Consider the following 72,089-nt stretch of genomic DNA (forward strand, 5'->3'; position numbering starts at 1 on the left):
TTGGTATTCCATCTCCAGAGCTTTGAACAATTCTACGCTGACCCAGGTTCCCGTCAAAGCCCGTTCTTCCTGGGTGTGCTGACACTGTTGGTCTTGGTTGCACGTTTCGGCACAAGTACGGCGCAAAGGAAATATCAGTTTGTCTTGGCAATGGTGAGGTAACACGAGATGGTACAAGTCAGTTGGAGGCAAATCTTTACATTTGATCAAGCCTTCGTATTGTCAAATGTTTTCGTGGGTCGATGTGTTCCGTCAACAATTGTGGGTGCCCTGCAGGAAAGTGACAATATTTGCACACGTAGGGATACCACGAACACATGTCCAAGTATTTGATTTCTTCTCCTTTCTCTTCGTCGGCTGCATGCAGCAAACAGGTGGCATTGGTCCTTCCTCCGTATAAACTATCCCTCGGATTCAGGGGGTCCATGAACTGGTAACTTTCCACGAGGCGTTTAAACTCGGGATCGGTTTTCAAACGGTGATCGTATTCGTGTTCCCACATTTCCACCACATGGTATCCTTGCTGTTCTAACTTTAGGCGTCGCTGACAAGTGTCCTGGTACAAGTTTTCCATGGTTCGTTGTAAAAACTGATTTTTAGTGTCACGGTCAGGGTAACAGACGGGGCATCCGTGAAATAAACAGCCGTTAAACTCGCACACGATCTTGGAGTTTTCTAAGTCTCAGCCATCTACCGAATGCGTTCCGATGGTCTTTTCACCTCCTCCGTTGCGGGCATGTTCAATCCATTTGTCTTCCTTGTCGCACAAGTAATGTAACCAGCGTAGGGCTTTGACCGAGTATTGACGTTTGACATAGTTGGTCGTTTGAGGACTGATGACAGCCAAGGTGTTTTCAGGCATGAATCGTTGCCGGTAGACTAAGGAACACGCTTTGGCAATGGTGCAAGCTTCTTTCAAAGGATCGACCCCTCCATGTTCCATGAACAGTTCTCGAAATTTTCCACAGCAACGCCGTAAAATGTCCACGTGGAACGACAATACTTTAGCATTTCTTCCTGAAAGTCGAAAGGGTCCGAGGCATGGGTCTGGTACCAAGCGTAGAAAGCTTCTCGTTGTTCGGTACGCATGTTGTCGGGGTCGTAGTCTTTAGCCTTAGGCAAATGGGGTAGAACGGTATGTTGATTGGCTTCGGTATTGAAAAAGTGAGGAAAGTACCCTTTAGCCATTTCTGTCATTCCAAACGTTTTAGGCATTCGACTCAAAGGCATGGCCAAGTAACTCATGGAATCTTTAAACTGCACTTGTCCCACTTGCATGAAAATGATTTTGGCTCCGTTCAAAGTGACTTTAGGACGCTCGGTACCATGTTCCGTATAGTATCTGAAAAGAAACTGTCCATCGTATCCGGAGAAATTGTGAGCCATCACCGTGGCATGACGATGACAATCTCCGTTACGTTCGATGTCCTCTTGGCTCCACGTCTTGTCGATGGGGTCTAAGACCCATCGGGCGAATTCGGCTAGCGTGTTCGGTCCTCGAAAGATTCTTTTCACGTCCTCCAGGAATCTTGCTGCAGTGAGGGCAATGACTAAAGATAGGTTCTTGAATACACTTCTCGCAGGCTCGATGAGCCACGCAGAAATTAGGAATGTGAATGCCAGTCTCTTGCATGCATTCGAAATCGAAAAAGAAGAAATTGCCTTTCTTCTTGTGACCATCCTCTTTGTCTGGTTGGGGTTGGTATTTTTGCACGTAGCATTGGTGTTCCATGTCCACGATGTGGTGACAAATGTGACATCTTTTCTTTCCTGAACATATGTGTGTCTTGGCATTATTGGTAAGTATGCCTTGTCCACACGTAGGGCACAATCTCAGGTGTTGACAAGCACATTTCTGCTGTGAACCTTGCGTCTTCAGATGTTGTTAGTAACAGGCAGGGCTGACAAACGTGCGCAGACAAGCTGGACAATGCACTCGTTCTTGTCCTTCGTTCAGACAGGGTTGAGAGGCCAAACATCCTGAGCATTTCGATCCACAATGCTTGTGTTGCTCTCGATTGTTATAGCCATAGTCACATTTCTCACAGTATTAACCGTATCCGAGGAATGCGGTGATAGTGGTAATGGTATCGAAATGTTCATCGTGATGATAGAGGTGAATATATTTTCCAGCCTTAAAGTCTCTCCCTCGAAACAACAGAGGCCCGCGCACTTCTTGAGGGTGGACTTTCAAGGTGTAGCGTGGAGCTAGGACATCTTGCAATTTTTGCATCTCAGGAATGCCACAGGGTGTGTCCTTGGACAGACCGGCTTGTTGTAACAGAAGTTCTGCTTCATTTCGTTGTTTGGTTCGGTTCAATTTTCGAATGTTCTTTCAGTCTCTTTTCCATTCTGTCGTGTCGTTTTTGTTGGCATATGTTCGTCCCACCACGATAGCCCTGGCCAAACACATGTGGTCTTGAAAATTGTTAATTTGGGCGAGGCTACGCTTAATGCTGCGAAGACCGTTCACCGATAAGACCTTTTTGCGTCCAGTCCCTTGAGGAGGAGAGACGTGGGTCGTATCCAGTGTGGCTTTTCCATCGGTGATGTCAAACTGGTCATTGGATTGTTGCACGTGTTGAATCTTGTCCATGACTTTGGAAGCGGTCAATTCTGCAGGGCTGCTAAACTCGATCCAAACAGGGGATTTCAAGCCGTCGTTTTGTATGGAAAGTCTCAAGCGATCGTCTTCTTTGTGTTGACATTGTCGCTTGAGTGTGGTGAGCAAAGAATCCCACATCTCGGTGATGAACCCTTCTGCTTTCTCTAACGGTACTTCGGACTTGAAATCTTTAAACTTCACCGTGTATTTGTAAGCCGTGGTTCTAAATTTTCTAGAGGGACGCTTTTCCGTCTCTTGAATGGAATAGTATTTTTCAGGGTTGACTAAGGGCGGTGAACTTGGTTTAGAGGGTTTGGATTCTGGTTCACTCATGTCATCTTCAAAATCACTGGCATGAATTTGTGCCAAGACTTCAGCCCTGGTACGAGGCGATAGATCACGTTTCTGCCTCTTACTTTCTTCTTCTTTCTTCTCATATGAATTGGATCGTTTCATCTTGATAGCAAAAAGTCAAATGACTAAAGTTTAAACACCATGGACTAATTTATAGTCATGGCAGACCAACGTATATAAAGGGTATGTGTCTTGTCCTTTCACTATTCATTTCACTCTCAAACCGAGTAGAACGATGGAAGAGACTACCCAGATCGAACGTTTCATCAGAGCTTTGCGAGGGGTCATTAGAAAATTTTCTTCAGATCAGCCGTGGGACTACTCTCCTTTCTTTCGAGATAAAAGTGAAGATACTTGCTATATCTGTCAGAAGAAAGGGCATTGGTCTTCAGAGCGTCCAGGCCGTCAAAAAAGCAAAACAGGGGTTAAAAGAGACAAAAGTCAAGATACCTGTTATCATTGTCAAGAAAAAGGATATTGGTCTCCAGATTGCCCTAAGAAACAAGAGGAGACAGAAGAAGAAGAAAGGGATTATGGAGAGGGAGAAGAAGAAGAAGAGAACGAAAGTAGACAGGTGAAGAAAAAGAAACAGGAGAAGAAAAGAAGAAGGGAAGAAAGTGAAGAGGAAGAAGAAGAAAAGACAGAAGAGAAAAAATTGAAAAAACAGAGAGAGTAAACAAAGAGACAGAAGAAGTGTTATGAACTTTTTAAAGTGATTTGTTGTGAATTGTGAATTGGATTGTAAATATTTATAAAAGAATAAATTAGGTATAAAATGGTAAGTGTCTTTGGGTTTTGATTTTAAAATAAGAACCTATACTCACGCACTCATGCACAGACACGTACTATAGGGTAAAATGGGGTTTATTTTTAGTTATTGGCAACTGAAAGTCTATCTCTTTTCGAGAGACGTGGGTGGCCCTGAAAAGGGATATTTTTTGTTTAGGGGTGAGTTTAAGCAATCAACTTTAACTGCCTTAAGCCTTTGCCACGGCCGAGGCCTACTTCTGATGATGATGATTTGGTTGAAATCACTAAGGGTGGTACGGTAGGCTTAGTCACAGGGCTGGAGTGTTTAGCTCGGGAAGGTCGTATTCTCTTCGGTCGTGATAAAGAAGTCTGATACATTTGTTTCAGACTTCTTAACTCCACTAAAATGTCTAACAGTACCGTGACGGTTTGACTTTCACCCTCTTGTTTCTTTGCTGCTTCTTCTTCTTCTTGTTTTTTTTTCTTACCTCTTCTTCTTGCTGATGCTGCTGTAGGAGAAAAGCTTGTTCTGCTTCCTTTTGCTGCTGTATAAATTTCTCCAATTCTTCTTTCTGTCTTTGTCTAAAATTCTCCACGTGTGGTAATGAAGGTGACGAAGGTTCCGGAACAAATTCTTGCGAGGTAAGAAAATCCACATAATCCCAATTCACCTTTTCTGAAAGTAAGTCCGGGTTCCCTTGAGTAGTCTTTACGGCTGGTACACCCCAACTGATCGTTTTCTGAGTTTCCGTCATGTTGAAATACTGTCGCATAGACAGACTGCGCACAGGCGCTAGCGAATCTATATAGACTACGTGACGTCACAGACTGGTCTCTTCGGATTGGACGTGGGCTGACTGAATTTTGTAACGCGTGTTTGGATTGGTCAACGAACTCAATCCGTTTCAATCCTTCCTCTCCCTATAAATAAGTGCAGTTCACTGCATTCCTTCACCTGTTACTCGGCGCCTCAACATGTGGACCGACGTGCAATCTTCCACGCTTGTATCATACATGATGTTCCGGACGGACATACCAATGTATGTCCGATCCAACTGGACAGTTGTCAATAGGACAGACACCAGCCTATGGATACGTAGGATCTATGTAGAACGTCAAGGATGCCTCAAAAGAGTGTTAATATATGGTCCTACAGTGAGGCGCAGCCTAAGGACAAGAAGAAGACCAATGCGGTGCCCTTTCTCTTAAGGGTATATTAACATAAACCCAAAGGCCCTTTTCAGGGCCACTCCAATCTCTCGAAAAGATCATGACTTTCAGTTGCCTACCCCTTTTTATTTTTTGTTTGTGTGTGTGTGTGTTCTATCCCTCTCCCCTGTTCCATTTCCATAGACCCGTAAGGTCGGGACCTTATCAAAATAAGGCCGAAATTTAATTATGACAGGTCCGCGCCAGTTCACTCTATCCGGTACTCTGATATGAACTGAATTAAATTCCTTTCCTCTTCCGCTAATGTCTTGCCTGCACAACTGGCTGGCGAATATGTACGGGATGCATGTTTTATATGTGTCTAAATTTCTTAAATTACTTCTGTATCATTTTGTTGTTGGTATTTACCAAATGTGCACAGCCCCACACCCACACAATTATACACTCATCAACTCAAGACAGCCGCATGATCTTTGTGATCTTAATTTGGTTTTCGCGACGAGTTTAGTTCACTTTAGCAGCATGCCAGTCTGGTTTGGCTTTTCAGGGCAATACAGTTTTCACCTGAAGAAGGTTTTCTTGAGTCAGAATGAATCATTCAAACTATCCATTGGAATGAATAAGTGCTCATTGATTGTTATGTACTAAAACACTACTTTCGGATTATTGTGAATTCATTTGAAGACAATCTGGATTATCTTAATGTGGTACATCAAGACTATTGGTACATCAGCACATTCAAGATTATTGGAATTAATTCGGAACATCCTATACTTTTGCACTTGTGATAGAACATTTAGGATTATTTGGGATTTAATTCACAATAATGAAAGTCCCTCTTAAATATTTTTACTTTGCATTATAGGGAAAAATATTTTGTTTGTTGGATTTTACAACTTTTTGGTTTCGCTTCTTTCAGATAGTTATTTTAAGACCATAGACTCTACTTTTCTCTATGTTGGTGTTTGGGCTTTGGATTTGTTTTAATTCGTTGGGGGAAGTTTCTTTTCCTTTTAGTCCTAAAAAGGACTTTTGGCTTTTCCTCTTTTATGGTGTTATTTCTTCTACTTTTGCTTTCTTCTTTTTTCTTCCTTTTGATCATCTTCTTCTTTCTTTCTTTTTCTTTCCTGTATCTTCTTTATGTTCTGCTCTTACGGTTTCTTGTCTTCTGCTGGTTCTTCTCTACTCATTTTCGTTATTACCGCTCTTGCGTCGTATCTGCTGTGCCCTTCGTGTCTGTCCCAAACGTACATACAGCCAATTCACAACATTGCAGATTGGACCATTCGGATGGGGTATACAAAATTAGACATTGCTTGCCTCATTACAATGGATTTAAAATACTCAACAACATCTGATTACATACAAATTTGTAAGTAAAAGCTCTGATAACAATCATATTATTCAAATGTTAAATTCAAGACTCTTTCCCAATACAACGCCGACATCATCTTCATCCGTACTTTCCGTGCAGCGGAACCTACATATACGGATGCAAATAATACAGGATTATTGTGTTCCTCCTCTTGTGATGGTCCTCTCAATAGAAGTCACTTCGTCCTGTATCTTCGCCATTTAGCTCTCTCCCCTTGCCCCAGGAGATACCATTTCCATTCCTCTTAGGTCATGTTTTCATCGCAAAGAGGATACCTTCTTCTACCCACCGCCTCAGAAAAAGGAATGGGACACTGTGTTGATCCCAAGTAATCCCCCACTACCACCAACCCTTATCGCAAGTAAGAAACATCTTTGGAGATGAGTTCTACAAATATCTTACCGTTGTATTTACGCATAAGGACGAGCTGGACAAAAGCGAGAAATTCCTTCAGCTGTTCATTTCTGAAGCAACTTCTGACCTGCAAAATGTCCTTTGAAGAACTAGCAATATATGTATGGCCATCGAGAATGAAACGTTTTTGGACAAGGTCGAGGTACAGATGAAGGAGCTGTTCGATCTAATTATACATGTTGTCAGAATGAATGGGGGAGGGAGCACTTCACTATTACCACTTATGCAAATATCGAAGAAAGACTCTTGAACGAGGAGGACAAGGGAAGCAAGTCACCGATGGAGAAGTTGACACAAACTATACACGACAAGAAATTTGGGAAACTGATAAAGATGCTGGAGAAGAGAAGGAACGTCTGCAGGTGTTGGTTGGCAGTTTACAGATAATTACTGAAACATCTTCCACGGACGAAGCTCAAACAGTTGAAGCCAAGATTAACCAACTTGATATAGTAAAGGTAAAGCTCGAATATGACATCATTATGATGAAAGAAGAGAGTATGTGCATAAAAAGGAGTCATGGGAACACCCACAGGATCCAGGGTGGTTTAGACTTACCATAGGAAAATGACTGAATCTGAGGAAGGGCAACTTCTTGTGAATTTCATCAAACAGTCCAGCTTTTACCATTCTTAAATTTGTGAATAACTTTTTAAATAGGTACCTGAAAAAAAATAATTGAACGCAATTCCAATGTAATGTTAAACTAATTCCAAACTAAAGTAGATTGTAAAGGCGGAGTTTGAGCAATAGAGGACTGTTTCATCGCTAATTGGCTTTAACTTTAATGGACAAAGATTTTCTTTCTGAAGGACATTCGTTTCGTTTAATTTTTTTCTCCTATGATCAAATTTGTTTAATAAAAGGTCTTCACATTTAACATTTAAGAGTTTTTTCTACGTCTACAAGATTCACACCTTTTGATCGAAAACTATTTTCTGACTTATAAAAAAAATGATCATTCTCGTGTATTCAAACATAACAAACACTTATATTTCCTCTGTAAAAAAAATCAAAGTTTTTTTTTTAGAACTTTGTTGAAGTTAATGAAAATACCAGCTGAATTGTGACAAACACTGTATTGTATTAAATTACACTGGACAACAAATTTTTACAAAAGTCATGTTACTGAAATAAAATTAGTCAATTCTTATCAATTTTTATGTGCTGAACACGAATATGACAGTCAAATTGCAAAATTGGCTCTAGTTTTTTTGTAATCTGCAAGAAATTAATGTTTACATAACGAAATGCATTCCAATAGTAAAAGGTCAACTGTAATAGCCTACCTATAAAAAATCAAGTCATTGACTACATCTTAGATTTCTTCGCCTGTCTCTTGTACAGCTGTTCGGGAGCATCTCTGAGGAGTGTCCAGCAGTAGTCAGCCAGCATTGTAGTGGACCATTTTCCCTGGTATCTTTGTTCCATTGTTGCGATATCTTGATGAAAACGTTCGCCGTGTTCATCACTAACAATACCACAGTTGCTAGGAAAGAAATCCAAATGGGAATGAAGGAAGTGAATCTTTAGAGACATATTGCAGCCAAGTTTCTTATACTTCATCAACATGTCTTCTACTAGTACCTTATAGTTTTCTGCCCTAACATTTCCGAGGAAGTTTGTAGAAACTAGGCGAAAAGCATTCCATGCTTGTTTCGCGTCACCTTCCAGCAAGTTGTTGAACCGGTCATCTTTGAAAAGCTCTCGAATCTGAGGACCCACAAAAACTCCCTCTTTAATCTTTGCTTCGCTGAGTCGAGGGAATTTTTCATGCAGGTATCGGAATGCTGGCAAAGTCCGGTCAATGGCTTTCACGAAGTACTTCATCAAACCTAGTTTGATGTGAAGGGGTGGTAGCAAGATTTTCTGAGCCTCAACCAGAGCTGGGTGTTGGATATTCTTCTCTCCAATGGCTACATTCTGCCTGTGAGTCCATTCCTTCCTCATGTAGTGCATTTCCCTTGCTCGGCTATCCCACTCGCATAAGAAACACATGTATTTTGTATATCCTTGCTGCAGTCCCATTAAAAGGGCAACTACCTTCAAATCACCACAGAGGTGCCAGCTGTACTTGTTATACTCAATGGAATTCAGTAGCTGCCTTAAGTTATCGTATGTCTCTTTCATGTGGACAGCATACGCTACTGGAATAGATGGAAGAATGTTTCCATTGTGCAGAAGCACAGCCTTGAGACTCAGTTTCGAAGAGTCCACAAATAGTCTCCATTCTTGTGGGTCATGAGTGATTTTTAAAGCATTCATGAGGCCCTCAATATCGGAACAGAATATCAGATTACTTTCCTTTCTGAAGAAAGGCTCCAATTGCTGGTGGCGCTTTCGATATGCAGTAATTGTGACATCTTCTTCTAGAAGATTCCATTGTTGGAGTCTTGATCCTAGCAATTCTGCCTTGTTCTTTGATAAGTCCAAATCACGAATCAGGTCATTTAGTTCTTCCTGTGTTATTCTGTGTGGGGTTGATGATGCACCACAGTGAAAATCTGGATCACTGCATGCTGATGGACCAGGAGAAGAACAGGTCGACTCACCTTTGTCTTCGTCAGATGAATCAAGAGAATATTCTGCTGGAGGTTCTGGAATAGGAAGTCCCTCACCATGTGGAACTGGTCTCAATGCAGACGGAATGTTTGGGTAGACTATTCTCGACTTCTTTCGCTTCGTTATTCCGCCGGAAAGAGGAGGAACCAAGCAGAAGTAACAGTCATTTAGGTGGTTGCTTGGCTCTCTCCACACCATTGGGACTGCAAACGGCATTGATGACCTTTTGCAATTCAACCACTGTGAAAGCTGTGTTGTACATGTAGCACAGCATATATGCGGAGCCCAAGGCTTGTCTTGGTCACCAACCTTGCATCCGAAGTAAAGATGATATGCCTTCTTCACTTGAGAATTGATACTTTTCTTCTGGTTGGCAAATGTCACTTCCCCACAAATATAGCAAAAATTGTCCGCGGTATTAACACACTTTCGAGGCATTACTGTTCTTTATTGTACGTAAATGGATAAAATAATAAGTTTTATGTAACAGTAGCTTGAACTGTCTCTCACAACGTCTAAAATATTTTAAATTCTGATCCTATCTGATTGGGCTTTATATAGTACACTGCTTACGTCAGCTTCAGCAGCCGCCTGGCATTAGTATAATAGGCCTACACATGTATAGTACACTGCTGACGTCAACTTACTTCAGCAGCCGCATGGCATTAGTATTGCACTGCATCAGAAAATGATGCAATCAACTGTGGATGATGTGAGCATGATGGTATTATGCAATGTTACATCATTATTCCGGATGTTGCTGCAGTCCTACTGGAGAAATTTACACAGTGAAACATAGAAAATGAGGTATATGAATATCTTCAAAACGAGAGCCAATACAAATTTTTCACGGTTATATTCGTGTTCGGCACACCAAAATACTACAGATTAGGGCCTTTTCAAGTCAGTAATGATTTCACTGTTGACCAGTGTTATTCGTACACTTGGTACCAGCTACTTTTCAGGTTATTGAATATTATAGGCAAAGCAGATAGCTGGCATGGGCATATGTACTAAGATTTGACCGAAAATTTGCATGACGGAATCTTTGGTTACCGTGTATGATAAAAGTAAGGTCTGTGAAAATTACAGTCAATGCAATCGTAACACTTTCACGTCTTCTACAAAACCTTCGACATTGATCTTTACATAACCAACTTGTCCACATTGCTCTTTAATAACCTACTTGTCCATTTTGCTCTTTACATTACCCGGTTGCCGGCATTCATCTTTACATAACCTACTTGTCCACATTGCTCTTTACATAACCAACTTGTCCACATTGCTCTTTACATAACCTACTTGTCCACATTGCTCTTTACATAACCAACTTGTCCACATTGCTCTTTACATAACCAACTTGTCGACATTGCTCTTTACATAACCAGCTTATCCACATTGCTCTTTACATAACAAACTTGTCGACATTGCTCTTTACATAACCAACTTGTCGACATTGCTCTTTACATAACCTACTTGTCGACATTGCTCTTTACATAAACATCTTGCCGGCATTCATCTTTACATAACCAACTTGTCGACATCGCTCTTTACATAACCAACTTGTCGACATTGCTCTTTACATAACCAACTTGTCGACATTGCTCTTTACATAACCAGCATGTCGACATTGCTCTTTACATAACCAACTTGTCGACATTGCTCTTTACATAACCAACTTGTCGACATTGCTCTTTACATAACCAACTTGTCGACATTGCTCTTTACATAACCATCTTGCCTGCATTCATCTTTACATAACCATCTTGTCGACATTGCTCTTTACATAACCAACTTGTCTGGTCACTTGTCTTCTAAGTACCCCATAGGCGAATCCATGCAGTCTTTGACTGCATATCATGGTCGATATAAACTTGACTATTGCAATCGAATGCAGTAGGAAAAAATTATCGTGAATTTGTATCGACTGAAATCTTCATGTGTATTATCTGTCTCTTTAACAAAAGTAGTCACGAACATGATAGCGCTATTTGGACTCTGCCCAAAGAAGTCGTACGAGCCGCTATAATAATCACGTTGTCCGTCCATCAGTTTGTCCTCTAACATTTGGTTTTATGCAAAATAAGCTTTCAGATGATTACTGGATTTGAACTAAATATGACACTCAAATATTTTTAGGAAGATTCGAAAGATCTGAATATGCGGCATCATTCTAGGTCACCATTTAGCCCGTAAATACCCACCCTCACATCCACACCCACCCTATCTTCCTATCTTACATTTTCACAGAACACCTTTAAAAAGAATGATTGGATTTCAAGCATCGTTGGCATGCAGCATGATACTGATGACACATTACCAAATGTCCAAAATCCCACAACATCATTTAATGGAGTAATGCCCCTATGATGTTTCCTATCTTCATTAGTTTTGGATTCTACAGCCTTAATTTTCCAAAAACTTATTGCTTTTCAATTGAATTTGCTATGCAGTTTTATTGCAAGGGACCGCACTGATATAGATATTTTGTTGTTGTGAAAACATCAATGTTTTGCCGCAAAGCTGCTATTGGATTTCTTGAAAGTGTTACTTTGGTGTATTGCAGTATGAATTAGATTTACATTTTTTGAGAAAGAATCGAACAAGGCAAGACAAAGTAAATATAGTTCTGGAAATTTTCAGAACACTTGCATGTAAATCTGTTATTCTCTTATATACTCTCAATTTTATTGCTAAGTCTTAGTCGGTGGCTCCTGTCGGGTACATGGCTGATGTACGACAAATTTGATCCAAAAAATGACTGACCACGCCCTATAATGAACGACATTTTACCGGAAATAACGTAATGGAACTGAAAATTAACTCAGGAATAAGTTAATTGTTTTCTTTGCTAAGGGTATGAATTTTAGTGCTTTTGTGAATGTTACTATAAGGTACTATGAAATATCAAAATTTGGAGCAAATTTAGTAAACATCACATTCAAGTAAGCTTATCACAACGGAATGTCACTTTTTAAGGCAGGAGGGGGTGAATTATTAATCTGTTTTCTTACATATAAATCGGCCGCCTCCAAAACAAACGACTGAGCAAGATGTTTAACCGACAGTCTCTCTCTCTCTCTCTCTCTCTCTCTCTCTCATACATCGGCAAATGTCATTCATTTACGTTTATAATGATAATTAAACAAATACAAACGAGATGTTTAACTGACAAGGAAACACATGTATTTTTTATGTCGTTCCCTGAAGCATAGATTGGAGGAAAAGACTGATTATGAATAAAACATTACCTTCTGTGATTCTTAACATATTTCCATATAGCTACGAGATAGATCGTTTCTCTTCTTTTGTTTTGCTTTGTAAGAGTAGAGTCAATGAATGAAGCCAGGGCCGACAAGGGAGGAGGATATATCCCCGGACAAAACTTTTTAATTTTATAAAAGAAAAATATTTTTGAACAAGAAGTAGGAGAGGCTTAGGTGTTTCTTACCCCAGGACCCGTGATCGCTCTCTATGGCCCTGAATGCAGCCAGCGAACGTCCTTGTATCCAGCAACTGGCTCGTTAATTGTAAAGTAGAGAATGAAATGATGGCACTCTTTGATAAGTATCAAACTGCAGTCCAGATAAGTAAAGAATCAAATTTACTGACCATACATTTTTACATTCTGGCAGATAAGCTGTGATCTCCGTGCGCATGACTCTGGAAAGACGCTCTAGACAATATGCTGTAAATTTTCCAAATGGTTTGTAAATGACATGGATGACCGAGAAGAAAAGATACCCTCGTCCAGATTTTTCTTATTGCTATCGTTCATAACAGTAACATAAAATTATACAATTTTTACTTCCAAAGTTGAAATTAATATAAATGATCGTTGCTTAGCAATTCCTTCCGTGCTCAGGGATAATAAAGTAGAACAAATATATTGCCGAAGAGGAAGAACAAATTATATGAGCGTCTCATAATGTCTAATACCGAGACATGTACAAAGTAAAAACTTCAGGATGAATAATACCGAGCCATGTATAAAGTAAAAACTTCAGGATGAATAATACCGAGACATGTATACAGTAAAAAACTTCAGGATGAATAATACCGAGACATGTACAAAGTAAAAACTTCAGGATGAATAATATCGAGACATGTACAAAGTAAAAACTTCAGGATGAATAATACCGAGACATGTATACAGTAAAAACTTCAGGATGAATAATATCGAGACATGTACAAAGTAAAAACTTCAGGATGAATAACACAGAGACATGTACAAAGTAAAAACTTCAGGATGAATAATATCGAGACATGTACAAAGTAAAAACTTCAGGATGAATAACACAGAGACATGTACAAAGTAAAAACTTCAGGATGAATAATATCGAGACATGTACAAAGTAAAAACTTCAGGATGAATAACACAGAGACATGTACAAAGTGAAAACTTCAGGATGAATAATACCGAGACATGTATACAGTAAAAACTTCAGGATGAATAATATCGAGACATGTACAAAGTAAAAAGTTCAGGATGAATAACACAGAGACATGTACAAAGTAAAAACTTCAGGATGAATAATATCGAGACATGTACAAAGTAAAAAGTTCAGGATGAATAACACAGAGACATGTACAAAGTAAAAACTTCAGGATGAATAATATCGAGACATGTACAAAGTAAAAAGTTCAGGATGAATAACACAGAGACATGTACAAAGTAAAAAGTTCAGGATGAATAATATCGAGACATGTACAAAGTAAAAAGTTCAGGATGAATAACACAGAGACATGTACAAAGTAAAAACTTCAGGATGAATAATACCGAGACATGTATACAGTAAAAACTTCAGGATGAATAATATCGAGACATGTACAAAGTAAAAACTTCAGGATGAATAACACAGAGACATGTACAAAGTAAAAACTTCAGGATGCCTAATACCGAGACATGTACAAAGTAAAAACTTCAGGATGAATAATATCGAGACATGTACAAAGTAAAAACTTCAGGATGAATAATATCGAGACATGTACAAAGTAAAAACTTCAGGATGAATAATATCGAGACATGTACAAAGTAAAAACTTCAGGATGAATAATATCGAGACATGTACAAAGTAAAAACTTCAGGATGAATAATATCGAGACATGTACAAAGTAAAAACTTCAGGATGAACAATATCGAGACATGTACAAAGTAAAAACTTCAGGATGAATAATACCGAGACATGTATACAGTAAAAACTTCAGGATGAATAATATCGAGACATGTACAAAGTAAAAACTTCAGGATGAATAATACAGAGACATGTACTAAGTACCGCAATAGTCACATGATATATAATAACGAGAAATGTAAAATGTCCCGCATATGCGCATGATGTACAAAATACAGCATTGTCACATGATGTCTAATAACGAGATATGTACAAAATACAGCAATTGTCACATGATGTCTAATGACGAGATATGTACAAAATACAGCAATTGTCACATGATGTCTAATAACGAGATATGTACAAAATACAGCAATTGTCACATGATGTCTAATAACGAGATATGTACAAAATACAGCAATTGTCACATGATGTCTAATAACGAGATATGTCCAAATACAGCAGTAGTCACATGATGTCTAATAGAGATATGTACAAAAGTAGTCACCAGCGTCTGACTGTATCTAAAGTATATATTGAGATTATATGAGTTGCATTGCGTGGCGTTTTATTCAAGAATCACAATACAGATTATTTAAAGTTTTATTAGAAAATTGACCAATCCACGACTGTCAGTCAAAACTGACCAATCCACGACTGTCGGTCAAAATTGACCAATCCACGACTGTAAGTCAGTTACCACTTATCAGCAATTGCAGTAGATATAGTGCAGTCGTTACGTTATTACAGGCGGCTGGAGTGAGCCTGAAACAACCGGAGTGCTTCTTACAGTGGGTTTCCTTTACAGTTAGATAATTACAGTCTGAGAGCTTCGTACCCGGGACTCCAAAATGGGTTCCCTAGCACAGATTCCTCGCCTACCTGTTTACACCTTCCCTTAACAACATTTCTAGATCCGCCTCTTGCTTTCTACAGTAGCTTGACGTTATATAGTGTTTACATCTTTCGTAACTTGTATAGAATAGGACAAAAACAGACTCCATCTTTGTTTTGTACGGTAGTTGTCATATCGGTAGATCATTCACCTTTAAGTGTTGCTAATACGATTTCCGTTAGTATCATTTGCTGAGTCATCAGCGTGAAAGAATACAAACATTCAAGGAAAAAATGACATGCACTCTCCGAAAGTTTTAAATGTACGACAATGCACTGATTTTCTAACCGATAGTTTTCTAAAACATTCAAATGATCAATAAGATTGTTGACAGCTTTTCACCTTGCATTACACCGTCACGAGAGTAAAATAAAGCATATTGGTCTCCCGCAAAACTGACACAAGATCTGATATTATAACACATCCTATATATCTTATTCCAAAGAATTTCCCATCAACATTGTAATGTTATAATTTGATCGACAACCCTATCCTCCAAACATTGTCAAAATCACTTCTAAAATCAATAACGGCACAATGTAGTTTCATCGTGCAATTTTTTTATTTTGTTTTAAATTTCAGTAAGAGTTTGAGGACAGAATACATGGTATGTTGTTTAATTCATCCGGCTTGGTTTTCTTTAAACAACTAGTGAAGATATAACAAAAATCATCTACAGTATGTTCTTTGATATAAGTTTGCAATTATTCGTTGAATTTATTCGTTTTAAATCCATACATACAATTTCCGTGAGTTCGGAAGTTAATGGCGTGAATGCATTGTTATCTATTGGTATATGACTTGTGTATTCTAAGGATTTCATCCATTACTTCTGCTACAAATTGTGGGAATATGTGAATTTATCTGTCTTAAATGATATGTATAATGTATCCAAAGATTGATGTTACTGTATTTGTAAATGTATGTCAATGAATTTTTAATTAGCAAGTAATGTAGCTAAGACAAGACGCAAAGACCATTAATTACTTTGTATAATTAAATAGTACATTCTTTTTAACAAAGAGACGATTATGTTAGCATTAGGAGCACCTGTCGACAGATATCATTCAACTAGTGATTTATAGCCCCCAGTAGTACGTAATAGTTTATCAATGAGGTCTAGTTATGACATGGTTCCAGTTAGGAATGATGTTAACAGCTAGGGGAAAGCAGAAGAGAGAGCGAACAGACCAAGATCGAAAAGTGTCGAAAAATTAAAAATAACCCTTCTTACGAACAAAGAAAAAATAAAAAGCGTCGACAGATTTAACCAAAGCGTCGACACAAATTGAAGCAAAAATAAAATCTTCCAAAAGATTTCTCAAATTGGTGTTACTTTAACGTCGTTGTCTTTTTTTTATTCGTAGAATGGTTTATTTTACCACGTGGACACTTTATTGAGGTCGCGCCCTCTCTGCTTCTTTTACCACCATACCAAGTTTGATGAATATTTCTCAACACGTTCTCGCTGTCGTTTCTCCTCATCTGTTTCATCTTTATTTGTTTCATCTTTATTTGTTTTGTTCTTCAAGTAATATTCAAGTTCTGATGGTGGTTTTTCTTTTTTGGATTTATGTTCTTTCTTCTTTTGTAATATATCATTACATTTCTGTATCGATCTCCACCGCAATTTTTGCAAATCTGGTATAATCCTCTAACGTCGTTGTTACAACCAACACAACTTCGCGGACCAGCATGAGGGTTTTTCTTTATAAGATAATTATGTTTTTTACAATAGTCTCCACGGCATTTTTTATCACATTTGTTAGTGGTTCCTTGACGTAGCCACGCACAATTGTTCATTATATTAATGATATCTTTTTAATTCAATTTAATTTTATCATCCAAATATTTTATCAAGACCTACACGATATCTTGTTCTAGGATCATGTAAATTTATTGTTATAAATCCATGCGGAGTAGCTTGCGCTCGTGAAAAGAAATTTCTGAATTTAATTATATCCATGTCACCGCTGCACCAAGTTTGATGAATATTTCTAAGTGTGTGTGTGTCTACGCCATTAAACACAACTAAATATTACAATTGTCCCTGATTACTTTTGGTATTTGTGTATATTGTTGAGCAACATAGATCACATCTGTATTTTTAGGTCTACCGCGAGAAAATATTCTGGCTGGATTTGATTGTTTATCTAGCATCACATCATCATACACAACTAAATTATTAATAAATCCGTCTAAAACATCAACGGACGGTGCTTCATCAATATCGGTTATAAACTCTATAACATCATTATCTTCGTCCAGTAATCTTGCGTTTTCATTGAAATCTTTAAGTACATCATAACATCGTTGATCATCAACGGATGGTGCTACTAAATATAATTTATCCCATTTCAACCATCTCATTATCAGATTAAGTAATAACTGCGTCTTACCCGATCCAGATGGTCCTATGATAATCATTCTGATGGAATTCGGTAGCGCAGGATGGTGTTTAACTGGCTCTCGTTGCCGAGTTGCTGAGAAATCAATTATATCCATATATATTATAACATGAATTTATATTGCTTACGCTGTAGATCTAAAAGTCCAACTACTGATTTAGCTACGGTTATAACAAAAAATAAAAAATAGCGTATGGTGGAAAATGTTCTGTGTGCGGTAGAAAGAAATTTTCGTTTTTACCTAATAAGCGCGGTGGTGATATTGCTAATTTGATGTCAAAGTTTCCAGGTACTCCATGGGCTAAATACCATGGGCTAACCGTTGTTGATGTTGCAAGTAAGTATAAAGATGCAGAACCGCTATCATCGAAAACATCATCTGAAGTAGCCGATGCGTTTGAACGAATTTATCAACGAGGTGGTCTGCGATGGCCACAGCTGCTACAGGTTGATCCTGGTAAGGAATTTCTTGGTCCAGTATCATCGTTGATGAAACAACATAATACCAAAATACGACGAGGACATACTGCGATTCACCGTGATCAGGCAATTGTTGAGCGATTTAATCGAACACTTGCCGAGCGGTTATTTGGATATCAATACGCTAAGGAATTTATTCAAGATAAAAGATCTCGCGAATGGGTTGCAAGATTACCAAGCGTGATAGCTGTATTAAATAATGAGATTACACGAACAACCAACATGAAACCCATTAATGCAATTACAAAAAATATATACCAACACAACGAAAAGATATTGAAAAACAAAAAATCTTGGGTGATGTTACAGTTAGATATTTATATGAACCGGGTGAACTTGAAGGTGGTAAAGCGAGAGCAAATGATCCTATTTGGAGTGTTACCACACACAAAATATCCACCGTGACAAGATCCTCAGGTAGACCTGCAATCTACAGATTAGATTCGACTGCTCCTCAACGTAGATTTACACGTGAACAACTACAAATAATTCCAGAGGATACACAATTACCACCGCGATCACTAAACTAGCGCCAAGGGTGTCAGTACCCCGACGTCGATTACACTCGAGACAGGTCAGCATCACATTTTCTCGTGTATGACCGCGACTATTATCTTTTCTGTCGACGGTAAATTGTCTTGAATCATTACTGGAATACCTCCACAACATTACACAATTACAACTTGCGCAATGATTATTCTGCTGCTGTTTTAACTCAATAATAAATTCAACATCAAGATCAAAGTCGCGTTGATTTTTTTATCAGATTGTTTGTATCCGATTATTTTTTTTCTTATTATATCATCATCGGTGATGTTAAATTTATTAACGATTTCAGGAATTATAATTCTCCGTAATTGAGATATTTTTCTCACCCTTGATACCGCTAAATAAACTAAATTTGACCACTCAATGCGATCGTCTACAATCCAGACTCGTGTATCAGAAATAGTTAATCCTTGAGATGAGTGGATCGTCATAGCGTATCCCAACACCCATGGAGATTTGTCAGCGCGTAATGCATCTTCGACCACACTGATATCAACGGCGACAATATCATTTAATACGAGATTTTGATTCTCAGTCTGCCCTGGAATATCAACATTAATATTCTGTTTTCGTGTATCTGATGGTCTATAACACAACGGTACGGGTAATTCTGAGTATTTTTCTTTATGCAGCTGAAATAACTGCTGTTGTAAAGCGTCTCTGATTACTTTTCTGCTTGCTACGATCAAATCGTTGGGTCTCCATACATTTAAAAAATCGTTCATTGAGGTCTCTGAGATCACTCCACGTATCATTTCACACTGAATTTTGTTTGATTGTAATCTGATTAATTTTTTAAACTCCTTTAAATTTGCATCGAGAGCTCTATGATCATCATCTATTTCTTCGTAATAATCAACGAAATTTTTTAACCAATCATGTTGAGATGGTCCAACAAAAGACTGCGGCTGACCATGATCGCCATGCATTATTATAGCGGTATTTTTCGTCAACAATCAATCAAGAAACGTTTTTAATGTATTCAATGACACCGTACATATCTCGTCCCAAATAATTATTTTAGGTATATATTTTTCTCCCATTCGTTCAGGAGTCCATGTATTCCCGCGCCACCGAAAGAAACTATGATACGTGCACGATTGTACTTGCCGTTGTTTCATCTCCCATGCAAGTCTGTGTGTGGGTGTCAGCACGATCATATCTGAATTTCTAAAAACATTAATTGCTCGAGTCGTCTTGCCGCATCCACCAGGTCCATTGAGATATACTGTCTTATATCTAGTTATTGGATCACTCAACGATGGTGCTTTCGACATTTCTGATATTTTATTACCCTTACGATAAAAATCTCTCATTGGAACATCTGCTGATTCTGTATAATTGTGTAATATTTCCTTTTTTATTCTCCACGAACTCCATCGTTCATCATTACTTGTAAATTTCATAACAGACTCTAAATATTTACTCGAAATATAAAACGAATCTGTTGCGACTCTGACTGCGGTCTCAGGAAATCTATTAATCATCGATAATAAATTTATAGAAACATAAGCCAACATGGAAGATCTTAGATAAGTATACTGTGGGGAGACATCGTTTATGTAACTAACGATCGTACCCAATTTCGTTCTGTCGGATAAATAAACACTTTCTCGATTTACAAATATTGTTCTCGCTGTTGTATCAGCAATTATAAAATCGTACTCGGCATCATCTAGAATTAATCGTGCGTGATGTCTTTTATGATCATATGCACCACCTTGAGTAAATTTACCTATAATTTTTCTACGGGGATCTTTTGCGGTTTTGAGTTTAATCTCGAGAATTTTAGGAGCTTCTCTGATAATATCATCTTCGGAAACACCAGGACATTTTTCCTTAAATTCCTTAATAACTTCATCAAAACTGATGGAATCTGACATGGCAACCAAACTTCGGTCTGCGCGTGATATGATATAATCGCCTCACTGACAACCAACGATGTCAGTACAGCACAATCTAGCATATATCGTAATAAAACTATAGGTGCCCAACGTTTTTCATAAAAATGTCTGCCAAACCAAACATAACAAATCTTGTGAAGATTTTCGTTAAGTTCGAATGATTCAACACAAGCGAATCCAGTCAGATCAAAATCAGGTAATGGTCCATTAATTGCCACTCGCGTCATCTCGTTTGTGGGGTGACCAAATCTTTTAAAGTACACAGAACAATCTCCGTATCCTAGAAAACTTCCCGGATAACATGCAACCATATCAACCGAAATAACATCATTGTAATTATATTTGGTATTCCATAATCCACCGTGTCCGTATTCGACACAACTTGCGCGTACGTCCTCGAGTAAATCAATTCGTGTCGGTTTCCATGAATTTTTTTCTCTAGCGAAATGAGCCGCAACAGATGGAACGGTAAAGCAATTAGTTAGTAATTTGTTAGTATTTTCCGCGTGCTTGCACTCTAAAAACTTCTCCGCGAGATTTTTCATCTCGTCATGGAGAGATTCTGTTCGATATATTTCACCGTTTGGTCTAACAAACTGATCAAATTCACCTTCCTCATTACTTTTAAATAACCATACGATACAGGATCGTTTTTACTTATTTCGTTGATAAAATCAAACATATCTGAGGGGTAAAATCTAACAGTTCGATCACGCGGAAATATTGTTACTGCGCTGGTCCATGCGTGCGCGTTATGATCAATGATATTTATTGAAGCTCCTTTCGATTTATATTTCGATTCATACAGTACTTCTCCCGTTATTGTTGATACTTTTATTGGAAATTTTAATATTTTTCCTAACTCAGCAACATCTTTTATTGTAGCGCCGGTATCCTTAAGTGAATCAGCCCACGAGTTTATTTTTTCACGTCTTAAATCAGTTAATCCATTTCCACGCATCGCGTTTGTAAAGTGTTCTATTGCTCGTTTGGCTACACAATTTAACCTTGAAAATTTCATGGGTGTCAGTTTATCAACGTTGGGTTTTTTATTTATCTCATAGATTCCATAAATAACTGCTGTTACAGGGTACGCTCGCTCATAATACGGTTTGTCAATACCCGTCAACAGACCCGGTCTGGAATTTTTACTTAATATGGCAATTTTATTATTACCAAGGACAGGATCATATTTGTCACGGATAATCCAACTACCTGTTTCTGTTAGTACAATAAATTTTACTCTGAAGAAATATTTTTGATTGCCCTCGTATCCAGTGATGTAGTTAATGATAGTTGCCGCTCGCTTGTCATTCATTGTGGCGTCCTTGACAGTGTTGCGAATAATCTTGAACGTTGACTATGTATGAGATGCACCATCCGTGTAAAATTCTTTCTTGGCGTCGTGAATTTTATTGATCAAACTTTTATTTTTCGGATCAACCAAATCTCGTACTGGTAAGTCGGGGGATAGTCTGTCGAGGTTGAATTTATATTTAACAGGCCTAGTTTGGGATAATCTCTCGAATTCATTCATATAATTAAAACAAATATTTAAATAAAGAATATTATATATACAATGAATCAGTGCATTTGGCTCATGATCGGTTCAGTAAATCGATGTAATAAATCCTGTAGAGGTGAATTTTGTTGGATGCACTTACAAAATATACGGCGAGGAAGCTTAGGAGCAATACCATGTCTGCGATGTGGTATTGGGGTGCGAGGAAAAACAGAATTATGTGGAAAGTGCGGTGCAAAACGATTCAGAGAACTTAAAAGATATTATGATAAAAAAAATAATAATAGTGAAAACGCTATAAAATCCGTGGAGGAGTATATATCAAGATTTCAGACAAACAATGATTTAAACAAATAATATTATTATAATGGAGCAAAATATATTTGTCCTACATCCCACAATAACAAACTATGAATCAGATCGTTATGGTGTCATCAGACACTGCAGGTTGAAGAGACCGGTTGGTGTTGTTTCTACTACTGGCTATCTTAGATTTACAGTTGGGAAGAAAAGATATCTGTGTCATCGATTTACGTATGAGTGTTCCTTCGGAGTGATCAAAGATGATCTTGTTATTGATCATGTTGACGGGGATCCTCAGAACAACTCCTTATCCAATTTACAAGCTATCTCACGGAGTGAGAATAGTATGCGTGGTAATACTGGTAAATACTCAAAAATTGCAAGATCAGTTAAGTCTACAAACACAGAAACTGACGAAGAAATTATATTTAAATCAATGAACGCGGCTGCGATATACTTTGATATTGACTCGCGTGTGGTAAAATACGTCGCAGAAAATATGACTAGATCTACTTTCTCAAAAAAATATAAGCAGAAAATCACCTTTCAGTATTGTTAACTATCATCACCACCTCGAATTATATTATTTTTTTGGGTCAGAAATTATCATTATTATACTACTTATTTTTTGACTCGCAAAAGGGCGGTAATTTTATGATCCTCGGTATATGGTCATAATCATATACAACATCCAAGGTTTGTGATGCCTGGTGGAGCAAGTTGAACAGTATGCATTACAGAAAGGATTTATGATTTCTAACTTACAAAAATATGCAGTTCGTGTATTTTTCTGCCCTATTCGTGAAACATTTAGAACAGCGCAACACATAGAATACATGTATATTTCATCTAACCTACAGAAAACCGAGCGCAGTATGACATGTATATTCCAGCTTACTGAGTGCAGAATCCAGCGTCTAGTCTGTATCGATCGTGGCGGGTTAATTTTAGATCCAATGTACAGCACATGGATCCTGCATGTACTGACTCGATTACAGAAATACGTCCATAATAGTGTTTGGAATTAAAAATCAGTTGCATTTTCCTTGTTCAGTGCAGAAATATAATGCAAGATTGTGTATGTATGTGTGATTATTTATTTATCGAGTAAACTCCCTTTGACCAGTCATAGATAGGATGGAAAAATCTAGCAGTTAGATGATCTGGACCAGATGTTCTATCATAGATGGCGTGGTATAGTAAATATGAAATTCCTTAATTCAGCTTTGTTTGGTGAGAATATATTGTATAAACGTATTTCTTGAATTCAGAATCGTATTTTGAGCAAATATATTTGAAATTAGTTCCTTTTCAATGATTATTAGCTATATATTAACTTCCGAAACATATGTTTGTAATAAGATTTGATAGCTCAATCGGTATTGGACTGTGACGCTCGCGGTCCAGGATCGAATCCCCATGGCTGACAACTGGTCGGTGGTGTACGCATAATTGCGATTTTTATAATAATGGGGGGGGGGGCGGCAGCAAAAAGCCCCTCCGCTCAGCAAAACTCAGCCACCATATCAACCGGTGGTTGATACATATTTTCGCATCACCCACGGGCTCGATTATTGTGGGTGGGGTTTTGCTGAGCGTATATGTTTGTACTGTCCTTCATTCATTATATATTTGTACTGTCCTTCATTCATTCATTTCATCTCACTCATTCAGTTATTTCATCTCATTCAGTCATTGCATATATTTCATTTCATACTTAATGAGCTTGCTAAAAAAGTCGAATAGAAGTTCATTTCATAATATATGTTTGTGCCGTCATTCATTCATTGTATATACCCATTTCATTGTATATATCCATTTCATTGTATATCTTCACCAAACAAACCCTCTTGGGCCTCTAGACCGCTGTTTGACGGGTTAGAGCCTCTCATAGGGGGTAGTGTTTCGTGTACCTGTGCCGTCCTTGAAACATCCTGACGAACTCGCTAAAGACTCGATAGGGGTTCTATAGGGATAATTTTTTTTTATTTTAAAGATTTATATATTATATAATGAACCATCAAAATATCAAAGACATTATTTCTGCTATTAAAAAACTAGAAGAAAACGGAATTAATATATCTGATGAACTAAATCCTGAAAAAATAATATCTGATTTTGAAACGTTAGAAGAACTTAAAAATGAAAATAAGTATGTTCTATCATCTCAATATAAGTTCATAAAGCGGATTCAGGCAGCTATGTTTCAGTCACTGGCTATGGTGAACGATGATCAAGTAAATGAATTTATTCCTCTTTCTGTTGCAGTAGAGAAGATCAGGTTGGGATTATCCAGCGAATACGAAACAAAAAAAAAACAATCAGTACCCGCATAAAATACTTAAGAAAAATTATGTCAGCGGGTAACGACCAAAGCAACCCTGAGTAGTAATATAATTTCCCTCACTGTATATCACATCAGAATTAATTTACATAAAAAATAAAATATTTCAGAATAATAATAAAATATTTTTTGGAAAACTGATTGATTTGTATACTTTTAAGTGGCAATCACCCCATCAGAATTAATAAACTGATTGATGTGTATACTTTTGAGTAGCAACCACCCCATCAGATTGATTCATAAAAAAATAAAATATTTCAGAATAATAATACAAATATTTCAGAATAATAATACAATATTTTTTTGTAGTATTTTTTGGAAAACTGATTGATTTCTATACTTTTAAGTACCAACCACCCCATCAGAATTAGCAAACTGATTAATTTGTATAATTTTCAGTACCAATTACCCCATCAGAATTAATAAACTGATTGATTTGTATACTTTTGAGTAGCAACCACCCCATCAGAATTATCAAACTGATTGATTTGTATAATTTTCAGTACCAATTATCCCATCAGATTGATTCATAAAAAACAAAATATTTCAGAATAATAATAAATTATTTCAGATTGTACAAAATTGATTAATTTGTGTAATTTATTATTTATTTATTTATTCTGAAATATAATTTTTTTAAGTTGATCAAGTTTAATACAGGAATGTGTATAATTTAGAATCTGATCTCTGTTACAGATGATCTCGATAATATGTTCTCGACGGAGCTCATCTAACTGTTCTTGTGTTAATAAGAAATCTTCGCTTCCGTATTCATCAATAACTAAATTAACGTTAAATTGCTCTGTGTTTTGTGAAAACGCTGTTCTGATGGAGTTTTCAAGTGCTTCTTTGTCATGTATAAAAACAATCACGTGCTCGTACATTATATAATATTTACCGGATTAATTAAGATTTCACATACAGATTTATTACAAGCTCTTCTCCACGTATGTCAATTAAGCGATTAAGGTGGTCTGTGAGCTTAAAATTTATTCGTGTTAACATATTATTGTGACACCGTAGATACACAGGATTAGTTGGTTCTTGCACGATTAAATTTCCAGGGGAAACATGTGGTGTAAATGTATATAAAATATATCCTTGTTGAGCCTGGTTTGATTTTCCGAGATCTATTTGATAGCTACCATCGACTACGTCACAAACCAGATTGACCACGATCGTGCTGGTTATATTAACGATTCCCCGAGATACGTGCCTGCCACCGCCGTGTGGATCATTATCATGTCTGAGAACAGATGGAGGTGGGGCTAGTTTTTTCCACGCATCGAGTATTTTAGGAAAATATTCATCAATGACATCATTGACAGATTTTCTCCGAGCGTCCGGGTCATAATCGGAAAATTTGAACGTCGGTATATCAGATTCCTTGATTTTATATTTATCAATTAAAAACGTTTTTTTCAGCGGGAGATGATTTTAAAATTAGATCTATAATTTTGTTGTGATTGCGTTCTATTTGTTTGATAATTTCCTCTCTTGTCTCGTGGGATGTTATATCGAAAAGATACTCAGTGAGGCGTTCACGTAGTTTATTTAGTTGATCTTTATGATCAAGCTTGGAACTGTCAATAGTTCTTTTAATTTCGTGTAAATATAGCCACGGAGTTTATCTTCTGGTAAAGCTGAAAATATGTCACCACCATAACCAATTAAATCATCCAAACTAATATCCCAAGTTCGAGGTCCACGCCACCACCACCAAAGATCTGTCATTGTAACTTCGTGACGAGAGCTACTTGTTGACGTAAAATCAGATTTTTTTGGTTCAGGTGGTCCTTTATACACTGGAGGAACATCCGGCCAACCTAGTACGGATCTTATCGTGGATTGATAAATATCAACGGCATAATCAGGAGAATGTATTTCAACCGTCGAGGACAACGTCGGCTCATAAACATTAATTTATATTTTTGCTTCTTTTCCTGTTATTGATTTTATTCTACGTTGAAATTCCTCATTGAGATCTTCAATCTCATAACTACCAGTGGGTATTCCAACATCTATTCAGTCAGGAGTACCATCTGGTTTGTTCTTATTAGCAAATACAAGAAAATTATTTGCTGGTGTACCATTAAGTGATTTTGATCTAATATTTGGCCAGCTGTAATATACCCGTAATTGCGCTAGTGCTATTTCCTTTACTGGAATTGCAGTAGGAAAGTTAATACTAAATTCAGGATTAGTTGAACTTACCGAGATCATCATTATCTTTGGCGGAGTTGTATTAGTCACGATCTGTTGGAGTAATTCTGTCATTATTAATACTTGTATCTTTAATACCGATGCCTTCGTCGTATATTTTAGTCATCATTGAAAACTCGAAATCAGATATAATTCCATCACTGAGACTCGCTGATAACAACGAGGATAACTTCGAGTATGCTACCGTCGCTGTATGCAATCTTATCATGTAATCGGATAATTTTTCATTCATGCAGGTGGATATTTTTTTGTGATGATATTAAGCACACCTGCAATAGTTGTTGCTGCTGAAATACAAATAGTTACAGCTGCTGGTGCCATCATTGTCATCGCTGATAATATAACACCGGTTCCAGCAACAATAGCGGATACTGAATAAACGATCACATCAACGATAACTAATCGTCGTCGATATTTTTGTACTTTTACTGTATATTGTTCGACTCGATCTTTTAATGCTGCCTGCCATTCACGCGCTTGATTGTACCTGTATTGTGCACCATCCATATATTTTTATGCAGTAAATAATTGAGGTTTTTTAGCTACAAATTCCAAACACCACCAGTAAACTGTTACGTTTAATGTCTGATCAGCTGCTTCCAAAATAAATTCCTCTTCGGTTCCGCTATTTAATAGAACAGATACAACCCCGGAAAACTTATCAGCTGAATGGCGCCATGGAAACGTTGTAAATATTTCAAATTTTGTAGCACTGAACACAGACAGCCTGTACACGCCAGTGACTGTTGCGGTATATTTGATAGTTTTATTTTGCTGCGACCATGTTGAAAATCCAGATGATACCGTGTATACGATGTTTGTGATATCAGCGGGTGTAACCCCGCCGGGAATTTTAATCAGACTGGTTTTGTTAACGATATCAGGAATCCCCGCTGCGATGTTTTGCTGCGTTTGTTTGATCGTGTCAATGTTGGTTTTGATATCAGAAAGATTTATGTTAACGGTGACCGGATTACCGAAGAATTCTTCTACGATTTTTGGATGAGTTCTAAAATTTCTACGAATATTTGAAATCGCGTTTACGTGAACGTCGTATTCAGCCCGTAACGTGGATAATTTATTATCTACGGTACCATAGCTAATGCCAACATAATTTTTCGTTGTAGCATCTTCACCGGAGGTTGGGTCTCTTAAAACTACTATTTTATTTCCGTTCATGTTGAGTTCACCCGTCATTGTGTCGCCGGTGTTTTTCAAGCGATTATCAACACTTTTTGCAATTTCATCTCTGATGGTTATGAACGATATACTTGAATCCCTGATTTTGCCGTTGTCAGTAAACACAGGAATATTATCCGTGACCGCACCGAGTACTCGCCGAACTATATCATTCCATTTTATATTGCTCGTTTTTAGTTTTCCGTATCGATCCTGAAAAATAACAACCTCATCTGAGTCAACTCCAGCCAGGCTCATGATATCAGCGAGTTCATCTTTAGTTGCGTACTTCGACAGATCAACGTCGGATTTTTTTTTCTTACTGGTAGATGAAGATCTTCCGTAAATATCAACCATTATAATAAGACCTGTTGTTTAAAACGAATCGGTTACTTGTATAATCATGCACGACTTTATGTGGCGGTTTGGATGATTTTGATATAGCGTCAAATACATTAATTACTTCACGGCCACATATTGGCGGATCTGTCATTGTTTGTGTGGGTAGCGTTGAATAACAAACTTTACAACCAGAGGTTCTTGCGTGATGTGGTGCGACGTACTTGATAAATTCAACGGGTGGAGCTAACCCGTATGAATCAAAATAAACAATTCCACATGGATCAACCGTGCATGATACCCAATGAGTACCGGGTCCTGAATTCGAGTCGAGATTAATAATACCTGTTTCGAGTTTGTTTGGTTGTTTTGGTAATTTGTCTCGCATGAAAACACCTCTGAAATTTTTTTATTTTTAATCGTTTAGCAGCATCAAGTAAATCAAAATTTGATGCTGGAGCATCTAACGTGGAAGCCTCAGACCTCTTCCCCAGCGAGATCCCGGTAATCGTAGGCCGCGTCCCTTTTTGTATCCATTTCCTGTTGCTTTCTTTAGAGCCATTCCAGCAGCTGTTCCAACAGCACCTAACGCGGCTGCTTTTGCTACAGCTGGAGCAGCAGCAGCTATTAACGCTGGAATAGCCGCAAGAAGTGGAAATATACCACCCGTTTTAACCATGTATTTGATGGCGCTCGGAGAAAGATGTAATTGAACTCCGGTTTTTGATTCTAGGGCTTTATTGAAATGTTTAATCTGATTATTTGTCAACGATAATTTGTTTGGACCACCACCCATCTAATCTCGTTTTAGTGATATTTTAGTTCCGCATTTGCTGGTGGCTTTTGATTGAAGCTTTTTGACCTGACCGGGAGTCAGAATAACATTAACATGACTATACGACATTTTTATATAAATAATATTTTTTTGAATAATTAAAGATTTTCCACTGGTGCATCAACAACTCTCATTCGACCACTACCGCCTTCAAGTAACATGGCTTTATCGCTGAGTATGACCGCGATTGCTCTATAATCAACACCGCCTGTATTTAATGTTGCTTTAAGATGTATATCAACGACAGATTGTTTTGATAGATCAAGATGCTCCAGTGAAAAATAATAAATCGGATACAAAGTTCTGAAATCATATTGTGATATTTGCAATCCAGTATCAACATTTTGATCACGTCCCATGAATGACATTAAACGATGATATGCACGTCCTATATGATTTTGTTCATAATTTAATTGTATATTCTCTGTTGGTTCTTGTTGTCCGTTTATCCGTAAAGAAATATCTGTGATACCTAGTTTGTCAAATATCATATGAGAGTGAACTTGTGAACCTAATCGATCAGTTTCCTGAAACGCAATAAAAATATGTCGCGGTGCAGAAACACCCTGTTGTGATGCTATATGCCATGTGAACTACCGTTAACTTTAGTTTGCATACTGTCTGTGCTTGTTGTTAACCATGACAACAGGGATTTACCACCAGTGTTCATGAAAAAAATTAATTTTTGTTCTACTGCGATCGTTGGAGTCATTACCGGCATCCATAGTGAAAGTTTCGATAATATTACTTTACCAGCATCACCAATAGGTCTCCACAGAGCATCGTTATCATCACCCTTTCTTACAAGAACAACCGTGTGTCTAGCTCCAAAAATAACCTTTCTAAAATTTCTACAAAATCCAAAAATATGCGATAGTGGAATTGCACATGAGAACCTTCTATTGTCTCCTAGCAACATATTTCTGCGTGCTGCAAATCCCAAGTTGAAATTTTCACTAGAACCATGAACCACTGGCCACACATCAGCATCCGCGTTATTAGCAAAATTTGTTGGTCGTCTTATATTATACGGATCGCTTTTAGGGCGATTGGAATTATCTTTCACAAACATCATTGTAGGACCTGCTGATCTTGTATAATCATGAGAATATCTTGCTAATCCTATTATTGTTGTAGCAACGTCGACATCTTTCTGAATCGATTCAATATTTTTTCCATCGATCATATAAGTGGCGCTATCAAACAGTGCCATGATCCCATTGTTGACAAAACCAACTTTTACTGCACCTTTGTAATTAGTATCATCCATTTTTATAATTGTACCTTCTACCTCAAGAAAAGGCTCAGCGGGTAAAAAGTATCTACTTGTGTCATGAACTTGTAGTTCAATTCTTCCACGTTGATTTGGTATTCGTGCTTCATAAGAATAAAACTGATAATCACGCACAAATTCATCTTTAAGGACAGGTGCCTCCATATCAAATGCTTCATCGGATTCACGTTTAAACATTTTATTATAATTATTTTCGTCTAACACGAAAACCGGGTTTAGAAACTCCACTCCCTGATATCATGCTTGAAATATTATTCCCTGATTCACCGGGTCCTTGATCTGCTAATGCCGCTAGTTTTTGATTTGCAGCCTGATTTATTATTTTACTAACGTCTGCCGGCATCACCTCAGTACTTGCCAGTTTCACTGGTGGTTGTCGTTTTCGTCGCAATAATCATGCTAGTCTATGTTTGATCGCCGAGAACGCCTTACCAGCAACATTGACAATTGCTCCAGGAGCTTTATCACGAACAATATCAATAGCTTTCATCGATAATTGTTTTGCAATAGGTGCTGCTTTTGGAGCTATCCTTGTGAATAATCCCCGTACAACATCATCAAGTCCATCTCCGTAAGTAGCTCTGTAGATTGGTAATCGTGAGTTTACCGCTCTGACCTGCACGGGTTTACGATGATTATTATGTATGATCATCTTATTTTATTTGTTATTTATCTAACAATTAGTCACTATAATCATCAACAAGTTCATCGATAAGTTCTCGGTAAACTCCGATATCCATAATACCACCTTGAAATAATCGCCGACAAATATCAGCTGCTTCATTAATTATTTCTGGTGAATTATTTCCGGCACGTTTTCCTCCTATGAGAACTTCTGACCGTGACACATCATTAATGATATTATCAGGACATAAACCAGATCCTGTTTTAGGTTCATCTTGAGGTGTTTTAAATACTGGTGGTTGCATCACCGGATAAAGTACTTCAGTGGTGACCGGGGGTATGTCAGGTGAGTCACTTACTCGAAATCCATGTAGTGAATCTACCGGTGAATATGTCATTGTCGGCGCAGAATTTTTTTTTACGTTGTAAAGGTGGAGGAAGCTGATACTGGGAGAGTTGTTCTTGTTCTTGTTCTAGTCTCTCTCTATGAAGTATTTCTACTTCTTTATAAAGATCTTTGTATTTCGAATCATTACCTTCAACCCGTCTTTTGTTTGCATGTATGCGATATATCCATTTAATAAGATCTTCATTTTTTACTTCTTCATGACGGGGTTTTAAAATACCAGATTTGTCAGATATATAATCTAATATTTTTTCGGGTAATTTTTCTATTTCAGTATTCCTAATTTCTTCAACAACCCCTTCCTTAAATTTTGCAATTAATTTTATATTTTCTTTTACTGGCTTGAATTTAGGTGCATGTTCTTTATGCACGTCGGTGACTTCAGCACGAAGTTTTCCAATACCTTCAAGTATTTCTTCGCCGACAAGTGGAGGTTGAGCCGCAGCTATATCAGTTGGAAGATCTCGTAAAATCTTCTTCGTTTGTTTAGTTCTTCTTGCTATTTTTTCGGTTTGTTCTGCTGTTTGTTTTGATATCGGAAGAAGATCTTCTTTGATTACTGTTGTAACTTTCTCAGTAGCTGCAGTGACGGGCTTAAACAGTTTTTTAGTGTCTTCTTCGTACTCAGCTTGTGCTTCTTGCTGCGCTTGTAGATTTTTTCTAAATGAATCTCGCACGGGAAGAAATTTTTTGATTGCTTCTAGTCTCTCTCATGCTATTCTTGCAGTATGAGATTCTGGATGTACCATTATGTTTTAATATAACAATTTTTTTATTAATATAGCAGCAGAGAGGGCGCGACCTCAATAAAGTGTCCACGTGGTAAAATAAACCATTCTACGAATAAAAAAAAAAAGACAACGACGTTAAAGTAACACCAATTTGAGAAATCTTTTAGAAGATTTTATTTTTGCTTCAATTTGTGTCGACGCTTTGGTTAAATCTGTCGACGCTTTTTATTTTTTCTTTGTTCGTAGGAAGGGTTATTTTTAATTTTTCGACACTTTTCGATCTTGGTCTGTTCGCCCTCTCTGCTGCTGGGAAAGATATTAAATTTACGATGATAGGGTTGTGTGTATATCAGGTTGCGAACTGATTATACTAGCCTTAGTCTGTTGAATTTCGATAAGACGATATCTGACATAACAAGAATGGGAATATTGTTCAACGCCAGAAAAGAAAAAAATGACAAATATGTTTATGTTGCGTTTTATTGATTTGAAGGAAATCTAGCTCCATATGTGCGACACATAGTGGGAAAAACAGCAGACAGCAAAGTTACGGTTGATCATAGTTGAAGCTGTTGAGATCAAGAGAAGAGGAGAAGAAATAACGACGGGTATGCCATCCTTAACAACTGCACTGCAATTATTAGGGGCTTAATGTTTGATTGTCCATTTAATTTTCGGCAGAGTGATGGGAAGGGGACTGAGAATTTAAAAAAAATCACGGCTGTCATTAGCTTGAAAGAAATATTCTTGCTAAAATGTATAGCCACAAAAAAGAACATCTCATATTCATTATATTAGCTGAAAAACATAAAACTGTCTTGCGGTAAAAGAAAGAAATGTCCAGTAGCGATAACAACGTAACTAGGGGGCGCTTCAACCTGGCCGAGTGCTACCATCTAACTATTTTTGTACAGAGAGGGTACCTCTTTACGGGACTCCCAATCGTTTAACTTTGATTGGATAATTTCATGAATAGCGGGAAAATTTTGGATTGGACATGCACTCATAATTGTAAATTCTGATTAATTAAAGATGCAAATTCTGGATTGGCCAAGGTGCATTTCCCCCAAATTTTCTTTTATATACCACATACATTTGTAAATTATACCTCAAGAACAGTCTGGTTATAGTCTCTAGTATCTGTTTTATGAATTAACCTAAAAAAAAATTACATTAATGGATTTGTGTTCAATATATACACTGTACATAAAATTATCACTTTTTGAAGAATTTTTCTTTTGCAGGCAATAAAATAAGTCTACACTTGCTATGAGCAAAAACCATGAAAAGGAGTATAATTTTTGCAAATCTACTATTTCTGATGCTTTGACATTCTCAGAAATACCATATTTATTAACCTGAGATGAAGTTTTAAATTTGGCCTGTTATCCCTATATCCAGACTTAAAAGAAAGTCCCACGCCCATGCCACCGAGACAATTAAATAGTCGGTCTCCTACTAATAGTCTCTCTCTCTCTCTCTCTCTGCGTGCGTGTGTCGTAATATTTGCACACCGTTATCGAACTGGGTCACAACATAAACACTTGCCGATGTTAGGGACCAATCATGTTATTTTTTTATTTAGAGTTGAGTGTATATGTAATTTTTTCCCGACGAATGTTTTCTTTTTGTCTAACAATATGCCTTTCATCTATGATGATCTTAAGAATCAAATTAGACCATGATAGGTTTTGAAGCTATTCGGTATCGTAATTTTATCAAAGAAATTCCAGACCTCTATAAAAGAAATAAGTTGTCGATCCCTCATGTTCGGAAACTACACAGGTAAATGGGCTATCGTTTTTGGTTGGGGACGTCCCATTAAAGTTCAATTATTTGTCCTAATATGATTGATTATATTTGGGGTTTTCCAAAGTCACTCAATTCTGTGTGTGTGTGCACGTTACCATGACTGGATTAAATGCTATAATTTACACGGATTCGTATGACAACTACCACTCTTTGAAAAGGTTGTTCAAATATTATACGCCTTCTCATATAAAGGTCACCTAAATATTTGAAAAAGTAAACTTTTCCATATTCAGCTGTTTTCGTTTGCTTTTTTTTTACTAGTATGAATCATCTACCTTGTGGAATTTACAATTGTATGAATATCCAAAACTAAGATATTTTATTCCCATTTAGTTTGTTTTTAAAATATCACAAATTCATGCATAATATCAAATTTACTTATTAATTTCTATGTATTTTTTGTTTTACATTACTGAAGATAACTTACAGTAACACAGACCTCTCTCTCTCCGATCCTTTTCTACCTAGTCATTGTAAGTTTCAAAGGTCGGCTCAATACACTTCATCGTATTTTGTCAATTTTGGTCATGTCCTTCAGATAATAAAGTCAATAAAACTGTTGCACATTTTATCCAAGTTTTCTTTGTTCCTTTATATGTCATACGAGTTGCATTGCGTTTCTTTGCATTTTGCAGCCATAAAATATACAGTCTATTCAAAATAGTTTTAGTAATTAGTCAATCCAAGATTGTCGATAAGTTATTGCTGTATTGTTAAGCCGAGTATAATCATTTAGTATTGAAATTTGTAAGTAACCCGTCTTTGTCTGGCTATTGGATGAACTCAGACATTGTTGTCTATATAACACTGGCACAGTCATATTCATGCCTATCTTCAGCAAGTTGTTTAGCAGTGCTATTGCACTATGTAAACTCCCGTAGAGCCACGGTGTGTGTGTGTGTGTGTGTGTGTGTGTGTGTGAGAGAGAGAGAGAGAGAGAGAGAGAGTATTGACCAATGAAAATAAATGTTGCTTTTGCTTACTATCTGTAATACTAGTATTATGGGGTTATCATTTATAATTTTTGTTTGCATAGTTATGGTTCGTTTCCTTAAAAACGTTCAAAGTAGTGAAATTTGGTTGGACATATTTTAATCTGACACTTTTGTTTTAAATTCACCGCAAATGCATTGACAATAATTTTGGTTTATTTTAAAATTATTTTATACCATTTGTTGATCGTATGGTTCCTAGAATATCGTCAAGATCGGTTCATCAACAATCTGCATTGGTAATTTCCAGTTTTTCAGCTTTCTTGTTTTGTATCCCTCGTTTTTCTGTTCATGAATTTCTCTTTTACTGTCTATATTTTACTATTTGAGGTCCTGAAAATGTATTTCTGAGGCATTTGAAGGTTTTGGAAAAGTCCTTGAATTTCACTTGAGTGGAAGCATACGAGTCCTGGAATAGTAGACGTCTGCTTTTCACTACCACGCAGGGACGGTGCAGGAGTGTTTGGCGCCACCTTGTGCCACTCCATCCCGACCCCCTCGGGACGTCGCTTATTATAAACTGTTCATTAGTATTAATACTCGTTCCGCTTGATAATTTATTCATTTCATTGTTTAATCTTCATATTTATTGATAATAAATGAATAAACTGACAGTGTACTTCGTTTTTGGCTCCCTCCAAATCTTGGCGCCCATGGCGGCCGCCTAGTTGCCTATTAGATTAAATCGGCCCTGCTACCACGAGTAGGGGAATAAAGTGAAAACAAAATTGCTGTTCACAATCTTACGGATTGAACTTGCCCCAAATTTATTTTCTTCCTTACGGTTTGTACGAAAGTGTTGGGAATACCCTAAGAAGTAAAGTGAAAATAGACTTTGTGATCAACAGCTAGTATTGCAGCTGTTAATAACAAGGATGCATTCGTGGCTTAATCTCATTGGTTTGTTGTTAGGTCACATTTTATTTATATCATAGCCGTTATCATTCAATAACATATCTTTATGTGTGACTTCCAACATCTGTTCTTCGTTACTCTGAACGGTTCAACAAATGTGAGGCGAAGGGCTTTTGATTTGAGTAAGTACAATTTATTTTTCAGATCACATGGATTAACGTTGTTTTAACGCCATAAAATGAAAATATCGCGCTAGCTTATACCTGCTGGTGCGTAATCATTATCGAATGAAGTTAACATGCCCATAAAAGACCGACTGATTTTGAAGAAAGAGCCATTGTTGATATTACTGGAGCAAGAATTGTCTCATATTTAAAAAATTTTAACTTGCTTATATTCATCATTCTAAGCGAATAATAATAATAATAATAATTATAGTAGTAGTAGTAGTAGTAGTAGTATAATCACTGACGTGAATCACTAGTCAAATGGTAGCAGTAGGAATTTTGTGTTGCTAATTGCCGACACGCATATGAAGCAACGACGACAACAACAACACAGGATACCAATCTGTCAAAGGGGCATAATAATAATAATAATAATAATAATGCTGTGGACTTAGCACAGCGCCTAATCTTTATTAGATAACACATAGAAACGCTATACAACGACAAGATTACAAAAACAAACACCGTGAAATTACAAAACAAAAGCATGCTGACAATAATTAAGGAAGTAAAGCATTATTAAATCTTTAAGTCTGTTCTTGTAGTCGAAATAGGTGTTTTAGATGTACTCTTGAATGAGATCAGTGTCCTTGTATCTAAGATCAGTGGGCAACTCGTTCCACACAGCCGGACCATCGTACGCAAAAGAAGCATTGTCTCTATAGTGGGAACAATGAGAGTGCGAATGTCAGAAGTGGAGCGTAAGTTTCTAGATGGGGTCTAAACAAGGGTGATGTTAGAGACGTTTATAGGACTGGATCCTGTCAACGAAATGTAGCATAGTGAAAAGAGTTTGCGTTTAATTCTGGATCGAACCGGTAGCCAGTGAAGGTTACAGAGCAGAAGGCGTGCTCAGTTCTTCATAATCTAAGGATGATCCGAGCAGCCATGTTTGGAACTTTTGAAGTTTCTCTAGTAGCAACTGACATGAACCAGATAGCAGTGAATTACAATAGTTCAGTCTTGAAAGTACTAAGGAACAGGCAAATGTGTTTTTGTGGCATCAACCGAAAGAAAATCGCGAATAGATCTGACGCGTCTCAGTTCCAGATATGCAGTCTTACATTCGTTCAGTCCATATTGGTGTATTGAAAGCGTACTATCGAGAGTGACAACTAGGTTTCGTACTGTCCGTGTAAATTTTATTGTTGGTACTTATTGTTTTTATGGTAATGTATGTGAATGAAAAGTCTTTGGGTAGTGATCAGGATGGCTTTAATTTTATCTTCATTCATCTGCAGCATGTCACATGTCATCAATGATTTCACATACGAAAATACACTTCGCTACGCCTTGGATGGCATACAAATTTGTCAAGTTTTCATCAGCTTACAATTGTTGAGACGTCGGATGTCGATCTATGACACTTGAGAGCGGCTGAGTGTATGGAATGAAAAGAAACGTATTGTATGTGTAACACTACATCTAAATTGAACTTAATACTTGTTTTAATACTTTGAAAGTACATCCCTACAAATTTGTCTTTAAATATCCTTGAAAACATGTCAAGTCTTCTTTCGAGAAAGGGAACAAAGAGTACCTTGAAGGTACATTTGACACCCGAACAATGCTTGATGTTTGAGCACTAACCTTTTTATCTCAAAAGGAATGTGTATCTCTCGTCTCTAGTACAAGCTTTACGCCATCTTAGACCAAGGCAGCTGTTGTAGAACTTAAGTTAATGTAAGGAATCCATGTCTCTTTCTTCAGTCCATATGACCTTGACACTTTCCCCCACCTGGGTTTAAAATCAATACATGTCTATCCTGACCCAGCTACATGCAAAGTTTGGTCTAGTATGCGGTGTATAATTCTAATTTATGAAAACTGTTATGTCTGTAATTGTGACCTTGACCAACCATGATCTACGAATTATTGACATCAATGATCTATTGGTGACTCCTTTCCTGTAAGTACAAGCATTATGTGAAGTTTGGTTAGGATATGTGGTGTAGAACTTGAGATACTATGCCGTAACACGTTTCGAATTCTGATCTTGGCTTTTTTGAACTAATGAACCAAACTATCCAACGGTTTCTTTCTTGCCTCTTGTACAAGCCATCTAGAAAGTTTAATGAAGCTAGCGGTTTAAAGCTAACGTTTTGATCGGTGGGGGAACGGTAGAAGGTAACAAATGGACGGAAGGACATACATTAAATTTCATAACATTATAGATGGGACCTTTCGGCTGGGATATACAAAAATCTCAGATTGCTTGTATCATCACGTTGAATTTCAAGAAAACCAGCTGATGTACACATTTTGCAAGGAAAATACTCTGAACACTATCATATCAATTAATCCTTAAACTCAGGACTTTTTACATCTTACGAGTCTATGGTCTTAAAAAAAGTAACGAAAAGTGCGAAGACCAACACGTTTTGTAAAATTCAACAAATAATTTATTTCCCTAAGATGCAAAGTAAAAATTTACAAATAACTTATAGTATTTTCAATTAAATTCCAAATAGTCCTAAAAGTCATATCCCAAGTCCAAATGTATTGAGTTCCTAATGTATTCATGTGGTGTTCCGAATTCATTCCAATACTGAACGTGTTGATGTGACAAAAGCCTCGAATGTGCTGATATGCTAACAGTCTCGATGTATCACATTTATATAATCCACTATGTCTTTGGAAGACTTCACAATGATCTCAAAATAGTGATTTAGCCCAAGAAGTAATAATGAGCACTTTGTAATTCAAGTGAATAATTTAAATAAATCCTTTAAAATTAAAACTGAAAACAATGATAAGACTGAGTCCACGTCGGATGTTCAGGTAGGAAAACGAGTAATTCTAATACAATCAACCTTTTTATAAAAGTCTCAGACACAATTTGACAACCAGGATGAGGATCAACTTTACTAAAAATCTCCATCAAACAGTAAATAAAATTTGTTTCTAGAAAATTCTAAGGTCAGAATTAAAGCTGTATGCAGAATTCAAACCTAATAAACATGTTTATCCTACACGATTTAGACATGTAGGTCCAACTCGTACTCTCGATTATGGATAAAGGTCAATATATATATATATATATATATATATATATATATATATATATATATATATATATATATATATATATATATATATATATATATATATATATATATATATATATATATATATATATATATATATATATATATATATATATATATATATATATATAAAACACCAAATACAACGACGACATCATTATTTACTTTCCGTGCAGCGGAAAATGACATAGAAACCTGCACAAAAATGCACTTTGATTATATTGTGTTCCTGCTTTTGTGATGCGTCTCTCAACAGAAATCGCTTAGTTCGGTATCTTCAACATTCAGTCCCCCCAGAACAGGCCACCCCACCCCCACCTCAGCAGAGGCCATTTCCATTTTTCTTAGGTCATCTTTTCATCGTAATGGGCATGACTTTCCCTTCATCTCCCTGGATAAAGAGAGAAGGGACAATGTATTCACTCCAAATCATCTGCTCTACACACACACACTCTAGTATCGCAAGTGCAGAGAACATGCTGTATAGATGTGGTGGAAACTTAGTTCCTGCTGGAAAGCAAATTATTATTATCATTATTATTATTATTATTATTATTATTATTATTATTATTATTATTTCACAGGATAAGATCCTACATAACAGGATATGACGTGAAATGGCAGAGGGTGGTAGCAACGAAGAATTCCCCAGATTAAGTAAATATCCTTGAAGAAACATTTCAGAGTTTGTAACCATTGTGTTTGTATAAAATTTTACAGGCTTTCTTTGATTTCCTTTACAAGCATCTATTAAAACAATTAAACTAGTTAACGCTAGGCCTTGAGCTTTCCATGTTATTATAATATACAGTGAATGATTCGAAGAGGTACTTAGTACTCTGTGAAAGTTATTCAAAAAGCTACAGACGTTGTACGCAGAAAAGATGTTTGTAAAATTGCCACTGTTATATTTCACAAATCAAGCAGTGACCCGATATGCAGCTCAGATAATTTTATTTTATTTGATAAATCTTTGGTAGTCGTCCTAACTGAACTTTGCTTTTAAAAAAACTGTCTTGTGTCACATTACAAACAAGTGATTAACGAATTTCAAAACGTATTACGAGGGTATACAGGCAATCAACGTAAGACCACAATGATCAATTTTACAGTACGTACATATTATGAGCATGGGCTAGAGACGAAAGGGTCTTGATACATTTTCAACTTGAACATCTTCTTTTGATTTATTCTCTTACTAGAATTTTCACCAGCAGGAATTCCAATAGTCATCATGTTTATGATAACAATGTTTGGGTCGAAATAGGAAAGCACTCACATTTCTGTCAAACAGACTATTTGTGGTAGATAAACGCCAGTTCATGCACTCTCTGAGTAGGATAAGAGTCATAAAAAATCGTCTGACTTCTGTACAGTTTTGTGGTAAGTTTAGAACAAGAATGTTCCGTCTCATTTTAGGTGACCTTGAAGAGTGTAGAGTCGTTGCTTTGGGAAAGAACGGAAGTGGAAAAAGTGCAACAGGAAATAGTATTCTGGGAAATAAGACATTTAGTTCGTGTTGTTCTGCTAAATCCGTTACAGAAAATTGCCATTGTGATTCAGCTTCACGATTTGGAAAGAAGCTTGTTTATGTTGATACTCCAGGCTTTTTCGACATTGAAAAGCCGAACGAAATCATCCAGAAGGAGATAATCAAATGCATCGCACTAAGTTCCCCGGGGCCTCATGTATTTCTTTTGATAATTAAGGTCGACAGATTTACCCCTGAGGAGAAAGAGACTATTGACCTATACAGAAAGCTCTTTGGAGATGAGTTTTACAGACATCTTATCGTTGTCTTTACTCATAAGGACAAGCTGGACAAAAGCGGGAAATCCCTTCAACAGTTCATTTCTGAAGCACCTTCTGACCTGCAAAATGTTTTGAGAAGAAACAACAATACCTGCATCGCCATAGAGAATGAAGCGTCTCCAGATGAGGTCGAGGTACAGGTGAAGGAGCTGTTCGATCTAATTATACGTGTTGTCGGAATGAATGGTGGGAAGCACTTTACTAATACCACTTATGCAAATATCGAGGAAAGACTCTTGAAGGAGGAGGACAAGGAAAGGAAGTCACACCTGGAGAAGTTGAACACAACTATACACGACAAGGAAAAGAGTATGTGGAAAATTAAGAAAGATGTTAAAGAAGAAAAGGAACTTCTGCATGGGTTGGTTGGCAGTTTGCAAACAAATACTGAAACATCTTCCACGGAGGAGGCCCAGTCAGTTGAAGCCAAGATTAACCAACTTGATAAAGAAAACGAGAAGCTCAAATATGAAATCATTCTTATGAAAGAAGAGATTAGGCGCATTGAAAATGAGTCAAAAGAACGCCCACAGAAACCAGGAAGTCATAGACAAAAACTTAGGAAAATTATTGAATCCGATGAAGGGCAATTTTTTCTGAGTCTCCTCAAGGAGCACGGACTTACTATCCTTAAATTTGTGATCGAGTGTTTTAAAATCCTCCGGAAAAAGTAATTGTACGTAATCTACAATATAATGTGAATCCAATGATAAATGTAATGCGAATCGAATGATAAATTTAATGTGAATCCAGTTATAAATATATAATGTGAATCCAATGATAGCAAATCTAAATTTTGAGGCAACTATTTTGTAATGAAGGACTATTTAATTTTTCATCGCTAATTGGCTTTTACATTGGTTTAAATTACTTGATAAAGAATAGACATTCTTTCTGAAGGACATTGTTTTCTCTTCCTATTATCTAATTTGTTTAATAAAAGACCTTAACATGTATCCAACTGAGTTTTTTTTACAACTGTTTCATTTACACCTTTTGATCAAAACTTATTTATATATTTTAATAAAACGTACATGATCATTCTCATATAATGAGTGAAAAACAACAAGCACTCATATGTTCTCCACCACAAAATGCTTCTTGAAGTTAATGAAAATACCAACTGTATTAGGCCGAATACCATTATCCCTTGAATTTTTTTGTACGCTTTGTATCAATTACTTTTCAGGTGTATCAACTATTGTAGGTAAAATAGATAACTAGTATTGTGAACTGTGCCTATAATTTGAACGGAAACTTAGATGACGAATTTTTTTACGGTGTATGAAAAATTAGGGTCGGAAAAAATTATATAAAATACAGTTGAAACATTGACATTTATAATAAACCTTCGACATTGTTCCAATAGAATCACTTGTCTCCTTACCAGTCACCTGGCTATATACATTATTTATGCAATTCATCCCTTTTAAGACTCATAGACAGACATTAGATTTCCATGCAGGCTTAGACATTTAATCTTAATCAACATGAACCTGGCGTTTGCAGTACAAACGCAACAGAAAATTCTTAAATTTTCATCTATCTATCTTATATATTTATCCCTTCAACAGTAATAGTTACGAAGATGATGGCGTTATTAGGACCTTGTTCATCGAGGTCCGATGAACCACAATATTAATCACGTTGCCCGTCCATCAACATCTTATATTTCATAAAATAATTTTACTGGGAATTATTGGATTTGAATCAAATAGGGCATGTAGCTATTTGTTATAAGACTCGACAGATATTCAACATCATTCTCGGTCCCCATTCAACCCTCCACCCACACCTTCCTGTCTGATGTTTTCACAACAAGACTTTAAAAAGAGAGATTGGATTTTAAGCGTCGTTGGCAAGCAGCATAATATTGATGGGACCTTGCGTTACCAAATTTCCAAAATCCCACAGCATTATTTACTGGAGTAATGCCCTTTGATTTATTATCATCCTGAGTCTGGATTCTACAGCCTTAATTTACCAAAAACTTGTATCTGTTTAATTAAAATTGACATGCAGTTAGTAGTGAAGTGGGATACCGTAGGGACTAGGGGACTTTAATGTTAAAAGAGGGGGGTTGTACCCTGGGGACTATGTAAATTTAACATAGACCACCCTGGACCATATAGGGACTATGTAAATTGAACATGGGGGAAAACCAGGTCTGTACCGTGGGGACTATGTAAATTTAACATGGGAATATATTTTGGGACTATATAAGGACAATGGAAATTTAACATGGGATATAGATTTTGGGACTATATAGCGACAAGGGAAATTGAACATGGTGGATCTATGGAAATGGAACATGGGAAAATTGAAACAGGGAGGGTCTCTATATTTTTTTTAAAAGGGTATGCAATGAAAGTCTATCTCTTTTCGAGACCTATGAGTGGCCCTGAAAAAGGGCCTTTGGTTTCATCATCATCTTCTTTTATTTCCTCCACTTCTTCCACCATCTTCTAGCTTTTGCCGGTATTCCTGTCTTCTTCTTCTTTATTTCTGACTCAGGCATCCAGTCAGGATGACCTATAGCTCTGAATTTCTCCTGTATTATGATCCAATTGTTGTTGAGTTTTTCAAAGGCCTCTTTTTTCTTTAAGTTTTCCTTATCCTTTCGTTCTTTATTCTACTTGTCTCTGATCTTCTTTACTTCTTCCTCCATCACTTTTCTCATAAGTTCTTCCGATTTCTTAAGCTGATCCAGGCCTTTTTTGACAAAGGACCACTCTGTCCATTACATTACGTCTTCCAAAAAGCCCCTTACTTCTATCACATTATCCATGGTTTCCTTCAAGTGACCAATCTTTACATACTCTGGATCTATAAAGCCTCTTAGTCTTTTTACTTCTTCTTCTTCTATCATCTCTTTCACCAGATCCATAGCTAATTTCAGGTTTGTCACTTGCCTTCTGACAAAATCCCGGGTAACTTCATGCTTCCATTCTCTTTCAATCCTTTCCACTACATAGGCTCCATTCACCATCCAATACCAAATGCCCTTCAACTGGTTAAACAATTCTGTTACAGCCACCATCTTCCTTGTCTTTATTCCTTAGAATGGCGCAAACGACGAATTTTGTGGGTACTTATACGAAAAGCGTGGACGTGAAGGAAAACATCCCCTAAAACCAAAAACTTATATTACCTAGATCATCACTTAAAACGCGCGGACGTGAAGGAAAACATCACCTACTTTTCTCTTCTCATATTATCTACTATTCACACAATAATGACTAGACAAATAACATAAGCATACTATCCACACACACACACGCAAAGCATCCAAATCAAACCCAAACTATACTATCCACACACACGCCAAGCATCAAAAACATAACCATAATCTATTATCCACCCAAACTTACGATAACACTTACAAAATCCAATAATCTACTATCCCCACATACGTACGTGAGCTAATACAATCACACACACACACACACACACACACACACACACACACTCACACACACACATAAACACATACAACCACACCAGGAAAAGAGTCAGTGTTTATTTTCACACTGCTCCACATTCACACATTGGCAAATCTATTGCTATTTCTTTTGTCACGGAATGGTGTAAATGTTGTTAATTAAATACATGTACTCGGGTTTCGTTTCTTTTTCTCTGTACAACGATACCCGAGGGTGATTATAATATGGTCTATGTATTTCGAAATCGTGAGTACGATTCGTCCTGTGCCACACGTGCAAGGTGCCTTTGATAAAGAATAACGAAAATTCTAAAGGTATAAATACGTTACTGCATGTAAAGGACCTTTACAATACTAATGGTTTTGTCAGCAAGCGGCCTGCTTAAAGGATTCGCACAACTCCAGCTGTAGGGCTGAGTTTTTGATGGTAGGAATATCCGGGGTGTCCGGTGTTGTCAGAGGGTAAAAACGTCCGTGTGTCCGGAGCGTTTAAGGTGCCGGAGCGTCTAATGTCTAGCGTCCGGAATGTCAAGAGTGACTAAGGTGACCCAGCTGTAGAGCCGTCAAAGGACCAGGGGGTCCGGAGGGTCTAATATTTCAAGTGTCCGGAGAGTCTAATGTTTCAAGTGATCATAGTATTCCGAGGGTCCGGAGTCTATATTGGTTGTGAAATTGATTCAGAGGAGCTGTGGAGCGGATATGGTGCACGGGTGACGGAGTGCATCTCCACACATGTATTTTTAGCTGTATGCTAATTTTGGGTTAGTAAGACCCAGTGTATTATTCAGGACTGGAAGGATAGATTGTATATCCGTTCTTATTTAGTGACATAATTTCGCTACCTGAGCGAATACATTTTTTTTACTATGTGTAAACACTTACATTGTTTACTATTTGAGTGAACTATATTCATCTTTCCATTATTGAATCATTTGTGAAATCATTTATCCTGTATTTTAGGGTTACATGAACTAAATTTGTTTGTATATTTTTTCCATCTTTGAAACTGTGCGGTTTTTTTTGTTAAATAGATCCAATATTTGGATTATAAATACGCACACATCTTCATCATCCACTACTCATATAAATCGCCACATTAAACCATATATCTGTGTCGTCAAAACGTGTTCTGTTGTTAATCCGAAATATCCCACCCGGTTATCTTGTTACATCTTTTCTAGAGTATTGGATAGCCCTGAAAAGGGCTGGGGTTTTTTTGAACTTCAGATGCACCTATCTAATGCTGGCACCTTCCTGGTCTGGCACCGCACACACATCTCCGACTCCAGTCTCCTTGCCAATTCACCCTTGTCGCTGGAATCGCATAGGCGGGTCGGGTGGCTTCGCTATTCCAATCTTCTGTCTCTGGAATAGTGAATACTTCCCTTTCTCTTCTTCTATTTCTAATTCTAGGATGAATCGGCATCCTTACCTCCTGTTGTGGTTGTGACTGTGGTGCAGCTACAGGCTGGGGAGATGTCCTTGCCTCAGGTGTCACCTTGCACACAGGGTTCATCATAGGGTGACACCTGATCTCTCTCTTTTTTTCCTCCTCTTCTTTCATTTTTCTCTCTTCCTCCTCCTGTTCTATCCTGGCTTCTTCCACAAGGGCCGTTCAGGAGGCATCTGGCATACTCCAGATGCATCTGAAGTTCCATGAATTTAGTCAGTCTGCTGCTCATTCTACTCATTTTCTAGTGTTGATCAATCAACAGGGGTAGCTAGACTGCCGAGCGATTTTCAATTTTCGACGAAAAGCGCGGACGTGAAGGAAAACATCACCCAAGACCCAAAACTTATATTACCTAGATCATCACTTAAAACGTGCGGACATGAAAGAAAACATCCTCTACTTTTCTCATCTCATATTATCTACTATCCACACAGTAATGACTGGACAAATAACATAACCAAACTATACTATCCACAAACACACACACACACGCACACGCACACACACACATAAACATATACAATCACACCAGAAAAGAGTGAGTGTTTATATTCACACTACATACACACATTGGCAAATCGATTGTTATTTCTTTTCTAGAGATTGGGATAGCCCTGAAAAGGGCTGGGATTTTTGTGTGTGTGAAGTTGAAGCTATGGCGATCTTTTAGGTTCTAAGAATGCAACGTCCTCTGACGATAGGCTTTCTCCCAGGATAAGGTCTGCTTCTTCGGAAAGAGAAGAAGAACTCTTTGGTGTCGATACGACAGTCGACAAGGCCTCTGTCAGGTTCAGGTTGCTGCTGCTGCTGCTGCTGCTGTTGCTGTTGCTGCTCTCTCTGCTGTTTCTGAAGTCTGTCCTTCTCTGTCCATTCTTCTTTCTCCCTGTTAATTTCTTCTCTGAAGAGCTCTTCTATCAGGTCTTCATGACTTTTTACATTCTCACATTCTCTATCTCTTCTGGCTTCGGTATCAGACTGTGTCTGACCCTATGCAAATTCACGTAGGCCTCGTTTAGCTTAGCTAGTCTGGAGCACATCTTCGTAGGAGGATGAGTCGACAATGAATGGTTAGACTGGAGACTGCCCCGGTTTTTAAAGTCAAAGCGCGGACGTGAAGGAAAACATCCCTACACGGTTTTCGAGTCGGAACGTTTAATGAGTGTCATGGGAGGGATAGAGAGGTCAAAGAGAATGAATCAAGATTCCTATAGCAAAACAAACCACAAAGACATTTTTTCAAAACACAACATTTTTTTTATATTCAAAATCACTTAACACTAACAAACGAATATAACATTTTAACAATAATCAAACAATATAACATCAAACATTTTTATTTCAAATACCAAACATTTTTTTCAATTAACACATTATTTTGGACAGGGCTGACAACATTGTGAATGAAATTGTGATTTCCACTGTTGGAAGTCATTAGGCCATTGATGGACACTACGTTTCCTAGCTTGAGACAAAAGATAAGCATAATGGTCACAGAACCATCGATCTACTTTCACATCGTTTCTAGAAGAAGAACGAGGATTAAAATGAGTCACTAAATGTTCTAAAGAATAGCCCAGACTGCGATGACGCAGAAAATACATACAATATTGTCCACACACCAAGGAATCTGTGCCTTGTAATTTCACATTATTGAATCGGGTGGTCTGAGCAATTCTTCTCAAAAAGTCAATGATATCGTCTTCCAAAGGAGGCAATCCATACAAATCGAAATATTCCACACATCCTTCTTGAGGAAAGCAGACGGCTACCCAGTGGGTTCCTTGGAGATGACTGTCGTCCGTGTTGATCATATAAGCTTGATGGTCTTGAGGTTTGCGATAAGGGAGTTCATCTTTAGCACAGACGACAGGATTCCAAGAAGCCGTGTACGAACTGTAGTTCTAAAGATAATAAAGTTCCCAGGTATCCATGGTTTGTCTTGCTTTTTTCTTCACAGGTAATGATAAGTGATCAATTCGATCCTGATTTTCTCTTGGAAAATGTCTGACAAGTAACCGTTTCTTCACTTCGTCTCCCCACTCTGATTCAGGAGAGCTTCGATGCGATGGATCTCTTGAGTGGTTAATGGAGGACAAGCCTTTATACCACTGTTGCAACACGTCTTCTTCCGAGATGAGACTCCAAGCTTCGTCCAGATATTCGTCCAATTTTTCTTCTTGACTCAGCATCAGACATTTGTCGTGTTGGATTTGACTGGAATGATCGTTGTGACATCCATAGCACTCTTCCTTGATTAATTCTTTCATTTTATCTGCCAGGACTGTAGCAAAACAGGAGACTAAATGGGCTTCTTGTTCTGGCCATCTCGACTTCATCATGATAACTTCTTCGTCTTTGTCGTGGGATTCTTCTTCCACGGTCTCCTCACATTCCATGTCTAGAGTTTCTCCACTAGGTAAAGAGGGATAACAGTCTTCCATGGTTTCTAATAATCTAGAATGACTTCTCTTAAACTGTTGATTTCTATCGTATTATCAAATTCTGCATACAGGAGGACGTTCACCGTCTCAGTTAGAGCTTCTGCAAACTGAAGTTCCACACGAATGTGGCCGGATTTTATAGGGTGGAAATGTCCCTCGTCGCTACCTTGGTCTGGAGTGAAATCAAAAGCCCACAAAGCATAGCCTCCTGCATAATCTTCGTACGTAATGTCATGACTGGTGTTGGTCCCTAACTGTCCAGTGGCTTCGTACAGGGACAAGTACGACCTCAAGTAATTCTGCTTGTCAAATTCAGGTTCGAAAGGTCGGGTACACAAGGTCTTGCCATTGCGACTGACTTCAATCTTTGACACTTTGTAATGTTTAAACTCAAAAGGATTTTGAATGTGGACTCTGTTGAAGGCTCTATTCTCGACCATACCAAGAATTAAACGTTTGGGTAACTGCCCTTGGAGTAGATGATCTTCGATCATGGATCGCTGTCCAGCGGATATGGTGAAGGTTTTCACTTCCACGCGTCGTATGGGATACTTGGCGGTCGTTCTGCTTAACGTGTGACTGATGTCGTTTCCCACTTTAGGTAACACTTCCACACGTCGTACGTAGAGTCTGGCTTCTTGTATGATGGTTTTGTAATTGTCACTATCAGCCACTAAATGGAAAACGGCACTGCTACGATTCAGTCTCAGACGAACATTCACCCCGTTCAGCAAATACTTTTCTTGCAACCACATGTCCAAATGCAAACGATCCATCAGTTCTAAACTCTGTCCATTTTTTATTTTGTCTCTTCGTTCTACAAATCCCTCGTTGTGTGTTTTGGTTGTATCAATTTCGGTTTCGTCAAACTGGCCTGCATCGTCAGCTTCCCAAGAGATTTTCCAGGTACGCTTGATAAGGGTAAGTATCCATGCTGCTACTGACTAGTTTGTTATTCAAGTAGAAGTCCACTCCGCTAAACAAGGAATGCATGAAATTGTTGACGGGAGCTACTTGCTCGTCATCTATATCACCTCCTGTTTTATCTAGAACTTTGATTTTCAGGTACAAGTAACTGCTGTTCAGATCGATGTAATCTTCGGGCTGCTCTTTGATTTCAAACTCGATGGGAGCGGAATCCGTCAAAGAGGAGACAGGGTGAAATTCCACCCATTGGGATTCTTGCATGGTCATCATGGTGGGTGGCATGGCAAACAGATCCAGTTCCTACTTGGAACAGACGCAAGACTCTCGGTGCATCATTTTTTCTGTTTCTCAATACTTTAATAATCGAAAACGTCTAAGTCTCGAACGTTTTTATTTTTGTCTTTCTAGCTTTAGAAGTGTGAAGTCTGGTGAAAGGGTGTTTTCTTCGTCGTCTTTTTCTGCCTTGTCCTTGCTGTGGCTTCAGGGAAGTAGGAATGCCTGACTCAGTAGCGTGCAGGGCATTTATAGGTGTTTCTCGTCGGCCTAAAAGGTATTTGCCTGTTTTCAGCAAGACATTTTTGCCTGCCCTCAAGAAGGCTTCTTTAGGGTTTTGTTTGTCGATGATGACATTATGGAGAAATTCTTTGCCGTGTGTCAATGCCGCATCTTTCAAGGCGTGCAATCCGCGTGTCACCATCGGTTTCAACAGGGGGGCCACCGAACGAAAAGCTGATTTTAGCATATCTCCTAAACCGTGTCCACGCTGTCGAGCAACCCCTCGGTACACTGGATACATGACTTACGGGTCGTGAGAGAACCGTTTTCGAAAATGGAGTTTCACGGTGACTTTTCCTTTGGTGAATGGAATATTTTGTCCCAGATCTCCTTTTATAGTAATGTTGACCGTGTCCAAATACGACTTGCTGACAGGCAAATAATGAGGATGTACAAATTCGCGGTGGACGTGATAAGTGTTTCCACCTTCCTCGTCAGCGAGGGTGACAGACTCCACTTTGAAAGGAATGACACGCAGTAACGGTACGGAGGTGTGTCCCACCACGTTGTACTCCACCACATCGGAGTACACAAAGATCAAATTCAGTCCTTGGTTCAGTTCTACCAGGGAATGAAATAACTTGGTAAAAGAATCGTTGTCGGAAATGACCGGCAATTCGTTTTTCTTGATCATGGCCATTCTTATGTCCATGTCCCCGCCCAACATGTCAACCAATTCAGGACAAAATAAAATGGACATGATTTTATCCCCGTCAAATTTCATCAGGAAGCGACAAGCTACTTTGTGGTACTCCAGGGTGACAGTTTTTCTGACATTTTCCAAAGCTTTCAGAAATACAACGTTAAATCTGGAGGTAATGGTGCTGACCAAATGTTGTCCACTAAAATAATAGCCTGGGGGAATGATCAAGCGATAGGTCGTTTTCTGAGTTTGTGAGTTATAGATTTTATTATCATATTTGACGTTGGTATTCAAGTACTGTTGCATTTACTCGTCATGAACTTCGACCGTAAAATCATTTTGATTGGGAAGGACATTGAGGACTTGGGTCGGGTGAATGATTTCTACCAAAGCCACTTCCCAATGGGTTTCGTGATCTAATTGGATGGCCTGAGGTAATTTGGCCGTGTAACAGCACAACGTGTTCTTGGGAAACACCTCCATGGAACTGTCACTAGGTAAGGTTAAGTAAAATTGGTTAGTGTGACTCATAATCCCAGAGTTCTGTGGCTGTCCGAGGGGTTACTAGAAGTCAGAGGCGTGTCTCCGCTCAAAATGGGATTGTTGTTATTGGAGTGGTGACTGGCACTGACACTGCACACAAGGTTCCGGTTTTTCCCGTTCGAGGTCAATTTCAGGGAGGGATTAGGAAGCAGGTAACCGATGCAACTGCTTAATAAAATGGTCCACAATTGTTTGTCTCCTTGTTGCAAACTCAAATTGGCGATGGCTGCACCGATGACACAATACACCACGAAGATTTGGCAGAAAAAGACGATTTGCGTTTTAGGCACACGTTCTCCACACCACACCCACAAGGGTTGTTTTTGTAAATCTTGCAGAGAAGAACTGGGTGAAGGAGTGGTCTACGTATCTGCGTCTGTGTGAAAGGGCATGATGGTCACTTCTTTTTATAGTCGATGACTTGCGAAGCGTCGATCCAAAAATCAAAACTAGGTGGATATCCTTTCCAACGTACTTTGACTTCTTTGACACGTCGTTTGCCTACTTTACGGGTTCTGCGTTCGAGAATGCTCTCGATGTCGTACACGTCGTCTTCTTTTTTGGTGACACGTTGTAACTCGGGCAAATAAAACGTTCTTTTGAGCACTTCTCCGTTTATGTCTTCTAATTTATAAACGGCAGGATCACGGCCATGCACTCGTCCAGTGACACGAAACAATTCGGTAGTCCATTTAGGTAAGTAACCTTTGTCGAAAGTACGTTTGGTTTTGCCAATGCGTACCCAATCTCCGACGGTCAACACTCCACTTTTCTTGGGGACAGCTCTCGTCGGGACGTACCAAACAGGCGATCAGACACCAGCACTTCATGCACGGGAGTCACCTCTTGCGGGGCACGTCTAATGCTTCGATGGTAAGATTGGTTGTACGCTTGCACCAGGTGCGGTAAGATGTCCATGTACTTCAGAGTGTGGTGATGCGTAAAATATTTCCACATGCATTCTTTCAAAGTGCGTTGAAAACGTTAAGCGATGCTGGCTTTGGTTTCAGGATTCTCGGTGGTAAAAAAGTGAATGTCACGTTTCTTTAATTCTTTTTGGAAAGCTTGGTTCAGAAATTTGGTGCCTTTGTCAGTTTGCCATCGAAGAGGGGGACGACCGCTTTTTTCAACACCCGTTGCAGGGCTCGCACTAACTCACTGCTTGATTTGGAAGTCAAGGGCACGACCCAGGCAAATTTGGAAAAGACGTCGATGACACAAAACAAATATTTGTAGCCGCGATTGTAGCTGGCCAAATGAGAGACATCGGCTAAATCGGCTTGCCATTGATGATCGATGCCTTCCACTCGGGTGCAACTTCTGGAAAACTTGCGTCGAATGGGTTTGTGTAAAATGTCGGTAGCTTGTTCTTGTAACCATCGTTGCACTTGAGGTAAACGGAGACTTTTCAGTCGAGTTTTGGTAGCACGATACAATTTTTGAACTCCTGCGTAACCTGCAGGATGGGAGGAATCGTAGTAAATGCTGGCTAACACTTTTTCCATTTTTTGTTTGTTTGCTAATAAGGCACCCACTCTTGGAGGATGCTACTCTTTTTCTCTTGGGGTATTTTCTTGGATTGCAATGCTTTGCGTGTGCGACCAGCGATAGGTGTCGAGGAGGAGAATGTCTGAACAGGGGATATCTTTTCTTGTTTCACTTCTGTCTTCACCTTCTTTTTCCCTTCTGATGAAGAAGGGGTGGTCATCATCTTTTTAATCCATCCAATTCTGGAGGTAGGTGGTGTTGTTAACTTGCGTACTTTTTCTGGTGGAGTTTGAAACCCTTCCTCTTCTTCTTCTCCTTTTTCTGTCTTGGCCACTGGTAGTAGTAGTGGTGGTAGTGGTGATGGTGCTGGACTTTTCATCAAGGTCTTAAAATCTTTCAGAGTGGGTAAAGCTGTTTGGTCTGAGGCTTTCTGGTGAAAGAGTTGCAGTCGTTGCAAGAGTTGACCGTACTTTTGCAATTTTTCTGTTTCGGACAAATCTTGGCGATCCATCAAGGACTGCAATTCGTGTTGTAACTGGGACATCTCGCTCAAATTGGGATTGGGAGGTAAATGCGGGGTGCGTTGTTCTTGCCAACGATGGTATTCCATCCATCGTTTGTAAGGCACTAAAGCTAGTTATCGTCCTTCCATGGGTTGTCAAGGGTCAATTCTGAGATTTTGGGACTTCAGAGGTCCCTTTTATCTTGCTCCCACCAGTCCTTCCAACACGGATCCCAAAACTTTTTTCAGCAATGGGCCTAATAAGAGGAGTAAAATTCCTCCACGTTGGACCAACATCTTCTTCTTTTGACGAAGGGTGATTTTCTTTTGAACCATTTGGCGAAGAACGTGACGATGTTTGCCTAAGCATTGTTTCTGGTGTTTGGACAAAGGGATCGTGCCTTTCAACACGTTCAAACAACATTCACACACGGTATCGATGACCTCTTTGGACGCCGTTTGAATGAATTTTTTTCGCAGGGGTGGAGAAGCTTTGGACAGGACAGATAACATGTCTCCATGTTTGACTAAACGTGGAGGCAGTCCTTTCCTTTTCTTTCCTTGGGGTTTAGAGGAGGAATGTTTGCTGGAGGTTGACATCTTTGCTTGTGGGTTCCGGGACATTCACCAAACATACACTAACGTCGATGACTTAACACACGCCCTTTTATCTTTTTTGGGGACTATCGCTTTGTCATAAAGGTGACAATGTTTTTTCCAAAATCGCCAAGGAATCCTCCCCTTTGTTGACGCCTCTTTTTCTTGGAACGATTGTGTCTTTTCTTAGGGTAACGTCGATGCTTGGCTAAGCGCTTTGTCGGATGACGAGTCTGCCTTTCTGTCTTTCTGTTTTGACTTCTTGGAGGTGACATCTTTTGGAAGTTCACTGATACCCCTACTTAGTCACAGACCTTTTATATATTGGAACGCGTCGCCACTGATTGTCTTTACGTCATATCAACTTGAGAACAGGCATGACACAACGGACTAAATCGAGCCAGTTCTTGCTTGGACAAATCCAGTAAACTTTGTAACATACCGGATCCCTCTTGGACTTTGATTTTGGGAGCAGGTATTTTGTGAGCAGCGGCCACTGCTGCTAAATTGGAAGGTCCTGCCACTGGGGAAGTTCTTGGGGTCATCAACGGAGCAGTTCTTGGTGTGATCAACGTCTCCAAGTACTTTTCAGTTCTTGGTGTCATCAACGGAGAAGTGGATGAACCTGAGGCTACCGGAGGCGCGGTCACCGCCGTGGCAGGTCGTGGTTTGCGAGTGTAAGGTTGCGTCCTGGCCGAAGTGCCTCTCTTGCGACTAGTTTTCTGTGGGCTTGTCTTTTTCTGGGGACTTTTTCTCTGTTTCTTTTCTGGGAGCTTTTCTTTTTCCGGGGTGGTGACCGGTAAGAGGAGGGTCCCGCCACTGGAGAAGTTCTTGGAGACACGGGTCTCCTTGGGGACCTGGTCTTGACACCGTGGCTCTTTTTCTTCTTCTTGGAGCTTCGGTTGACTTTTTTCTTGGGGAGAACTTTGGGAGCATTAGGATCCCATCTTAAGAGAGAGCGAATGATGACGCCTCCTAGAGTACCGCTCCCTCCAGGTTTCAAAATGATTTGTTTTTTGGTTTGAGTGTGGATGCGGGGATGGGCAGGTGGGTCAAAGCAACTTTGTTTCGATTAAAAAAGCGTTTGGTTTGATGAGGAATCTGAATGATCCCTATCAGTAATTGACGTGCTCTCACCGTGAACCATCGTAAGACTTCTTTGAGACTAGCTTCTAAGACATCAGCCCGTATTTGTGGATTTTTTTCTCGACTGATGCCATACAAGGCACGAATCAATTTGACGGGAAGATGCGACTGAAGGGACGTCATATTCAAACTGTGTGAGACAGAAGAAAAGTGTCTGAGTTTTTATAGAGTCTTATATTTTGAGTGAAGTTAAGTCGAGGACGGAGATTTGTACAGGACAGGCCCTCCGTCTTGGCACCAGTGGTGAAACAATTGGGTACGAAATCGCAAATCATCGGGGGTTGTCGGTTTCAAATCGACGACTAAATAGGCGTGTGGAGTTTGAATGGCATCGTCGTACTCCTGAGTCAGCCAAGGCGTTCCTAACTGTTTGTCTAAGACTTGCACTTGCGATTTATCTCGAGGGTTTTTAAACAAGACCACGTAACGCGCATTGAGACTGATGGTGCGATGGGCTTTACTTTGTTGAAACAAATTTTGAGTGATGTAAATGACACTGGCATTACGCTGATGCCCTTTGCGCGTGAACCACAGTTTAATTTCTTCTTCGTCTTCTCCTAACATGTGGTCGAAAATTACCAAATGGGTTTGACGGGAGTCGGAGACGATTCCGTCGTCTTCTTTAGGAATGCCTTCCACAAACACGATGGAATCGCCTTGACTTTCTCGCAAGAGGCTGTACGCCGATTGCCACTCTTTGTAACACCACACGGTGCGATGAGGTGGACGATCGATCAAATGATGTTTATGTTCGATCAAACGTTTGACGAATTCGGTTTTGCCTGAACCGCTAGGTCCAGCAATGAGCATGTTAAAGGGATGGCGAAGATACAAAGCCTCCCAACTGGCACGATCTAAGTGTTCGTCGATGACTTTGAGAGTAGAGGAAGAGGGAGCAGAGACAGCAGAAGTAGCCATAGTGTCAGGAATGTCACTTGTGACACGAAAACAGACAAGACAAGAGTTTATATACTTTTTTTCAGAACACGTTTATTGAATGTTTCAAACATGAACACGAAAGACAAAAATACATAAAAGCCAAAGGCTTAAGTACAACGATAAAAGGCACATGAAAACCATCAACGTGGAATAGAAACAAGTTTCTGTACAACATGTTTTGGGTAATGTTCTGACCAGTTCTATAAGGGGTAAGGTCACACAAGTGTCCTCCCGAAAGGGTCTTTCAGGCATGTTCACGACAGTCTTGTCCTTGGGGACGGGTTCTTCTTCTTCTTCTTCTGGCACTCTCACTAACACAGGTTGAAAAGTAACTTTTTTCCTTGAACAACTCTCGTGCATACTGGGCCACTTCATGGGTCCAAGCCTCAAAATCCCATTCTTTCCAGGCACGGACAACTGTCCAATGGGGGTGTAAGTCACAAGCTACACACACATCGTCATACACGTCTTCGGTAGCTAAAAGTTGACGAATCTTTTTTTCCCGTAGAGGTCGAGAAGTATCCAGAAGAAAACGCAAGGCTTTGAGCAAAAGGAGTCTTTCGTGACCATTTAAGGCCATTTGGGTGGTAAGTACTGATCGTAAAGAGTCCACAAAGAATCGGCTGGTAAACGAAATCCTAGAAAACAAGTCACTAAGACACACACCACTTGTCGACCGAAATTCATTGGATACAGTTCTTGTAATAATTGATGGTAATGATCCACGGTTTGAATATGGTCACTGAGTTCCTTCCACGGAATCTGTTCAATCACATGTGATAAAAGTTGTGGCATGGCAGCCTGTTTTTATACTCTCTTTGTTTCGGAAACAATACACGTACTTTCTAGCCAGAGATCTTCGTTCTCCAGTTGGGAATCTAAATGCTCCAAACTGTAACCTAAACTTCAAACTTCGATTAGAAGTTTCCTCTTCCTCTAAGTAGATTCCACGTAAAATATGTTGGTAATCCTTTAACTTGTCTTCCTCAATGCGTTGCACTAGGTGAATCTCGAAGTAACCAAAATTATGAACACGTGGATCATTGGTGGCCTGGAAGTATTGAACAAGGTCTGACCACTGAAACAATTTCTGACGAATCATTTCTCTTATGCCATTCAGGCACCAGTGGTTAAACATCTGATGACGTAACGGATGCAACTGTTCTTTACGTTTGACTTGTATTTTGACCACTTCTCGATAAATGCGTTCTATCAACTCAACAGGCAAGCCACGAATGTTCTCTAGCAAAGTATCCATGAATAGGTTAGTCCGTACAATTCACAATCTCCTAGAGCAAAAGTAATCCACATAGTAAGTAATTTCTGACCACTACCATTCAGGGTAATGTCCAAGAATCTCATTGAACTCTTTTGATGTAAACGGTCTAGAGTGATATAATAGGATGAATGCACACTTGACCCAAAGAAATCTAACACATTGATTGATTTTGTTCACTTTCCTCTTGTGAATTTCTCTTCACAAAAGTTCTACAGTTATCCATTGAGATTTCACTCTGGCAAGTCGTTGCCAAACTTCCTTGTAAATCTTCTCTTGCAGTTCTTTAGGTAATGATTCAATATCGTTTTTGAAATGGAGTTTAAATACTGGTCTCGGTGATGTCCAACATTTGACTCCTAACCAATCTGGTTTCTTCTTCAACGACATGGTAAGTTACTTCAATGTCTCGGTCCCACTAAGGGTAAGTAATGACAATTCGGTGACCATCGAACGTGTTCTAGGTAGGCCGAATCTTGCGGTTCCCAGTGGTGAAGTGACACACCGCAACTGAAGCACTTGACTTTTTCCCCTTCACCCAAGTAGAAAAATCCGGCCCTGGCTAATTCTTCGGGGGTCGGTCCTCCCAGATACTTAGGCCATTTTCCTTTGAACGATTGAAGACGATTTTCAGAGTCGCAGTATTCAAAGAAACGCACAGGGAACGAATATTCGTCTTTCACAGGTTCGTTTCGATGAGAGTTGGGTGACATGGACAGGAGTTTGCTCAGGGTTGGATGACATCCGTAGGGGGGTAGACGTGAAGGTGGACATCCACATTTAAAACGAAACCCAGTAAAGTGTCCAAGAGGACGAGCGGCATCGCTTTCGCATCCCTCAGGTTTGACACGCACAGCATCACTTTCTATGATAGGGGTAGTGAGAACAAAGTTCCGATGATGCTTTACGGCATCGCTAAGGTCATAGCGTACAGCATCGTTCCCATCGCAACGCTCACAATCGCATTCCCCTTCAGAAGTCCCAAACTTGAATTGTGCCTGTCTGAACTTGTTTTGTGTTTCTCTGAAAGTATTCATCTTGTTCGCTTCGTCTTGGTAGTCACAATGAACTATCAATCTTGCCTAGGGTTCCTTTTTATATACAAGCCAATACCAACATGTCCATACGGCAAGGTGCAATGACTGGGAAGTCGCACTCGCTTCTGGTAAACGATTTGATAGACTTTTTCCAAGGGTCGACTGACGATGTGGTGAGTGGGTAAACGTACAATCTTGTTGGGCTGATAGGTGGTCACTTTAAAGTGTTCATCTTCTCTAGACTGCAAAGCTTCTTTCAATACGCCAAAGTTCACCACTCAACTGGTACGATAATTCAGAGTCAATCCTTTCACTTTACACTTCGTGTACACTTCTCCTTGTTTGTCACGGTATTCGTAGCCGTAATTTTTAGGACCGCCACTCGCGAAACTTAGAATCTTGTCGTCGGGGTGCTCGTCTGTCCAGGCTCCTAAACGGTCTCCTTCGATGTCAGGGTGCTGTTCACTCGGGTGATCGATGTAAATGCAACTGTCCGTGTCAAAGTATCGGACACGTTCCCCTAACAGTTCTAAAGCTTCGTACAATTTTAAGCGAGCATGAACTGTCACGTAAGCCGCAATGATGACATTTCCAAAGGGATCGGTTTCTACAAAGTCCAGATCTTCTTCGTAATTCACTAAGATCAAATCCTCGCGAACGACGTCCACGTGTTTCATGAATTTGGTTTTGTCGTGAATCATCTGAAAGTAGCGGGAAGGTTCTGTCAAATACTCCGTCTTGGGTAAACACGGTCGTTGTGCCATTTTGCCACACAAGCAATTTAACATCACTTTGGCAAACGATCGCCTGCCTTCGTTTTTCTCGATGTGATCTAAAGAGACGCCTTCTTGTGTCCAGTATTTCTCTTTGAATGTATTTTGGTCTTCGGGAGTGTGACACCAAGAAGGATAGCCACTGGCTTCTTGCTTTAGTTTCAAAAAGGCATCCACGTAGTCGGCGAAAATGCCTTTCTGCGTGGGGTCACCCTTGTGGTATTGTTGTGTGTTGGGAAAGTGGCAAATTTCGTGCACTTCTAACAGTTGGTATTCCATCTCCAGAGCTTTGAACAATTCTACGCTGACCCAGGTTCCCGTCAAAGCCCGTTCTTCCTTGGTGTGCTGACAAGGTTGGTCTTGGTTGCACGTTTCGCCACAAGTACGGCACAAAGGAAACATCAGTTTGTCTTGGCAATGGTGAGGTAACACGAGATGGTACAAGTCAGTTGGAGGCAAATCTTTACATTTGATCAAGCCTTCGTATTGTCAAATGTTTTCGTGGGTCGATGTGTTCCGTCAACAATTGTGGGTGCCCTGCAGGAAAGTGACAATATTTGCACACGTAGGGATACCACGAACACATGTCCAAGTTTTTGATTTCTTCTCCTTTCTCTTCGTCGGCTGCATACAGCAAACAGGTGGCATTGGTCCTTCCTCCGTATAAACTATCCCTCGGATTCAGGGGGTCCATGAACTGGTAACTTTCCACGACACGTTTAAACTCGGGATCGGTTTTCAAACGGTGATCGTATTCGTGTTCCCACATTTCCACCACATGGTATCCTTGCTGTTCTAACTTTAGGCGTCGCTGACAAGTGTCCTGGTACAAGTTTTCCATGGTTCGTTGTAAAAACTGATTTTTAGTGTCACGGTCAGGGTAACAGACGGGGCATCCGTGAAATAAACAGCCGTTAAACTCGCACACGATCTTGGAGTTTTCTAAGTCTCAGCCATCTACCGAATGCGTTCCGATGGTCTTTTCACCTCCTCCGTTGCGGGCATGTTGAATCCATTTGTCTTCCTTGTCGCACAAGTAATGTAACCAGCGTAGGGCTTTGACCGAGTATTGACGTTTGACATAGTTGGTCGTTTGAGGACTGATGACAGCCAAGGTGTTTTCAGGCATGAATCGTTGCCGGTAGACTAAGGAACACGCTTTGGCAATGGTGCAAGCTTCTTTCAAAGGATCGACCCCTCCATGTTCCATGAACAGTTCTCGAAATTTTCCACAGCAACGCCGTAAAATGTCCACGTGGAACGACAGTACTTTAGCATTTCTTCCTGAAAGTCGAAAGAGTCCGAGGCATGGGTCTGGTACCAAGCGTAGAAAGCTTCTCGTTGTTCGGTACGCATGTTGTCGGGGTCGTAGTCTTTAGCCTTAGGCAAATGGGGTAGAACGGTATGTTGATTGGCTTCGGTATTGAAAAAGTGAGGAAAGTACCCTTTAGCCATTTCTGTCATTCCAAACGTTTTAGGCATTCGACTCAAAGGCATGGCCAAGTAACTCATCGAATCTTTAAACTGCACTTGTCCCACTTGCATGAAAATGATTTTGGCTCCGTTCAAAGTGACTTTAGGACGCTCGGTACCATGTTCCGTATAGTATCTGAAAAGAAACTGTCCATCGTATCCGGAGAAATTGTGAGCCATCACCGTGGCATGACGATGACAATCTCCGTTACGTTCGATGTCCTCTTGGCTCCACGTCTTGTCGGTGGGGTCTAAGACCCATCGGGCGAATTCGGCTAGCGTGTTCGGTCCTCGAAAGATTTTTTTCACGTCCTCCAGGAATCTTGCTGCAATGAGGGCAATGACTAAACATAGGTTCTTGAATACACTTCTCGCACGCTCGATGAGCCACGCAGAAACTAGGAATGTGAATGCCAGTCTCTTGCATGCATTCGAAATCGAAAAAGATGAAATTGCCTTTCTTCTTGTGACCATCCTCTTTGTCTGGTTGGGGTTGGTATTTTTGCACGTAGCATTGGTGTTCCATGTCCACGATGTGGTGACAAATGTGACATCTTTTCTTTCCTGAACATATGTGTGTCTTGGCATTATTGGTAAGTATGCCTTGTCCACACGTAGGGCACAATCTCAGGAGTTGACAAGCACATTTCTGCTGTGAACCTTGCGTCTTCAGATGTTTTTGGTAACAGGCAGGGCTGACAAACGTGCGCAGACAAGCTGGACAATGCACTCGTTCTTGTCCTTCGTTCAGACAGGGTTGAGAGGCCAAACATCCTGAGCATTTCGATCCACAATGCTTGTGTTGCTCTCGATTGTTATAGCCATAGTCACATTTCTCACAGTATTAACCGTATCCGAGGAATGCGGTGATAGTGGTAATGGTATCGAAATGTTCATCGTGATGATAGAGGTGAATATATTTTCCAGCCTTAAAGTCTCTCCCTCGAAACAACAGAGGCCCGCGCACTTCTTGAGGGTGGACTTTTAAGGTGTAGCGTGGAGCTAGGACATCTTGCAATTTTTGCATCTCAGGAATGCCACAGGGTGTGTCCTTGGACAGACCGGCTTGTTGTAACAGAAGTTCTGCTTCATTTCGTTGTTTGGTTCGGTTCAATTTTCGAATGTTCTTTCAGTCTCTTTTCCATTCTGTCGTGTCGTTTTTGTTGGCATATGTTCGTCCCACCACGATAGCCCTGGCCAAACACATGTGGTCTTGAAAATTGTTAATTTGGCGAGGCTACGCTTAATGCTGCGAAGACCGTTCACCGATAAGACCTTTTTGCGTCCAGTCCCTTGAGGAGGAGAGACGTGGGTCGTGTCCAGTGTGGCTTTTCCATCGGTGATGTCAAACTGGTCATTGAATTGTTGCACGTGTTCAATCTTGTCCATGACTTTGGAAGCGGTCAATTCTGCAGGGCTGCTAAACTCGATCCAAACAGGGGATTTCAAACCGTCGTGTTGTATGGAAAGTCTCAAGCGGTCGTCTTCTTTGTGTTGACATTGTCGCTTGAGTGTGGTGAGCAAAGAATCCCACATCTCGGTGATGAACCCTTCTGCTTTCTCTAACGGTACTTCGCACTTGAAATCTTTAAACTTCAGCGTGTATTTGTAAGCCGTGGTTCTAAATTTTCTAGAGGGACGCTTTTCCGTCTCTTGAATGGAATAGTATTTTTCAGGGTTGACTAAGGGCGGTGAACTTGGTTTAGAGGGTTTGGATTCTGGTTCACTCATGTCATCTTCAAAATTACTGGCATGAATTTGTGCCAAGACTTCAGCCCTGGTACGAGGCGATAGATCACGTTTCTGCCTCTTACTTTCTTCTTCTTTCTTCTCATATGAATTGGATCGTTTCATCTTGATAGCAAAAAGTCAAATGACTAAAGTTTAAACACCATGGACTAATTTATAGTCATGGCAGACCAGCGTATATAAAGGGTATGTGTCTTGTCCTTTCACTATTCGTTTCACTCTCAAACCGAGTAGAACGATGGAAGAGACTACCCAAATCGAACGTTTCATCAGAGCTTTGCGAGAGGTCATTAGAAAATTTTCTTCAGATCAGCCGTGGGACTACTCTCCTTTCTTTCGAGATAAAAGTCAAGATACTTGCTATATCTGTCAGAAGAAAGGGCATTGGTCTTCAGAGCGTCCAGGCCGTCAAAAAAGCAAAACAGGGGTTAAAAGAGACAAAAGTCAAGATACCTGTTATCATTGTCAAGAAAAAGGATATTGGTCTCCAGATTGCCCTAAGAAACAAGAGGAGACAGAAGAAGAAGAAAGGGATTATGTAGAGGGAGAAGAAGAAGAAGAGAATGAAAGTAGACAGGTGAAGAAAAAGAAACAGGAGAAGAAAAGAAGAAGGGAAGAAAGTGAAGAGGAAGAAGAAGAAAAGACAGAAGAGAAAAAATTGAAAAAACAGAGAGAGTAAACAAAGAGACAGAAGAAGTGTTATGAACTTTTTAAAGTGATTTGTTGTGAATTGTGAATTGGATTGTAAATATTTATAAAAGAATAAATTAGGTATAAAAAGGTAAGTGTCTTTGGGTTTTGATTTTAAAATAAGAACCTATACTCACGCACTCATGCACAGACACGTACTATAGGGTAAAATGGGGTTTATTTTTAGTTATTGGCAACTGAAAGTCTATCTCTTTTCGAGAGACGTGGGTGGCCCTGAAAAGGGATATTTTTTGTTTAGGGGTGAGTTTAAGCAATCAACTTTAACTGCCTTAAGCCTTTGCCACGGCCGAGGCCTACTTCTGATGATGATGATTTGGTTGAAATCACTAAGGGTGGTACGGTAGGCTTAGTCACAGGGCTGGAGTGTTTAGCTCGGGAAGGTCGTATTCTCTTCGGTCGTGATAAAGAAGTCTGATACATTTGTTTCAGACTTCTTAACTCCACTAAAATGTCTAACAGTACCGTGACGGTTTGACTTTCACCCTCTTGTTTCTTTGCTGCTTCTTCTTCTTCTTGTTTTTTTCTTACCTCTTCTTCTTGCTGATGCTGCTGTAGGAGAAAAGCTTGTTCTGCTTCCTTTTGCTGCTGTATAAATTTCTCCAATTCTTCTTTCTGTCTTTGTCTAAAATTCTCCACGTGTGGTAATGAAGGTGACGAAGGTTCCGGAACAAATTCTTGCGAGGTAAGAAAATCCACATAATCCCAATTCACCTCTTCTGAAAGTAAGTCCGGGTTCCCTTGAGTAGTCTTTACGGCTGGTACACCCCAACTGATCGTTTTCTGAGTTTCCGTCATGTTGAAATACTGTCGCATAGACTGACTGCGCACAGGCGCTAGCAAATCTATATAGACTACGTGACGTCACAGACTGGTCTCTTCGGATTGGACGTGGGCTGACTGAATTTTGTAACGCGTGTTTGGATTGGTCAACGAACTCAATCCGTTTCAATCCTTCCTCTCCCTATAAATAAGTGCAGATCACTGCATTCCTTCACCTGTTACTCGGCGCCTCAACATGTGGACCGACGTGCAATCTTCCACGCTTGTATCATACATGATGTTCCGGACGGACATACCAATGTATGTCCGATCCAACTGGACAGTTGTCAATAGGACAGACACCAGCCTATGGATACGTAGGATCTATGTAGAACGTCAAGGATGCCTCAAAAGAGTGTTAATATATGGTCCTACAGTGAGGCGCAGCCTAAGGACAAGAAGAAGACCAATGCGGTGCCCTTTATGTTAAGGGTATATTAACATAAACCCAAAGGCCCTTTTCAGGGCCACTCCAATCTCTCGAAAAGATCATGACTTTCAGTTGCCTACCCCTTTTTATTTTTTGTTTGTGTGTTCCATTTCCATAGACCCGTAAGGTCGGGACCTTATCAAAATAGGGTCCCGACCCTGTTCCATTTCCCTTGTTAATTTCCCATTGTCCCTATACAGACCCACGATTTTTCTCCATGTTAATTTCCCATTGTCCTTATACAGGCCCAGGGGGGTCTGTAATGCTAATTCCCATTGTCCCCCTATCGCCCCACTTCACTACTTACAGGCTTTAAAAATTGTGGCTAAACGTACACCCAAGATATAGGCCGAAATTTAATTATGACAGGTCCGCGCCAGTTCACTCTATCCGGTACTCTGATATGAACTGAATTAAATTCCCTTCCTCTTCCGCTAATGTCTTGCCTGCACAACTGGCTGGTGAATATGGACGGGATGCATGTTTTATATGTGTCTAAATTTCTTAAATTACTTCTGTATCTTTTTGTTGTTGGTATTTACCAAATGTGCACAGCCCCACACCCACACAATTATACACTCATCAACTCAAGACAGCCGCATGATCTTTGTGATCTTAATTTGGTTTTCGCGACGAGTTTAGTTCACTTTAGCAGCATGCCAGTCTGGTTTGGCTTTTCAGGGCAATACAGTTTTCACCTGAAGAAGGTTTTCTTGAGTCAGAATGAATCATTCAAACTATCCATTGGAATGAATAAGTGCTCATTGATTGTTATGTACTAAAACACTACTTTCGGATTATTGTGAATTCATTTGAAGACAATCTGGATTATCTTAATGTGGTACATCAGCACATTCAAGATTATTGGAATGAATTCGGAACATCCTATACTTTTGCACTTGTGATAGAACATTTAGGATTATTTGGGATTTAATTCACAATAATGAAAGTCCCTCTTAAATATTTTTACTTTGCATTATAGGGAAAAATATTTTGTTTGTTGGATTTTACAACTTTTTGGTTTCGCTTCTTTCAGATAGTTATTTTAAGACCATAGACTCTACTTTTCTCTATGTTGGTGTTTGGGCTTTGGATTTGTTTTAATTCGTTGGGGGAAGTTTCTTTTCCTTTTAGTCCTAAAAAGGACTTTTGGCTCTTCCTCTTTTATGGTGTTATTTCTTCTACTTTTGCTTTCTTCTTTTTTCTTCCTTTTGATCATCTTCTTCTTTCTTTCTTTTTCTTTCCTGTATCTTCTTTATGTTCTGCTCTTACGGTTTCTTGTCTTCTGCTGGTTCTTCTCTACTCATTTTCGTTATTACTGCTCTTGCGTCGTATCTGCTGTGCTCTTCGTGTCTGTCCCAAACGTACATACAGCCAACTTCACAACATTGCAGATTGGACCATTCGGATGGGGTATACAAAATTAGACATTGCTTGCCTCATTACAATGGATTTAAAATACTCAACAACATCTGATTACATACAAATTTGTAAGTAAAAGCTCTGATAACAATCATATTATTCAAATGTTAAATTCAAGACTCTTTCCCAATACAACGCCGACATCATCTTCATCCGTACTTTCCGTGCAGCGGAACCTACATATACGGATGCAAATAATACAGGATTATTGTGTTCCTCCTCTTGTGATGGTCCTCTCAATAGAAGTCACTTCGTCCTGTATCTTCGCCATTTAGCTCTCTCCCCTTGCCCCAGGAGATACCATTTCCATTCCTCTTAGGTCATGTTTTCATCGCAAAGAGGATGCCTTCTTCTACCCACCGCCTCAGAAAAAGGAATGGGACACTGTGTTGATCCCAAGTAATCCCCCACTATCACCAACCCTTATCGCAAGTAAGAAACATCTTTGGAGATGAGTTCTACAAATATCTTACCGTTGTATTTACGCATAAGGACGAGCTGGACAAAAGCGAGAAATTCCTTCAGCTGTTCATTTCTGAAGCAACTTCTGACCTGCAAAATGTCCTTTGAAGAACTAGCAATATATGTATGGCCATCGAGAATGAAACGTTTTCGGACAAGGTCGAGGTACAGATGAAGGAGCTGTTCGATCTAATTATACATGTTGTCTGAATGAATGGGGGAGGGAGCACTTCACTATTACCACTTATGCAAATATCGAAGAAAGACTCTTGAACGAGGAGGACAAGGGAAGCAAGTCACCGATGAAGAAGTTGACACAAACTATACACGACAAGAAATTTGGGAAACTGATAAAGATGCTGGAGAAGAGAAGGAACGTCTGCAGGTGTTGGTTGGCAGTTTACAGATAATTACTGAAACATCTTCCACGGACGAAGCTCAAACAGTTGAAGCCAAGATTAACCAACTTGATATAGTAAAGGTAAAGCTCGAATATGACATCATTATGATGAAAGAAGAGAGCATGTGCATAAAAAGGAGTCATGGGAACACCCACAGGATCCAGGGTGGTTTAGACTTGCCATAGGAAAATGACTGAATCTGAGGAAGGGCAACTTCTTGTGAATTTCATCAAACAGTCCAGCTTTTACCATTCTTAAATTTGTGATTAACTTTTTAAAGAGGTACCTGAAAAAAATAATTGAACGCAATTCCAATGTAATGTTAAACTAATTCCAAACTAAAGTAGATTGTAAAGGCAGAGTTTGAGCAATAGAGGACTGTTTCATCGCTAATTGGCTCTAACTTTAATGGACAAAGATTTTCTTTCTGAAGGACATTCGTTTCGTTTAATTTTTTTCTCCTATGATCAAATTTGTTTAATAAAAGGTCTTCACATTTAACATTTAAGAGTTTTTTCTACGTCTACAAGATTCACACCTTTTGATCGAAAACTATTTTCTGACTTATAAAAAAAATGATCATTCTCGTGTATTCAAACATAACAAACACTTATATTTCCTCTGTAAAAAAAATCAAAGTTTTTTTTTTAGAACTTTGTTGAAGTTAATGAAAATACCAGCTGAACTGTGCCAAACACTGTATTGTATTAAATTATTCGTACACTTGGTACCAGCTACTTTTCAGGTTATTGAATATTATAGGCAAAGCAGATAGCTGGCATGGGCATATGTACTAAGATTTGACCGAAAATTTGCATGACTGAATCTTTGGTTACCGTGTATGATAAAATTAAGGTCTGTGAAAATTAGTCAATGCAATCGTAACACTTTCACGTCTTCTGCAAAACCTTCGACATTGCTCTTTACATAACCAACTTGTCCACATTGCTCTTTTATAACCTACTTGTCGACATTGCTCTTTACATAACCAGCTTGTCGACATTGCTCTTTACATAACCAGCTTATCCACATTGCTCTTTACATAACAAACTTGTCCACATTGCTCTTTAATAACCTACTTGTCCATTTTGCTCTTTACATTACCCGGTTGCCGGCATTCATCTTTACATAACCTACTTGTCCACATTTCTCTTTACATAACCAACTTGTCGACATTGCTCTTTACATAACCAGCATGTCGACATTGCTCTTTACATAACCAACTTGTCGACATTGCTCTTTACATAACCAACTTGTCGACATTGCTCTTTACATAACCTACTTGTCGACATTGCTCTTTACATAAACATCTTGCCGGCATTCATCTTTACATAACCAACTTGTCGACATCGCTCTTTACATAACCAACTTGTCGACATTGCTCTTTACATAACCAACTTGTCGACATTGCTCTTTACATAACCAACTTGTCGACATTGCTCTTTACATAACCAACTTGTCGACATTGCTCTTTACATAACCAACTTGTCGACATTGCTCTTTACATAACCAACTTGTCGACATTGCTCTTTACATAACCATCTTGCCTGCATTCATCTTTACATAACCAGCTTGTCGACATTGCTCTTTCCATAACCAACTTGTCGACATTGCTCTTTATATAACCAACTTGTCCACATTGCTCTTTACTTAACCAACTTGTCGACATTGCTCTTTACATAACCATCTTGCCTGCATTCATCTTTACATAACCAGCTTGTCGACATTGCTCTTTACATAACCAGCTTGTCGACATTGCTCTTTACATAACCAACTTGTCGACATTGCTCTTTACATAACCAACTTGTCGACATTGCTCTTTACATAACCAACTTGTCGACATTGCTCTTTACATAACCATCTTGCCTGCATTCATCTTTACATAACCAGCTTGTCGACATTGCTCTTTACATAACCAACTTGTCGACATTGCTCTTTATATAACCAACTTGTCCACATTGCTCTTTACTTAACCAACTTGTCCACATTGCTCTTTACATAACCATCTTGCCGGCATTCATCTTTACATAACCATCTTGTCGACATTGCTCTTTACATAACCAACTTGTCTGGTCACTTGTCTTCTAAGTACCCCATAGGCGAATCCATGCAGTCTTTGACTGCATATCATGGTCGATATAAACTTGACTATTGCAATCGAATGCAGTAGGAAAAAATTATCGTGAATTTGTATCGACTGTAATCTTCATGTGTATTATCTGTCTCTTTAACAAAAGTAGTCACGAACATGATAGCGCTATTTGGAATCTGCCCAAAGAAGTCGTACGAGCCGCTATAATAATCACGTTGTCCGTCCATCAGTTTGTCCTTTAACATTTGGTTTTATGCAAAATAAGCTTTCAGATGATTACTGGATTTGAACTAAATATGACATTCAAATATTTTTAGGAAGATTCGAAAGATCTGAATATGCGGCATCATTCTAGGTCACCATTTAGCCCGTAAATACCCACCCTCACATCCACACCCACCCTATCTTCCTATCTTACATTTTCACAGAACACCTTTAAAAAGAATGATTGGATTTCAAGCATCGTTGGCATGCAGCATGATACTGATGACACATTACCAAATGTCCAAAATCCCACAACATCATTTAATGGAGTAATGCCCCTATGATGTTTCCTATCTTCATTAGTTTTGGATTCTACAGCCTTAATTTTCCAAAAACTTATTGCTTTTCAATTGAATTTGCTATGCAGTTTTATTGCAAGGGACCGCACTGATATAGATGTTTTGTTGTTGTGAAAACATCAATGTTTTGCCGCAAAGCTGCTATTGGATTTCTTGAAAGTGTTACTTTGGTGTATTGCAGTATGAATTAGATTTACATTTTTTGAGAAACAATCGAACAAGGCAAGACAAAATAAATATAGTTCTGGAAATTTTCAGAACACTTGCATGTAAATCTGTTATTCTCTTATATACTCTCAATTTTATTGCTAAGACTTAGTCGGTGGCTCCTGTCGGGTACATGGCTGATGTACGACAAATTTGATCCAAAAAATGAATGACCACGCCCTATAATGAACGACATTTTACCGGAAATAACGTAATGGAACTGAAAATTAACTCAGGAATAAGTTAATTGTTTTCTTTGCTAAGGGTATGAATTTTAGTGTAAGCTAACACTATTGTATGAATGAGTGCTTTTGTGAATGTTACTATAAGGTACTATGAAATATCAAAATTTGGAGCAAATTTAGTAAACATCACATTCAAGTAAGCTTATCACAACGGAATGTCACTTTTTAAGGCAGGAGGGGGTGAATTATTAATCTGTTTTCTTACATATAAATCGGCCGCCTCCAAAACAAACGACTGAGCAAGATGTTTAACCGACAGTCTCTCTCTCTCTCTCTCTCTCTCTCTCTCTCATACATCGGCAAATGTCATTCATTTACGTTTATAATGATAATTAAACAAATACAAACGAGATGTTTAACTGACAAGGAAACACATGTATTTTTTATGTCGTTCCCTGAAGCATAGATTGGAGGAAAAGACTGATTATGAATAAAACATTACCTTCTGTGATTCTTAACATATTTCCATATAGCTACGAGATAGATCGTTAACTGCGTTTCTCTTCTTTTGTTTTGCTTTGTAAGAGTAGAGTCAATGAATGAAGCCAGGGCCGACAAGGGAGGAGGATATATCCCCGGACAAAACTTTTTAATTTTATAAAAGAAAAATATTTTCGAACAAGAAGTAGGAGAGGCTTAGGTGTTTCTTACCCCAGGACCCGTGATCGCTCTCTATGGCCCTGAATGCAGCCAGCGAACGTCCTTGTATCCAGCAACTGGTTCGTTAGTTGTAAAGTAGAGAATGAAATGATGGCACTCTTTGATAAGTATCAAACTGCAGTCCAAATAAGTAAAGAATCAAATTTACTGACCATACATTTTTACATTCTGGCAGATAAGCTGTGATCTCCGTGCGCATGACTCTGGAAAGACGCTCTAGACAATATGCTGTAAATTTTCCAAACGGTTTGTAAATGACATGGATGACCGAGAAGAAAAGATACCCTCGTCCAGATTTTTCTTATTGCTATCGTTCATAATAGTAACATAAAATTATACAATTTTTACTTCCAAAGTTGAAATTAATATAAATGATCGTTGCTTAGCAATTCCTTCCGTGCTCAGGGATAATAAAGTAGAACAAATATATTGCCGAAGAGGAAGAACAAATTATATGAGCGTCTCATAATGCCTAATACCGAGACATGTACAAAGTAAAAACTTCAGGATGAATAATACCGAGCCATGTATAAAGTAAAAACTTCAGGATGAATAATACCGAGACATGTATACAGTAAAAACTTCAGGATGAATAATACCGAGACATGTACAAAGTAAAAACTTCAGGATGAATAATATCGAGATATGTACAAAGTAAAAACTTCAGGATGAATAATATCGAGACATGTACAAAGTAAAAACTTCAGGATGAATAATATCGAGACATGTACAAAGTAAAAACTTCAGGATGAATAATATCGAGATATGTACTAAGTACCGCAATAGTCACATGATATATAATAACGAGAAATGTAAAATGTCCCGCATATGCGCATGATGTACAAAATACAGCATTGTCACATGATGTCTAATAACGAGATATGTACAAAATACAGCAATTGTCACATGATGTCTAATAACGAGATATGTACAAAATACAGCAATTGTCACATGATGTCTAATAACGAGATATGTACAAAATACAGCAGTAGTCACATGATGTCTAATAAAGAGATATGTACAAAAGTAGTCACCAGCGTCTGACTGTATCTAAAGTATATATTGAGATTATATGAGTTGCATTGCGTGGCGTTTTATTCAAGAATCACAATACAGATTATTTAAAGTTTTATTAGAAAATTGACCAATCCACGACTGTCAGTCAAAACTGACCAATGTACGACAATGCACTGATTTTCTAACCGATAGTTTTCTAAAACATTCAAATGATCAATAAGATTGTCGAAAGCTTTTCACCTTGCATTACACCGTCACGAGAGTAAAATAAAGCATATTGGTCTCCCGCAAAACTGACACAAGATCTGATATTATAACACATCCCATATATCTTATTCCAAAGAATTTCCAATCAACATTGTAATGTTATAATTTGATCGACAACCCTATCCTCCAAACATTGTCAAAATCACTTCTAAAATCAATAACGGCACAATGTAGATTCATCGTGCAATATTTTTATTTTCTTTTAAATTTCAGTAAGAGTTTGAGGACAAAATACATGGTATGTTGTTTAATTCATCCGGCTTGGTTTTCTTTAAACAACTAGTGAAGATATAACAAAATTCTTATTTGTTTTCTCTTCTCAAGCACATACGTAAAACAGGCTACAAAAACAGTTCCAAATCGTTTTAAGTTCTGTATTTATCGGGTAAGCTTGGGAACCCTTTCATCTTATGTATTGATCTGATTAGCTACCTCAGTCCATGCATCCAAAATCAGTCCAGAATTAAATTTTAACTCTAAAAGTAACCATACGAAGTCATCAGCATATCAAAAGTACCGTACAAAGGGGTTTTGTTACTCTGAAAGCATTCAGTAAAATTCATAATTGGTGACTCATTAACAGCAGAATAAAACAATGTCATTATTGTTATATATTGTACTATTTCACCATTTTCAAAATCATATTTTTAATTTTGTCAACATTTCTAATTTAAAAAAATGCAT

At 38.7% G+C, this 72,089-nt stretch overlaps 1 protein-coding gene across 2 annotated transcripts; it reads left to right on the forward strand.

Moving 5' to 3' along the window:
- The first annotated feature begins 36,073 nt into the window (after nucleotides 1-36,073).
- Nucleotides 36,074-42,081, forward strand: LOC149793632 (GTPase IMAP family member 7-like). 2 transcript variants are annotated; one of them, XM_089967614.1, is made up of 4 exons: nucleotides 36,117-36,221; nucleotides 36,868-36,967; nucleotides 39,898-39,970; nucleotides 40,733-42,081. In XM_089967614.1, the coding sequence occupies exons 3-4, from the start codon at nucleotides 39,931-39,933 to the stop codon at nucleotides 41,797-41,799; spliced, it is 1,107 nt and encodes a 368-aa protein (XP_089823740.1). In that variant the 5' UTR covers nucleotides 36,117-36,221; nucleotides 36,868-36,967; nucleotides 39,898-39,930; the 3' UTR covers nucleotides 41,800-42,081. The 2 variants fall into 2 exon arrangements, with proteins under 2 accessions (XP_089823738.1, XP_089823740.1); XM_089967612.1 differs by lacking the exon at nucleotides 36,868-36,967 and having other exon boundaries at nucleotides 36,074-36,221.
- The last annotated feature ends 30,008 nt before the right edge of the window (nucleotides 42,082-72,089 follow it).

Source organism: Sinohyriopsis cumingii, chromosome 8 (genome assembly GCF_028554795.1).
Source record: "Sinohyriopsis cumingii isolate HCF-2022 chromosome 8, ASM2855479v2, whole genome shotgun sequence".
In the NCBI taxonomy this organism is placed as follows: domain Eukaryota; kingdom Metazoa; phylum Mollusca; class Bivalvia; order Unionida; family Unionidae; genus Sinohyriopsis; species Sinohyriopsis cumingii.

What these genes read in the sequence shown, in the direction of transcription:
- LOC149793632 (XM_089967612.1), top strand. Translation starts at nt 39,931, where the DNA reads ATGGCAGAGGGTGGTAGCAACGAAGAATTCCCCAGATTAA. An exon ending in CGAAGAATTCCCCAGATTAA is followed by an intron (nt 39,971 to 40,732) that starts GTAAATATCCTT and finishes GTCTCATTTTAG; the next exon opens with GTGACCTTGAAGAGTGTAGA.